The sequence below is a fragment of the Dermacentor silvarum genome, chromosome 1 (genome assembly GCF_013339745.2).
Source record: "Dermacentor silvarum isolate Dsil-2018 chromosome 1, BIME_Dsil_1.4, whole genome shotgun sequence".
Classification (NCBI taxonomy): Eukaryota; Metazoa; Arthropoda; class Arachnida; order Ixodida; family Ixodidae; genus Dermacentor; species Dermacentor silvarum.
This window is the reverse complement of record NC_051154.1, coordinates 360,832,020-360,904,108: the sequence shown is the minus strand read 5'-3', so window position 1 is coordinate 360,904,108 and position 72,089 is coordinate 360,832,020. Positions and strand designations below refer to the sequence as shown.

The 72,089-nt window shown below is 47.2% G+C and overlaps 2 pseudogenes; both read right to left on the bottom strand.

Moving 5' to 3' along the window:
• Positions 1-15,313: 15,313 nt before the first annotated feature.
• Positions 15,314-20,077, bottom strand: LOC125939729 (uncharacterized oxidoreductase ZK1290.5-like; annotated as a pseudogene).
• Positions 20,078-29,573: 9,496 nt separating this feature from the next.
• LOC119445077 (uncharacterized oxidoreductase ZK1290.5-like) lies at positions 29,574-64,236 on the bottom strand (annotated as a pseudogene).
• Between the last annotated feature and the right edge of the window lie 7,853 nt (positions 64,237-72,089).

Here is a 72,089-nt window from a genome sequence, read left to right as displayed (position 1 = left end):
GACGTGGACGACGGTGAGCCTCTCGCCACATCTACCACATGTCGGAGGATCATTACCATTCAATAGAAAATTCTGAGTACCATATGTCTGTTCTATTCTGAGACGACAGAACAGGACATCAGTTGGTCGTGTTTTAGTTGTACAGGGCCAAAATCCTAACTGTGGCTTCATCATGTGAAGCTTAGTATTTGCTTCGGCGTCCCACAAGCGTTGCCAGTGGCTTCGCAGTTTGTTTCGTAGGAAAGGCTTCAGATCTGTAGCAGGGGCGGCGGCGGGAAAACCAATACCTTGCGATGCCATTGATTTGGCGATTTCGTCGGCAAGCACATTACCCTCGATTCCTGTATGGCCGGGAACCCAGCATATTAATTACTTGTTTATGAGATAGGTAAATGTTACACAAGAGTGAGTAAAGCTGAATAAAAACAGAATTCTTATGCTTTTGTAAAGATGTTAGCGCTTTTACAAGACTCAACGAGTCTGAATATTATTGCCTTTTGTAGTTTCAATTTGTCTATATGTTTCACCGCAGACAGTATTGCGTAGGCTTCTGCTGTGAAGATACTTGTTAGGGGGTTCAATACGTCAGGTTTAGAAAAAGAGGGGCCAACAGCCGCGTAAGATACGCCAGCATGGAACTTGGATGCGTCGGTGTAGAATTCCGAACACGAGTACTTCGATTGAAGTTCGCAGAAATGCATTGCGATTTCGAGCTCGGGAGCGTGCTTTGTGACCTCTAGAAAGGATAGATCACATTCTATCACCTGGCACCCCGAGGGCGGTGACAGCTTAGCTGAAGGCATTAGGCGATGTTCTAGAAGTGGGACATTTATCTCTTCGCTAAGTTCTTTTACACGCAGTGAGAAAGGCCGCCTCATAGAGGGTCGATTATGCAAAAGCGTTGCAAACTTCAAATCCTTAACGGTTGTACAGCACGGATGTTCATGATTAGTGTGGACTTTGAGAAAATATGTGAAGCTCATGTATGTTCTCTAGAGATGCAGCGACCACTCATTTGATTCTACGTATAAACTTTCGACGGGGCTTGTTGTGAATGCGCCAGTGGCCAGGCGGATACCTAGATGGTGGACAGGATCTAGCATTTTAGCGCGCTCGGGGCGGCAGAGTGATATACTACGGCACCATAGTCCAATCGTGACCGAATGAGGCTCTTGTGAAGATTCATTAAACACTTCCTGTCACTGCCCCAGGATGTGTGAGATAAAAGTTTCAGTAAGTTCTTTGTTTTTAGGCATTTCGCCTTGAGATGTTTTATGTGGTTAATGAAAGTAAGCTTAGAGTCAAGTATGATGCCTAAAAACTTGTGTTCTTTGTTCATAGGTATTTGTTGTCCATACATTTCGATAGTGGGATCTGCAACGAGACCTTTCTTCCTGGCGAAAAGAACACAAGAACTTTTGTGGGGGTTTACTTTGAACCCGTTTTCGTCTGCACACTTAGACACTTTGTTCAACCCCTGGTGTACCTGTATCTCGCACACTGCGAGGTTGCAGGACTTGAAGCCTATTTGTATATCGTCCACGTAGATGCGATAAAAAATAGCTGGTGGTAACGAAGAACGAAGCGTGTTCATTTTAACGATAGTGTTCAACTGTGCACGCCTCCCTGGGGTTAACCAGTTTCCTGCACGAAAGGTCGTGATAAAACATTGCCAACTCGCACGTGGAATGTGCGATTCAGCAGATACCTTTCAATCACATTTAACATATTACCACGTATACCAAAGTTGGAGAGGTCTCTCGGTATTCCAAACCGCCATGTGGTGTCATAGGCCTTTTCCATGTCTAAGAATACAGACAGAAAAAACTGTTTGTTAACAAAAGCTTCGCGTATTTGCGCCTCAATATGTATCAAATGGTCAGTGGTGGATCGACCCTTGCGAAAACCGCACTCGTATGGGTCAAGCAGTTAGTTTGATTCTAAGAAATGCAGTAGGCGACGCTTTATTATTTTTCGAAGACTTTGCAGAGAGAGCTTGTTAGTGCTACGGGCCGATAACTCGATACAGACGATGGATCCCTGCCCTGCTTCAGGATAGGGATCACTATGACCTCTTTCCAGGCAGAGGGGATCTCGCCGGAGCTTCATATAGAGTTATAAAGACAGACAAGGGTTTTCTTCGTTTCAGAGGGCAGGTTCTTCAGCGTTTAATATATTATGCGGTCAGAGCCTGGGCCAGATTAGTTGCAACAGGTGAGTGATGCATGCAGCTCTGCTAGAGAGAAAGGTAAGTTATATGGCTAATTCCCTGTGATTTTTCGGTCTAGTTTTTGTTTTTCTATTACTGCTTTGTATTTTGTAAATGCTGCAGAATAGTGCGATGAACTGGACACATGTTCAAAATGTGCACCCAGGTAGTTCGCTTGGTCTTCCAAGCTGTCGCCCTGTGTGTTTATCAAAGGAAGTGAATATGTTTGTCGTCCTCTTACGTTATTAACCCTGTTCCAGACTTTGGCCTCATCTGCATACGAGTGGATACCTGATAAAAACTTCTGCCAACTCTCTCGTCTGGCCTGTCAGTGCGTTCTCCTGCCTTGGGACTTTATCTTCTTAAAATTGATAAGATTCTCTGCAGTAGGAAAATCGCGTAGCAACCCCCGTTCTTTATTCTGTTTCCTACGAGCGTTCCTACATTCGTCGTTCCACCATGGGACACTGCGTTTGCATGCCACGCCACTTATTTCGGATATGCATCTAGAAGCGGCATCAATAATGAAGGAAGTAAAATATTCCACAGCAGCATCAATTCCTAACGAAGACATGTTGGCCCAGGAGATACAACTAACTAGTAAGAGTTCGAAATTTCTCCCAATCGGCTGTATCAATCTTCCATCAAGGGGCTTGGGGTGAAGACTCATTTTCTTTGGTGGTTCTCAGTAGTATTGGGAAGTTATCGCTCCCGTAAGGATTTTTGGTAACTTCCCATTTAAGTTCAGATAATAGAGACGGGGAAGCTATGCAAAGATCAATCGAAGAAAAGGTTCTGTTTCCGAGGCAGTAAAATGTAGGTACTTTCTTATTCAGGAGACACGCACTAGAGGAGAAAAGAAATCGTTCAACAATAAGACGACCTCGCGCATCGATACGAGAGTCGCCCCACAGACGGCTGTGAGCATTGAAATCGCCAAGAACAAGATAAGGTTCTGGCAATTCGTCTATAAAGGACTGAAATTCATGTTTATGTAAGTGGTAATGTGGGGGTATGTAAAGTGAGCAAATGGTGATGACTTTGTTTAGAAGAACAAGTCGAACTGCCACTGCATTAAGGGGCGTTTTAGCTGCAAACATTGACATGCAATGTTTTTGTGGATTACAATGGCAACACTGCCTGATGATGCGAAAGCATCATCGCGATCTTTACGAAACGTAACATACTGTCGGAGAAAGTTTGTATGTTTCGATTTTAAGTGCGTTTCCTGACACACAGCACTTTTGGATTGTGTTGGTAAAGAAGTTCTTGGACATCGTCGAGGTTCCTAAGAAGGCCTCTGAAGTTCTATTGTATGATTTGTGTATCCATAATGAAAGTGAATTGGTGCAGTGTGTACTAAAGAAGGAAGTATTGCTTTAGATCACAGAGCCCTTTCCAGGCCCCGTAACTGGGGTTTGTCCTTTCTGAAGCGGTCGAGGGAGCCTCGCCGCTCCTTAGGCGCTTTGTGCGCCGTCGGGATGGGTGTTGTGTTCATTGCCTCTTGTGAGGCGCCGGACACGCGCTCTTGCGAGCGAGAAGTTTCGCGAGACAGTCTCGCCGCGAAGGACGAGACATTTGCGCCCACCAGCCCGGAGGTCGATGGGGCTGCCTTTCGGCCTGAGCTGCGCCGGCTGTTGCCAGCGCTAGCAGGGGCAGTGAGGGTGAGGCAGCCTTGACTGCACCCACCGTGGGAGCTGCTGGCGGGCCTGCGGGTTCGCTACGCGTAGCGCAGGCTGCCACCGAAGACTGTTGTGGTGCTGGCAACTCTAGGGTAACCGGGCCTGTTTGCTGGTTGGGTGGAGTAGACTTAGCTCCTTCCACCCTGGGGGCAGGAACCACAAGCGACAGCTCGTTGCGCGCGGGCTGGGCAGTTGGCAGTAGCCGCTGCGACGCTGCCCCTTGACGCGCCGCACCAGCATAAGTGGTTGTGTGGAATGGTGAGCACCTTTTGCGTGCTTCCCTGAACGATATGTTTTCACGGACTTTCATTGTTAGAATTTCTTTTTCTTTTTCCCAGCTTGGACAGGACCGGGAATATGCTGGATGGTCACCATCGTAATTAACACAGTGAGGTGTGGCCTCACAATTGTCTGAGGCTTGACTTTGTATTCCACACTTAGCACAGGTGAGTCGACCACGGCAGCTCTGCGAGCCATGGCCGAATCTTTGGCATTGGTAGCATCGCCTGGGATTTGGGATCTACAGTCTTATGGCTATCTTTGTGTAGCCTCTTTCAATGCTTTGTGGCAAAACGCTCAGTTCAAAGGTAAGTATCAGTTGTTTCGTAGGAATTTCTTTGTTGTCCCGTCTCATAACAATGCGCTGCACATTCGTGACGTTTTCCTCCTTCCATCCTTCCAACTGTTCTGTTTCAGATAGATCTATGAGGTGTGCTTCAGATACTAACCCCCGTACTGTGTTCACGGACCGATCCGGTGAAACGGTAATTGGGACATCACCAAAAGTAACAAGTTTGCCGAGTCAATTGTATTGCTCTTTATCACGTTGCTCAAGGAGAAGGTCCCTGCTTGGCATTTTGGTGACCTTGTAGCCAAGGCCTAGCGTGTTGGTCAATGTTTTTGCAACTACAAATGGGGATATGGTTCTTGCTAGTTTTTCGGGCTACTTGAAAACGTGGGAAAATGTCTTTGGGTCGGGTGAACAAGTTCAAAGTCTCGTCGGTGCGTCCCCTTTTCTAAGGGAGACGATCAAGAGGCCGGGGAAAAGCGGGTGTTCCCATAGCAGTTTGGTGTACTTCGGCAGCAATGGCAGCCACCCCCCACGGAGTCCAACAAGGGGACCCTGCAGCACTTAACGTGTAAGGCTGCAGGCTCCAGCCGTTCATTGCTGCTATAACCTTATATATAAACCCAAGAGAGGGCACCTACACAAGGTTAACCCAAGCCGCCTATGAAAAGTGAGGAAGTAACAGAAGAGAAGAGATGACAGGACAGTGCAGACAGAAAAATAGAGCAGAGAAAGATCGAGGAGGAGGACAGGAAAAGGTGACCACCGATTTCCCCCGGGTGGGTCAGTCCGGGGGTGCCATCTATGTGAAGCAGAGACGAAAGAGGTGTGTTGCCTCCGCCGGGGGGCCTTTAAGGTACAAACACCCGGCATTAGCTCAACCTCCAGGATCCCCCTTTCCCCAGACACGGCTAAGCCACGCAAGATCACGCGTGGGAGGGTCCAACCCCCGTGTGCTTGGGTCCGTGGTGTCGCAACGCACTAAACGCCTGCTGACGGAGACGCCCCTGCGGGGATTGGCGAAAAGTGCGAGTGCAGGTTTTTTGTTATCGTGCAAGTTCCCGGCTTCGGCATCCGACGCGCTGTCTCTCGTGACGATAAATGCGGATCGCTCCGCGAAGAAACGTCGCGTAATGTTCTTTCACTCTCCGTAACACAGGCTCTGAGTGTCCGACGCGAGGAAAATTAGTGAGTCTAAGTTTTCTAAATCATAATGAGGGGGGCAACGTTGTTTTGTCTCATAACTGTTGGATATGAATGTATGGTGTGGCACGGAATTGCGGATGATTCTGTGAAAAGGTTTCGCATATTTTGCTATGCATTACGACTGTGTGCTGCCCATAGTACTTTTCATCCATTGAAACATGTTTTGTTTGGTCAACTATATTGGTTGCATTATTCTAGACGAATAAAAGCGTAGTTACTTTTGAAACCTCTGTGGCAATGTCATTTATTTCCATCCTATTCGCTGACCATTTCTAAGGAACCTACTGGAGCAATTGCCGTCGAGAACAGCCTAATTATATTGACATTAAGACATACGTCACTCCTATAGTTGAATGACACGATGGCGCTTCAGCTGAGGCGATTCGCAAGCTCGTCTCAGCCTCAAAAAATTTCTTTCGTTTCAACCTCTCGGCCAGACACGTTTGGTGGCTTTGCTGCTGCGAATTCTCGTGGCGAGCACTAAAAAAAGGAAATAAAAAAAGGAAAAGTCCATGTTGCGATTTCCATGGGTGTGCACGCTCTACAAAACGCGCAAATGCAAATGAGGCACTGATCTGTCGTTTCAGTGCAGAGAAGGCTAAAGCTGTGGTGTCGTTGGTTCGGTGTCCGGGACGCTCTTGGTACCACTCGCAAGCGACGCAGAAAGACGAGAAGTACCGACAGGTGCGTGTATGTGGCCCAACTACCAGTTAAATAGGCGGAGAAGGAATCTCTTTACGGTTGCGGATGGAGCTGGCGCATTCGTATTTCGCTTCTATTATATCTGCGGGAAGCTCTCGAAAAAGATATTGCTGTCGCTGTATCAGCCGAACTTTCACTGTAAAGCTAGCAATGTTGCTGGGTTACCACTCCGGAATTGGAATGACTCCGGAATAATTCCACATTTTCGCGAATCCGCAATAGTATGGGAATGAAATGGTGACAATGCTTGAATGAATCGAATGGGAATTGTAATTGTTGTAAAAGTGTGAACGATCTGCCAATTTGTAAAATACAAACCGAGACTCAAGTTAATGTACAAACAAATGCAATATCCCAGCAGATACTGAAGGGAGACACAAATTATTCCTGCGCATTGGTTGCCATTGAGAAGTTACCCACACGAAAGTCGCAAATACTCTATGCACAGCCTGAACTTTATCTCGCGCGTAGTTTAGTGCCTGATGCACGTAAATAAGTTTTGCGATGAGGAAGACATTGCATACCTGCACACAGGCGAACACCAGAAAGTTATCCTCACCCCATCCATGCTTGCAAGGCGCGCTTGACATGCGTGAGTGCTGAAGAACAGTGCAACCCATAGTTCCCTATATGATGCAAAGGGCATGACTAGGTGCTGGAGCAGTGCACTGTTGCAACTAATACCAGCATATCTTCAGGGTTCTGTTCCCCATTAAGCAAATCTTAGTTTCCTTCATCCCCGCAGGGGCGCCTGCATCAGCCGGCGTTTGGTGGTTTGCGACACCACGGACCTCCCCCCCCCCCCCGCGTGTAGGCGTGCGCGGCTTAGCCGTGTCTGGGGAAAGGGGGATCCTGGGGGTTGAGCCGATGCCGGGTGTTCGGACCTTTAAGGACCTGGGTGGAGGCAACACAGCTCTTCGGCCTCTGCTTCACATAGACGGTACCTCCAGACTGACCAACATGGACGAAATTGGCAGTCGCCTTTTCCTGTCCCCCTCTTCAATCTTCTGCCTTTTTCTTTCACTTTTCGATGTTTCCTGTCTTCTATTCACTTTTAACTTCCGATTTTCCACGCGGCAAGGGTTAACCTTGTGTGGCTAACCTGTCTTGATTATGTCTTATTTGGTTATAGCAACGCTGTACCGCTGGAGTTCGTTGGACTTCTCTTGCAGGGACTCCTGTAACGTCCCCTTGTTGGGCTCTGTGGTGGGCGGCTGGCATCGCTGCCAAAATTATTTAGATCTTACGGCATCATCTTCTTACCCCAAGCTACCTGATCGTCCTCTACACAGAAGAGGACACACCGAAGAAAGTTTCAATTACTTTCTCCAACACAAAGAAAACTTCCCGCGGTACCATGTTATACATACTGAGAACCCTGGAAAGACTGTCAGAACCATCTCACCATTCATTGTTGCCAAATGCCTCACAGAGGCACTGGGTAGTGGCTACAAAGTGACAAAAATGCCTAGCGGCGACCTCCTGCTTGAGGTATGTGATAAGCTGCAAGCATGGAAAGATTTCAAATCTGGTTGCATTTGGTGATGCTCAAATCACGGTGACACTACATCGATCACTGAATACATGCAAGAGCGTGATATCAGACGATGACCTCATGAACTTGAGTAAAGAACTTCTAGAGGGCTTGAAAGACCACAACGTCATCCAAGTACATAGAATAAAGATTAAATGGGAGAACAAAGAAATTCCAACCAAACATCTGATACTCTTGGTACAACTGAACTGCCCGAGATAATCGAGGCTGGTTATGTAAAGATACGAGCAAGGGCGTACATCCGTAATCCACGCAGATGCTTCAAATGTCAAAGGTATCGTCACGGTTTGTAAAGCTGCCGAGGCCGACAAACCTGTGCCAAGTGTGGTGAACACGATCATCCCTCAGATAACTGTAACCTTGCACTCCATTGCGTGAACTGCGACGGCGAACATGCCGCATATTCCCGCTCTTGTCCGACATGGAAAAACAGAAAAAGAGATCGTGATTATCAAAGTAAAGGAGAACATTTCCTTCCGATAAGCGCGCAAGCGCGTTTCCTTTCTTCATATTGCAGGGTATGCTGATGCGGCGCGTAAGGGGCAACGCCGCAGCAGACTCTGGTATCGGCTCGACCCACAAAGAGTGTGGTCGCAGCTGTGCCATGAGCTCCCTTTGCGACAGCAGCGCGCTGCTTCGCCGTCTCGAAAGGAGGACCCATCGACCTCTGGGTTGGTGGCCTTTCAAGTTGAAGTGAGCGGAAGTCCAGCGGCTCCCAGGAGTCAATGGACACAATTCCGATCCAGATGGCGCAGCCAGCGCCTCAGATGCGCCGCGATTCTCGTGACCACTTCAAAAGCAAAACGTGATCACGGCGCCCGGAAAAAGTCCTTTGAGCTAATATTTCCTTTCCAGAACACAGAGTACCCAACTCTGTCAAAATGGATACACAAATTATACAGTGGAATGTGAGAGGTTTTCTCCACAATCTTGATGACATAACAGAACTCTTACAAAAACTTAACCCAAAGGTACTGTGTGCACAGGAAACGCATTTAAAAGCTACACAGAGAAATTTTATCCGGTCATATGCTATTTTCCCCAAAAACCATGACGAGGCTAACACCTCATCCGGCGGTGTAGCTATAGTTTTCGACAAGACTGTTGCTTGCCAACACTAGCTTCTTTGGACGTCCCTCGAGGCAGCTGCAGGGCTAGCAATTCTTTTTAACAAATTGGTTGCCGTCTGCTCCATCTACATACCTCCGAATTATCACCTGAGCAAAACAGAACTCTATGTATGGCCTTATTAAACAACTTCCTGAACCCTTTCTTTTCGTTGGAGACTTTAATGCTCATAACAGTCTTTGGGGAGACTCCCGAACTTATTTTAGGGGTCGATTTATCGAAAGCTTTCTTGTGACTTCTGGTGCATGCCTTCTTAATAAGTAAGCACCTACTTACTATAATATTGCGCATAATTTATATTCATCGATGGATTTAGCGCTTGGATCTTCCACTCTTCTTGCTTACTTAGAATGGAATGTAATACAAAATTCGTTTGGGAGTGACCACTTCCCGGATACTCTAAACCTACTAACACAACACGAAATTCCAGCACATGCCCCTCGCTGGAAACAACTCGGCTGATTGGAAGCATTTTAAAGAATCTACTTACTTATCACAAGATTTTATACGCAATTTTAGCAGAGATGATGTTGTAGCATATTTTACTGCTTTTATTATTGGTGCAGCGGAAAAGTTTATTCCACAAACAAACGGCCATTCATGTAAGAGACGTGTTCCTTGGTGGAATGAAGACTGTGCAGATGCACGAAAGAGACAAAACAGGCATGGGGCAGAGCGCGCCGATATCCAACGGCGGAAAATCTCATTGCATATAAACATATAAAGTCACAAGGAAGGCGCACGAGATGGCAGGCTAGGAGAGCAAACTGGGAGAGGTTTCTCCCAGGCATCAATTCCTACACCCAGGAGGCTGAAGTATGGAATGGGCTGAGAAGGCTAAAAAGGCAGCAGATCAACCAATCACCTTTGGTCGATGACCAAAGGCATACCTTGCAAAACCAGGCCGATGCACTTGGCATACACTTCGAGCGCGTATCAAGCTCCGTAAACTACTCACAATCATTCCTTAAATACAAGAAAGTAGCAGAACGTAAGCCAATAGACCGTAAATGCAGACGAAATCTTCCGTACAACTGTGCGTTTGGTATTGCCGAGCTTAGAGTTGCCTTGAGCACATGTATGAGCTCCGCACCGGGATTTACAGAATCATGTATGACATGATTAAAAACCTGCACACCGATACACAGATGACACTTCTGGCACTTTTCAACTCTATTTGGGCTGCCGCATATCTCCCATCCTCATGGAAAGAATCCATCGTAGTCCCGGTCTTGAAACAGGGTAAAGACCCATCCGACGTTTCAAGTTACCGTCCAATAGCCCTCACAAGTTGCTTATGTAAATTCTTCGAGAAAATGATAAACCATCGTATTTTACATTTCCTTGAATCGAAGAAAATTCTAGACCCTTATCAATGTGACTTCAGAGAGCGTCGGTCGACTGCTAAAAATCTCGTGCGCATTGAGGCAAACATTCGAGACGCCTTTGTCCATAAGCAGTTCTTTCTTTCTCTTTTCCTAGACATGGAAAAGGCATATGACACAACTTGTTGATATGGGATTTTGCGAGACCTATCGGAAATGGGTGTTCGCGGCAATATGCTTTATGTAATTGAAAGTTACTTATCACATCGTACTTTTTGTGTTAGGGTTGGCAATGCTCTATCCAGGCCATTTACAGAAGAAACTGGGGTGCCGCAAGGTGCGGTACTAAGCTGCACCCTTTCTATCGTCAAAATGAATTCCTTGCGCTTATCTATACCGCAGGGTATGTTTTATTCGGTATACGTAGATGACGTGCAGTTAGGTTTCAAGTCATGTAACCTTGCAATTTGTGTGCGGCATGTCCAGCTTGGCTTGAACAAAGTGTGTAAATGGGCAGAAGAAAATGGCTTTAAACTCAATCCTCTTAAAAGCTCCTCTGTCCTTTTCAGACAAAAAGAGGCCTATTTAAAGAGCCCAATGTTGAAGTACACAGACAACACATACCAGTTTGCACACAACATAAATTTTTAGGCTTCATATTAGACTCGAAACTAACCTTCATTCCACACATAAAGTGCCTCAAAGAGAAATGCCTAAAAACAATAAACCTGCTTAAAATTTTGTCTTATACAACGTGGGGCAGTGACAGGAAATGCCTGATGAATGTGTACAAAAGTCTTATACGTACACGCTTAGACTGTGGGGCCATAGCGTATCAATCTGCCAGTCCAGGCGCCTTGAAGATGATTGACCCTGTTCATCATCTAGGTATCCGCTTGGCGACCGGTGCCTTCAGGACAAGTCCTGTAGAGAGCCTCTACGTAGTGTCTAATGAATGGTCACTGCATCTTCAAAGGTCGTACACTAGTTTCATATATTTTCTCAAAACACATGCGAACAATGAACATCCAACTTATTTAACAGTAAACGATATGACCAGTGCCCCCCTGTTCCACAACGGACCTGCAGTGAAACGGCCTTTTTCTCTGCGCGTGAGGAACCTCAGTGATGAAATGAGGGTTCCACTCCTTGAACCTAACTTAATGGCTCCAACAAAGCTATTACCGCCGTGGCAGTGGCAGAAGGTAGATTGTGACTTGTCTTTTGTAGAAGTCACACAACATGCCCCCGAGGCACACATCCGAATGCACTTCTTAGAAATTCAAACAAAATAATCTTGCCCAGAATTCTACACGGACGCCTCAAAGTCGCATGTCGGTGTCTGTTGTGCAGCGGTGCGCCCATCGTTCGCGGAATCCGTCGCTATACACCCAGAAACAAGTACTTTTACAGCTGAGGCTTATGCGCTACTCTTGGCTGTAAAGTACATCGCTAATACACAGATTCGCAACGCAGTTATTTATACTGACTCTTTAGGCGTAGTTAAAGCCCTATCGTCGTCACAGAAACATAAAAATCCTGTAATTGCACAACTTTACTCGGCTCTATGCAAAGCTTACTCTTCTCAACATATCACAATATGCTGGGTTCCTGGACATAGAGGCATTGAAGGCAACATACTTGCCGACAAAATGGCCCCATCGACCGAAGCAAGTGCTAATAACACTTCCATCGCTATCCCTGCCATAGATTTGAAACCATTTGCTATTGGCAACGTTTGTAGGACACAAAACGGTCAAACAATCTTAATCTAATAAAACCTTATTTAGGAAGTTGGCCACCTACAACAAAAACACGACGAACAGAGGTCACTCTCTGTCGACTTCGAATAGGCCACACGTGTGGCACACATTCTTATCTTTTAACAAACAGTGATCCCCCTGCCTGTGGCAAATGTGGCGAGACGTTGACTGTGCTCCACGTCTTGCTTGAATGCTGGGAGGTAGAAGAGCAAAGAAAAAGTTCTTTCCTTTAGCATACAGACAACATATTTCATTACACCCGGCATTGTTCCTTGGCAAAGACCCGCTCTTCGACACAAAATCATTGCTAAGCTTTTTAAATAATATTCGTATACTAAATGCTATACACCCATGCGATTCGTAGCACGGCCTCGCAATAGAGGCCTATGCTGCGCATTAGTATGTATAGCCCACGCCTCCAGGCCCTTGCGCACAAGGGTCCTGGTGAGGCAGTAGTGCTGCTTGTAAATTGTCAATTACTGAGTGTTTTATATTTATGTAATTTACAATAGTCATTACAATAGTCATTGTCATAGTTTTGTCCCAAGTACATGTTTTACGCCTCTTTTGTCAGCATAGAAATACGCTATGTCATCATTTTGACATTACCACATTTAAGCCTAAACAATATTAAAACATTACAAGCCGTTAAAACACGCTGACCATGCAAATACTATAGGTAGCGGAAGAACTGCCATAACGGAAATGAGTAGGGTGGTTATACTGCGTGAGATATGTCACCAAGCTATTATCCGTCGACCTTCGTAACATGTTTTGCGCATTTCTGCAGTTCTTAACGCGTCAGATGTCATCAGCTTTATCGTGCGTTCATGGGTAACTCGATAAAACAATCAAGATGGCTTCCTACGTTGACCAATTACAGGAATGGAATTGAACTGCCCGGCCATTTCTGGAGTGGGAATGAGTGGGAAGTTTTTTCATTCCGAGGAATTGAAAGTAATGGAATTGCGGCAAGGTTCTCAGTCCCCGGAATGGAATTGGAATGGAATGGGGCGCTCATTACGCAACTCTGACAGCTAGAGTGTACTAGAATGGGGGAGTGGGAACAGCGGACGCCTTGACAAGCGCCGAGGATGAAGCAAAAAGCGGTGAAATTGTGGCGGCGCTGCCTTTGCTCTATTCTGAATCTCCGGCCAATAAACGTTGGCTCAGGCTGTTTCGGCAGCGCTCATTGGCTGAGGCGAGCTCACGGGCTGAGTAGCTGTCGTCTGCTCGACACACCGTTGTTGCTGCGTCGTTTGCATTCTTTCCACCGCTCTTTTTCCATTTCATTTACAATAGATCGGTGGGGAATAATATCATTGTTGCCGCTACCGAGTATCCGCCTGTCAGAGCTCTATGCAGCTGCGGTAGGGTCTCTGACGCGACAAGCGTCCGGCCGGCGCACGAGCCGCCATTCGGGAGAAAGCGACGGCGGCGCCACCAACTTTTCAATAAAAAAAGCCGCAGTGGGGAGCCTGCGTTGGACCCACTCCCCCAATCTAGTACACTCTACTATAGCAGACGAAAAACAAGAACCCTTTTTTTCCGAGCAACGACATCGGTTAAGCAGACGAGAATGGTTCTGCTAGCAGACGACGCAGTCCGCGTGCATATATAACGGACCTTGTATCTAAACCACCGGTGCATCATTATCGCGTCGATTTCCGCTAGAATAAACGCGGCCGGAAGCGCAGTAACCCCGAATTATATCTTTGTTACGAACCAGACTAGATATAGGTGGAGGCTGCGATGGCAAGGTGAAGAGGGTCCGGTTCTTGAGCCAGCGTCGGCAGACGTAGCATATATAACGGAGATAGCACCGACGTGCTCTCCCATCAAGCAAGCCATTTCCGGAATTGCTATTTCGGTTTAGCGCTGCGAGACGGCAGACTGGTATCACCCGACTGCCTCCTTAATGCCGGTAGCATAAGCCTACGCCCAAATGAGGTTGGGGCGTAGGCTTGTACTAGCTTCATTCTATACCTCCTATTCAGCTTTATTATAACGACCACTACTCCCTCATTAATGCTACAGAATTCATAAATGTTGCCCGCTATGTCTTTGTAGATTATACATCCTACCCCGAATTCTCCTTTCTCTGGAAGACCTCCGTAACAGAGGACGCGGCGTTAGTCAGCACTGAATAAGCCTCACCAGTTCTTCTAACCTCACTAAGGCCAATAATATCCCAGGCAATTCCTGACAATTCTTCAAAAAGCCCTGCTAAGCTAGGCTAACTCGAAAGGGTACACGTGTAGAACGTTACCAGGCTCAGTTTCCAATGGTGGCCTGTCCGGACCCAGAGATTCTTAGCACCCTCTGTCGCGTCGCAGGACTGACCGCCCCCTTGATCAGCTGCTCCGCAGCTGCTGGGACTGAGGGTCATGGGTTAAATATAGGAGTCATGAGGGAGGTAGTGGCCGAATACCCCACCAGGGAGGCCAATATCCTGTACTGGCGAGGGAGTGACATTGTTGAAGCTTAGTGGGCCTTCCTAATTTGGTTGCACGTGAAATAGTATAGCCCCACTAGCTATCGGCGATTGTTTGCCGGTGTCAGGCGCCACTCCATGCGTGAAAATGTCTTGGATTGGAGGAGGATTCGAGCTTACGACCTTCAGATTAGAAGCCGGGTGTTCTACCTGTCCTCCACGCCACCACCTCTTCTAATACGCTTCTAATAACGCTTCTAATAACAAACTGCGAATCGCGTATTCAAATTGTGAGACTTTTATGTAGTTGGGCGGGCAATACCTTTTTCTTTTGTTTAGTGACACGCTGAATGAAGAGTTGCGAACATGCATCTCAACGTCTCTGTAGTAGCCAATTTGCAATAGTGCTACCTACTTTTCACGGCTTAGCGAGTCTCTTATCTCAATCATAACATTGGTGCTTAGCTTGCTTATATAACATGGCTTTTATAACCTAAATGCACATCTTCATAAAGTGAATCATAGAACAAGCAATTTCTTGGGCGTAGATAACACCACCTTGCAGTGGTGTGTGCAAATAAGTGGGAGTGTGCAAATAAAAAAATCAAATAAAAATGTTTAGCGAAGAGGTCTCAGAACATTGAAAATCCTCACAAAGTTCCCACTTGCCTGCCCTCATCAACACTAGCGCTTAGCTACCAGCCCAGAACACTAACTTTCGCAGTCAGTCGAGGAAAGTGCTCATGCCTGTTGCACAGTGCACCACACGAGCCACAGATGACCACACGAGCCACTAATGAGGGTTGTGCCAGTGTTTAAACCCGGAGATGCCAGTTCCCCACTTGGCCGATATTCTTGACTAGTACACCATGGAAAACGCTCAAGCATATTTATTCTCGTGAACTTTCTAGAAAAAATCATTATTTACTCCTTTTCTTCACGGATTTCACAAGGGTTTTCTTGTGACACAACTTATGCGCTTTACAAATAATAATTCTGCTCCTTTTGATAGACGGCTCGCCAGTGACTGCGTCTTTCTGGATTTCCACGAAACATTCCAATTAGTTTTCCATTACCTACTCTGTTTCAAGCATCCCAAACTTATCCTGGATACACACAATGGTGCTTTCACCGAAAATTTTCTTACCAACCGATTACAGTTTGTCGAGGTAAATGATTCCGATTGTCCATTAAGTACCATTATTTCTGGACTTCCAAAGGGCTCTCTTTTCTGTCCCTTGTTCATCATTCACATCAATGAAATGGAAGTCGCAACTTATAGAGAAGGAGCTTGCATTACCACAAAGAATGATGCAATTTACCATTAGCACACGAAAGTTGACCTTTTAGTAACCTAGTGTATTATTGACTGGGAAAAGCACGGTGGTTAGACCAAAGCGTACCTGAGCTTTTTGGCGAACCCGGTCCGGCTGTGTCGTCTTGGGGAGGGCCCCGACGCCTTTCTGCAGGGAACATCGCTTCAGAACCTGGGCAGATAAGCGTTCCTGGCGCAGCGCTACCCGGCACACTACACGATCGAGCGGCAGGCGGCCCTTGGCCAGCGGTGAGTAACCCTGCAGTAGCCAGTAGCACCTCAGCGTAAACCGCTCACGCCCGAACGCCCGCTGCCTGCCTGGAAGAGAATTCCCTGGCTCGCGCAGAAGCGCATTAGCTCGTAAGGTGAATGGTGTGGATGGAGCTCGAGCTGGTTCACCTGCGACACCAGGCTGCACACGTCTACAAGATGCTAGATGGCGTCTAGCTCGTAGTTGCTGACGCCCACGGCGCCACAGAGACCCTCATCCCTAAAGCAGCTCTAACTGGCGCCACGTCTCGTCTAGCGTGCGTTGCCAGTCCACGCAAGCAGTTGGGCACTCAGGCCAATGCATCAGGTACAGGTCCAGGTAGTCGACCGTGAGCCGCTGCAACGATCCCCGGAAGGCATTCAATGGCCCGTCACCCCTAGTACCCTGGTAGTGACGTGGCCACAGTTTCGTGGCGAGAAAAATCTCCTCGCATGGCAAGCCGATTTCCGCAATGGCCTCACCCAGATACTCTTGGTAGCCGTAGCGCTTGGGCGCGTCCACATGCCGGTATCCACAGTCGCGGAAAGCATATACCACCGTTGAGTGGCGGTTCCCGCCACTGTGCGAGATACCCAAGCCAAGGATGAAATAGCCCTCATCAAAAGAACCATCGCATAATCAGTCAATTAACCGACGTGAGAGAGAATCATCCGGACGTGTGCTACTGCAACTGCACAGAACGCAATAGGCCTCACAAAAACAACCGTCATCTAACTAGTCAAAGTGAACACACGTGTAAGAGAAGCGCCCGGACGGCTGCAACTGCCACTGCAAAGAATGTAATAGCCCTCATCAAAAGAACCATCGTATAACCAGCTAAAGAACCGACATGTGAGAGAAGCGTCCGGACAAGGGCCACTGCAATTGCACAGAACGTAATAGACCTCAATAAAACAACTATCATCTAACCAGTCAAAGTGCACACACGTGTAAGGGAAGCGCCCGCACGGGTGCCACTGCCACTGCACAGGATGTAACAATCCTCCTCAAAACAACGATCGCATAACGAGTCAGAGAACCGACGTGAGGGAGAAGCGTCCGGACGAGTGTCACTGCAACTGCACAGAACGTAATAGGCCTCATTAAAACAATCCTCATCTAACCAGTCAAAGTGAACAGACGTTAAGAGAAGCACCCGGACGGGAGCCACTCCCAGTGCACAGAATTTATAAGCCCTCATCAAAACAACTATCGCATAACCAGTCAAAAAACCGACGTCACAGAGAAGCGTCCGGACGAGTGCCACTGCAACTGCACAGAACGCAAGAGGCCTCATTAAAACAACCCTCATCTAATCAGTCAAATGAAGAGACGTGTAAGAGAAGCGCCTGGAGGGGTGCCACTACCACTGCACAGAATTTAATCATCACCTGCTATATTTATGTCCACGAAGGCCGCTCCCTGTGATCAGTAATTACTTCTGTCTTGCACCAGCTGATTCCAACTTGCGCCTGCAAATTTCCTAATTCATCACCCCACCTAGTGTTCTGCCGTCCCCGACTACGTTTTTCTTCACTTGTAGTCTTTTTGTAACTAATTGTCCAGCGGTTATACATCCTACACATTACATGGCCTGCCCAGTGCATTTCTCTCGCCTAATGTCAAATGAATATCGGCTATCCCCGTTTGCTCTCTCATCCACACTACACTTTTCCTGTCTCTTAAATTTAGGAATAACATTTTTCGTTCCATCGCTCGTTGTGCGGTCCTTAACTTGTTCTCGAGCTTCTTTGTTAACCTGCAAGTTTCTGCTCCATATTTTAGCCCCGGCAGAATCAATGATTGTAGACTTTTCTTTTCTATGACAGTGGTAAGCCGCCAGTCAGGATTTGGCAGTGCTTGCCGTATGCACTCCAACACAAGTTTATTCTCCTGTAAATTTCATTCTCCTCATCAGAGTCACCTGTGAGTAATTGACCTAGATAAACGTACTACTTTACAGACTGTAGAGGCTGACTCACGATCCTGAATTCTTGTTTCCGTCCAGGTGACTGACCATTATGTTCCCCACTTTCACAATTTTTTTTGTTAAGGTCCTCAATTATTTGCTGTAATTCGTCCCCATTGTTGCTGAATTGGACAATGTCATCTGCAAACCGAAGCTTGGTGAGATATTCGCCGTTCATCTTCACTCCTAAGCCTTCCCACTTCAAGAGCTTGAATACTTCTTCTAAGCATGCAATGAATAGCATTCGAAAGATTGTGTCTCCTTGCCTGACCCCTTTCTTATAAATATCATTTTACTTTTCTTGTGGAGAACCAAGGTTGCTGTGCAATCCTTGCCAATATTTGCCAAGGTATTCACGTATGCCTCCTGTCACGTATGGTATTACCCTGCTTATCTTTCAGTACACACATTTTGCCTTGTCCTATGCCAAGTTTTATTCTCACTGATTTCATGCTGTGTCCATATTTTACTGCTTCCTCAATCTTTTCCACGTTATAATTTCGATATCCCTTACTTTCTTATTGTTGATCAGTTTTGACAGTTCAGCGAATAGAATCTGTTCTCTTGAGTTTGAGACTTTCAGGTTTTTCCATTTCTTTATTAGGTCCTTTGTTACTTAGGAGAGCTTACCTACTGGTTGCCTTGGAGCTTTACCTCCAACTTCAATTGCTGCTTCTGAGATCAGCCTAGTTACGGTTTCATTTATTACCTCTATGTTGCCTTCATCGTCCTGTTCTAAAGCTTCGTATTTGTTTGCGAGCACCAGCCTGAATTGGTCTGCTTTTACCCTTACTGCGTCTAGGTTGGCCTGTTTCTTCTTGACTAATTTTATTCTTTCTCTCTTCAAATTGAGAGAAATCCTAGACCTCACTTACTTATGGTGACTGCACCTTACCCTACCTAACACTTCTAAATCCTGCTCTATGCTGAGATCGGCAGAGAGTATGAAATCTATTTCATTCCTTGATTCACCATTAGGGCTTTTCCAGGTCAACTGCCTGTTGCTGCGCTTCCTGAAGAAAGTATTCATTCTTAACATCCTATTCCTTTCCGCGAATTCTGCCAACGTCTGTCCCCTAGTTTTCCTTGAAACGATGCCGTAGTTGCCAATTGCTTGCTCACCAACCTGCTTTTTCCCCACTTTTGCATTGAAGTCGCCCATGACTACAGTATAACGAGTTTGCACTTTGCTCATTGCTAATTCACCATCTTCATAAAACTGTTCTATTTCTTTATCATCTTCACTGGAGGTTGGGGCTTAGGCTCGTACTATATTGGATCTAAACCTCCTATTCAGCTTTATTACGACGACTACTACCATCTCTATAATGCTGTAGAATTCATCAATGTCGCCCGCTATGCCCTAATGGAGAAGAAATCCTACGCCGAATTCTCTCTTATCTGGAAGACTTATTTAGCAGTGTACGTGGCAGTTAATTAGCACTAGATAAGCCTCGCCAGTTCTTCTAACCTTACTAAGGCCAATAATATCCCAGGCAATACCTGGTAATTGTTCAAATAGCCCTGCTAAGCTAGCCTCACCCGACAGGGTGCGCGTGTTGAACGTTGCCAGGTTCTGTTTTTAGTTGCGGCCCGTCCGGACCCAGAAATTCTTGGCACTCTCAGCCGCGTGGCAGGTCAGACCGCCGCCTAGGTCAGGTTCTCCGCAGCCGCTGCGGCTTTGGTGCGGCCAGTCAGAGGGGTCATATTCTTCACAGAGCTCCGCCTCTAATGTTGAACCCTCGCATGCATGGACGAGACAATCTGAAACAGGTGGTTCACACTCCCTCCACGAAAGTCGGCGACTTGGTGACGGTCATATTGACAGGGTCGGGAGATCGACCTTCGCGCTGGTCCCCCTTTCACGAATGGTGGCGGTTGTGGTCGCTTCGTGAGCTTCTTTGTCATTGCGTCCCAGCCAGTGTCGCACCGCGTCGCCAGGTAGGCGACCGCTGATGAAGGGGGTGGCATCGTGGGAAACACCCAAACGATGCGCACTGCCTATTTCGGATGCAACACGGGGCGGAAGCGGTGGAGCGATAGCGCGTTGGCTGTGTCTATCGTGGCCGCCAGAATGGTGCCTATCGTGTATATTGATTTGCCTGTTTTTTATTCGGTGGGCATGATTTGAATGCTTTAAGCAGTTTTTTTTCGCTCGCGGGGGGAGGAAGGTAGCAACGAGGTTGCGCGCAACCCGGCCACTTCGATAGCTGCAGCGAAATACTCGAACTTATCCGACCTCTATTGTAAAGAGGTGTCCCGCAGCCAACCCCGTATACGAGAATCTCGCTGTGAACTGACGATTAGAGATGGCCAGCGGCCCGCAGGGGCGTCTGCGCAAGCAGGCGTTTGGTGTGTTGCGACACCACGGACCCGAGCACACGAGGTTTGGACCCTCCCGCGTGTAGCCGTGCGCGGCTTAGCCGTGTCTGGGGAAAGGGGGATCCTGGGGGTTGAGCCGATGCCGGGTGTTCGGACCTTTACGGCCCCTCGGCGGAGGCAACACACCTCTTTGGCCTCTGCTTCACATAGACGGCGCCTCCAGACTGACCCACCTGGAGGAAATCGGCAGTCGCCTTTTGCTGTCCTTCTCTCCAATCTTCGTCTTTATCTCTCACCTTTTCAGCTTTCCTGTCCTCTTTTCACTTCTTCTTACTTCCGAATTTCCAGGAGGCAAGGGTTAACCGTGTGTAACATATCCACTCTTGGGTATATACATTAGGTTATAGTGGCTGTGTACTGCTGGCGCTGGCAGGCCATGTATATGCAGAATCTTGCCGCGTCCCCTTGTTGGGCTCCGTGGTGGGCGGCTGGCACAGCTGCCGAAATTTATATAATTTTATGGCTTTAAGCTCCTTCCCAAAACTCCCTGATCGCTCTCTTTTGAAGAGAGGGCGCACCGATGAATCTTTCACCTTTTTTGCCAAGAGCAAGGAAATCTTTCCACGGTTCCATGTGATCCATACTGAAATTCCCCAAAAGACTGTAAGAACGCTATCACCCTTTATTGTCGCAAAGTGCCTCACCGACACTCTGGGCCCCGGATACAAAATCAGAAAAATGGCCAATGGCGACCTTCTCCTTTAAATTCGTGACAAAGTACAATATGAGAAGCTGACAAATCTCGTTTCATTTAGTGACATCCAAATTTCGGTAACTCCACATCGTTCCCTCAACAGCACACGATGTGTAGTTTCGGAACAAGACCTCTTAGAATTGACTGAGACAGAGCTCCTAGAGGGCTGGAAGGAACAACATGTCACGAATGTGCAGCGAATTAAGATCCGACGCGACGACAAAGAAATTCCTACGAAACACCTCATTCTCACTTTCTGCACCAGCACACTCCCCGAACAGATCGAAACAGGCTACATGAAAATCAATGTCAGACCATACATACCAAACCCACGACGCTGTTTTAAGTGCCAAAGATTCGGTCACGGCTCTCAGAGCTGTCGAGGCCGTACTACCTGTGCAAAGTGCGCGTCGCATGGCCACCCCGCGGACAACTGCAACGACCCACTCCACTGTGCAAACTGCGACGGTGAGCACCCTGCTTATTCTCGCTCCTGTCCTTCATGGAAGAAGGAAAAAGAAATAATCACTCTAAAAGTAAAAGAAAACATTTCGTTCAAAGAAGCGCGCAAACGCCTCTCTATTGTACAGGGACCGACATTCTCCGAAGTGGCACGGCAGGGGGCACAACCACAACGGTTCTCGGCGACCGTCAGGGCCACGCAGAGTGGACCGGCGGTAGTGCCACCCGCCCCCACAGGGGGATCAGCTAGTGCTGTTCCACCACCCAGCAAGAACAGCCAGCAGCCCTCCGGGCCTGCGGAATCTAGGACTTCTAGGGCCTCTGCTCGTGCAGAGAAGCCCGAATCCCCCGCGAGCGTACGCCGCGAGCAGGCATCCAGCGCCTCGGCGGAGGCAATGGATACATCACCAAGTGTATCGGCGTCTCAGACGCCGAAGGACCGGCGCAGCTCTCAGGAGCACGCCAAGAAAGACAAACCCCGCATCACGGGGCCCGGAAAGGGCCCTGTGGGCTAACATAACTTTCCTCTCTTAAACACACAGCACAAAATCATTATGGATACACAAATACTACAATGGAATGTGAGAGGACTTCTTCATAACCTCCACGATATTAGAGAACTCCTACATAAACATAATCCAAAGTTGCTGTGTGTTCAAGAGACACATCTGAAACCCACAAATACAAACTTTCTTCGTCACTACACCATCTACCATAAAGACCGTGATGTGGCGAACGCCTCGTCTGGCGGTGTAGCAATAGTTGCCAACAAGTCTGTAGCTTGTCAATATGTCGCCCTTCAGACGCCCCTTGAGGCAGTGTCAGTTCGGGCACTTCTTTTCAGTAAGTTGGTAACCGTATGCTCCATTTATATACCACCGAATCATCATCTCGATAAAAAAGACTTCCATAACCTCATTGATCAGCTTCCCGAACCCTACATACTCGTGGGAGATTTTAACGCTCATAACACGATGTGGGGAGACTCACGATGCGATGCGAGAGGTAGATTCATAGAAAACTTCCTTGTGAACTCCGCTGCATGCCTCTTCAATAAAAAGGAGCCAACCTATTATAACCTTCATCACAATTCATACTCATCAATAGACTTGGCGATTGGTTCTGCTTCCCTTTTTTCCCACTTAGAATGGAGTGTAATTAAAAACCCATTCGGAAGTCATCACTTTCCAGTCACACTAAACTCAGTTACCCAACATAACTCCCCTCCGCATGTCCCTAGGTGGAGACTAGCGTCCGCCGATTGGAAACTTTTTAAAGAATCGACATTTATATCACGCGATTTTATCAATGAATTTAGCATAGACGACGCAGTAGCGTATTTTACCGCTTTTATTATTGACGCAGCAGAGAAATGCATTCCACAAACAAGTGGCAGCTCGTTCAAAAGACGAGTGCCTTGGTGGAATGAAGACTGCAAGCAGGCACGCAAAAAACAAAATAAAGCATGGGGCATGGCTCCGTCGATCGCCAACAGCTGAAAACCTCATAGAGTTTAAACACATTAAATCACAGGGAAGACGAACGCGACGGCAAGCCAAGAGGGTAAGCTGGGAAAGGTTCCTTTCAGGCATTAATTCCTATACCCAAGAGGCAAAAGTATGGAAAGGGATACGAAGTCTTAAGGGGCAACAAAGCCATTCATTACCCCTGGTAAATGACGAAGGGAACAGCCTAGAAGACCAAGCTGATGCGCTTGGGGAATACTTCGAACGGGTGTCTAGCTCTGTGCATTATTCCCAATCATTCATCAGTTACAAAGAAATAGAAGAACATAAGGCACTTGACCGCAGATGCAAACATAACGAACCATACAACAGTCCCTTCGACATCGCAGAACTGAAAGCTGCTTTGAACGCATGCAAAAGCTCCGCGCCGGGAGCTGACAGGATCATGTACGACATGCTCAAGTACTTACACACTGAAACACAAAAATACGCTCCTCGCACTTTTCAACACAATTTGGGCCGCCGGATACCTTCCAGCTAGGTGGAAGGAAGCCATCGTTGTCCCAGTTTTGAAGCAGAAGAAAGACCCATCCTTGGTATCAAGTTACCGCCCAATAGCACTGACCAGCTGCCTATGTAAGCTGTTCGAAAAGATGATCAATCGCCGTCTGTTGCACTTTCTTGAATCCAAAAAGTTGCTCGACCCACATCAGTGTGGTTTCAGGGAAGGGCGGTCGACAACAGACCACCTCGTACGCGTCGAGGCTAACATTCGTGACGCATTTGCGCACCAACAGTACTTTTTCTCGGTGTTCCTCGACATGGAAAAAGCATACGACAGCACTTGGCGCTACGGAATTCTGCGGGATCTGTCAGGAATGGGTATCCGTGGGAACATGTTAAATGTCATTGAAAGTTACCTTAACAAATCGGACATTCCGTGTTCGAATTGGTAATGCTTTGTCCAAGTCATTTATCCAGGAAACCGGGGTACCGCAGGGTGGTGTAATCAGTTGTACCCTTTTTATTATAAAAATGAACGCCTTGCGATCATCTATTCCGCAAATTATTTTTTATTCTGCATATGTCGATGACGTGCAAATCGGATTTAAATCGTGTAACCTCGCCGTCTGCGAACGACGTGTTCAGCTTTGCCTAAACAAAGTGTCCAAATGGGCTAACGAAAATGGATTTAAGTTAAATCCCCAGAAAAGCTCCTGTGTGCTCTTTACAAGAAAGAGGAGCGTCGTGCCTGAGCCCACTATCGAACTCCTTGGCCAACGCCTACCTCTAAACGCAGAGCACAAGTTTTTAGGTGCGATACTGGACACTAAACTATCCTTCCTTTCCCACATTAGGTACCTCAAAGTTAAATGCCTAAACACAATGAACATTCTCAAAATACTGTCACACACAACATGGGGCAGCGACAGAAAGTGCTTGTTGAACCTGTACAAGAGCCTAGTACGTTCACGCTTAGATTATGGTGCCGTGGTGTATCACTCTGCTGCGCCAACCGCATTAAGAATGCTGGATCCGATTCATCATTTAGGCATCCGATTGGCCACGGGCGCCTTCAGGACAAGTCCCGTACAAAGTCTCTACGTGGAATCGAACGAATGGTCTCTTAATTTACAGAGGTCATACTCTAGTTTCACTTATTTTCTGAAAGTGCATTCGAACCCTGAACACCTATGTTACACGACCATAAACAATACCACATCTGCCACACTGTTTCGCAATCGACTTACAGCAAGAGAGCCCTTTTCGCTGCGTGTCAGAAAGCTAAGTAGTGAAATGGGCGTCCCATTGCTTTAACATCGCCTAATGCCACCAGCAAAGCTGCTACCTCCGTGGCGGTGGCGGGTGGTAGAATGTGACACATCTTTTATCGAGGTTACAAAACATGCTCCGCAGACACACATTCACATGCACTTTTTAGAACTTCAGTCAAAGTACTGTTGCCCTGAATTTTACACGGATGCGGCAAAGTCACATGCCGGCGTATCTTACGCAGCTTTGGGTCCTTCCTTCTCTGAGTCCGGCATTCTGCACCCTCAGACAAGTATTTTTACAGCAGAAACCTATGCAGTACTGACTGCAGTAAAACACATCAAGGAATCCGAACTACAAAAGACAATAATATTCACAGACTCCTTAAGTGTTGTAAAAGCTTTACTGTCTTTAAAAAAGCACAAGAATCCTGTTTTTATTGAGCTTTACTCACTACTGTGCACTATTTATTCATCTAATAAACATGTAATAGTATGCTGGGTTCCTGGGCATAGGGAAATAGAAGGTAATATGCTTGCCGACAAAATGACTACATCAGTTGCATCGGATGCTGTTAATTCTACCATGACTGTCTCAGCTGGAGATCTTAAACCTTTTGTACGCAAGAAGCTAAAATACCATTGGCAACGTTTGTGGGAAGCTGAAACTAATAATAAGCTCTTCGTAATAAAACCACAGTTAGGCATGTGTACATCCACAACGAAAACGCGGCACATCGATGTCCTGTTCTGTCGACTCAGAATAGGGCACACGTATGGTACCCACAATTATCTGCTGACTGGTGATGAGCCTCCAACCTGTGGCAAATGTGGCGAGAGGCTCACCGTCGTTCATGTTTTGCTTGAATGCCAGGAAGCAGAACTTCTACGTAGAAAGTATTTTTCTTCAGCTTACAGAGAGCATATTCCTCGCCATCCGGCAATGTTCCTTGGACCAGAGCCGTTTTTCGATAGCAAATCGGTTTTAAACTTTTTAAATGATTTTGCTCTATTGAAAGTGATAGGCACGAGACATTCGTAGCGCATCCTTTTTCAAGAGGCTGCTGCTGCGATAGGACCGCTTTGTAACGCCCATGCTTCCATGCCCTTGCGTTTCAAGGGCCTTGGAAATGCAGTAGTGCTACAAACGACATATTGTAGTTCATTTTATCCCCCCTTGTCAATGTATTTCTTGTTTTAAAGTACATTCATTGGTCATTTCCATAATTTTATTACATGTGTTTACGGACTTTACTGCCACTGTATTTAGGCCCCTCTACAGCCATGTCACAACCAAATACATAATTAATTACTTCATTGTTAACTCATTAACTGTGGCCTGGCGCTCTTTGGCCATACTTGGCCCTTGCGCCACAAAACACCAAATTCATCAGCATCATCAGAGATGGCCAGCGTAAGCTGCTACATGAAGTACCTCGCCCGTGAGAGGCTGAAACGCGCAACGCCTATAGGCATGTCTTTAAGGACCTGAATCTGAGTAGATGCCAGGAAATCTTTATCAATGTGGCTTATTGGCCAACACGGCCACTAGTCAAGCATCGTTCATAAATGGCAGACCCTTGTATGCATACCAAAAAAAGGGGGGGGGGGGATATGTCATTGTCCCACGTAACTTGTGCAAAAAATTTAACATATGCAACAAGTGCCGCTTAGTTGGACTGAACCATGGTCTTGGAGCAAGTCAGACATTTTTTGTATGTCGCCTATGTGCTCAATTAATTATTATTAAATAATCAGCTTCAATAAATATTACGCTCAGAGCGAAAGTGTCAGCGAGAAAATCTTAGACCATTCTAAAACAAAAAATTCCCGATCAACCTTTCCGTTGCTCCTTACGTGATACATAAAAGTTTTTTACAAGTCTATAAAAGAAAGCCCGCGAAACACGAAAAAGTACCGCGCGACTAGTTGCGACTAGTTGGCTCAAAGTGCCGCGGGACTGGTTCTCGCCTTAGTGGCTGAGTGACGTCATACCAGTGACACACAGGCGTTGAAATTTTGTCGCGAAATTTAGTACGCGGAAGTTTTTCTCTATTGCGCTTTTGGTTTATCCTTCTCCCAGTATTAATCATCGTTTTCTCGTCAAGTGAATAAACATACGGTTTTCCAGTACAATTTCTCTCCGTTTCAAAAGAGCGCTACGGAGAGGAGACAAGCAATAGAAACAAGTGGAACAAGAGCGCCCTGTTTGTTGTAGTTTTTACTTCGCTTAAGCCCAGTCCGCAGCACACCTTTGCAAATTTGGCCCTGCAAAACTCAACGTATCATTTTTGATACGCGGAGTTCTATAACTGAAAATTCGGATTTAAGCCCTCTATAAATAAGTCCGTAGTAGCGTTTTTTTTTTCACATGAGCGAGCGAGGTTTTTATTTGTGGGCCGCTGAGCAAACCAATTGATAATGAAATAATTACGACGTTATCCAAATTGCCTTACTCAAATTACATTCGTATCTTTTTTGTTGTACTGTTGTACTCATTCTGGGCAATACAGACGAACGAGTTCTTCTTTTTCTTTTTTTATGTGGAATGGTGTTCGGGCTTTGTGCGTTTCGGATGAATTACCAACTCTTCTGAGTTAACAATCTGACCGCCGCAATGGCTTGGTTGATATGGCCTTGCGCTGTAAAGCACGACGTCGCGGGATCGAATCCCGACCATGGCGGCCGCATCTCGATGATGAAAGAAGTAGAAAAAAACGCCACCCGTACTGTGCATTGACTGCAGGTGGTCAAAATTCATCCCCAGCAGCTCAAGCACTACAGCCCGCTTCATAACCAAACCGTGTTCTTTTGCGCCCGTAAAACCCCGAGAATTCAATACAGTTCAATTTATTCCGACCTACGGACGTGGCCAAAGGCACTTTCAGTTTCCACTATAGCCTCGAGAGGCCTGTTTGTGCTTTCGGCTGCATTTCTCGCCTCACCGCAACACGCAAATGCCGCGCTGCGAAGTCATCGGTACCCTGCTGCAGCGTGTGACGAAATTCGCGATCAAAGGCAACGCGTTCTGAGGGTTCAGGCATTCGCTTCCTGCGGACCAGAAACTTGCCGCTCTAATGGCCTTGCACTTTGCGCCGTGTAAGAAGAAAAAAGAGTAGTGCTGTTTTTGTTTTTTCTTCTTCTTCCCTACATGGCATCGAACAAGACGCAACGTTCTATTTCGTTCTTCGTAGAAACAGGGCAGGCAGCTACACAATGGCCCGCTCCACTTAGTACGTTTTCCAATCCGCCGTCCCCCATTTTCGTGTGCACTGATGATACATCGCTGCTAGGTGTTCAAACTTGCGCCCGATGAAGAAGTGTTACTCAATCGTCCCTTGTTTTCTTTGCAATTTTTTTATCCGTGCCTGCATCAAAATATTCATGACAATGCCACAGAAGACAAAAGAGAAGAATGTGCAACGGAGCTGTCAGGCACTATCAACAGGAAATGGGCTGCCAAATTCACTAAGGGTTTTCGTTCGTGAAGTGATGTTTGCCATTGGCAGGGTGCCGCGCAAAGCCGCTTGCGTTTTACTTCTTTTGCGTCCTTTTGTAGTCCCGGTGGTTTGGGTGCCCTGTATTCGGATGGACAAAGCCTTAAACTCCATGATGTGGTCCAGAGACTCCGCAGCACGGCACGTATCCAAAAAAGTTTGTAGATGTGAGCCTGCATGGCTGTGTCAGGTTTTAACGTTTAAGTGCGTTGGTGATGAGCAATAGGCGGAAAGTTCCTACTGTACCGAGTTTCCTGTCAGTCACCTGATGCAGGAAGAGTTTCTTCAACCTATACGATATTCATACCGACGAAACACTTGTTCAAGTGCATGTAGTGAGGTCAGGTTGGGAATGGGGCGAAGCAATGGTTGCACTGACTGCAAAACTATAGCTAGGAAGTCGGCGGCTTCGATAGACCAATGTCAAGGATGGCCGAGAACACCAAATACTGGCACGAATATTTAGAGCCTCTTTTACGTGAAGACTAATCAAGAACCACAGCCTAAAAGAGAATTCCCTTTGCATTGTCCGTCGGTAAAAACAGTACGGAGAGGGCAGTCGATCACTTACCAGGTTGAACGCAGTGTTTGTCCTCCGGCTCCTCTTCGTCTTTCATTCTATTCCGCCGCCTGTCTTCCTCAGCTTCGGCCGCCTTCGTAGCTTTCGTTGTAGCGTTCCTGCTGGGGCTTGCCTCTTCTCTCGGAGTTTTCGATTCCTTTCCTTCGGCGACGCCTTCCCCGCGTTTCTCGCTTCCCTGGATCGGCTTGTCTTTCTCCTTCAGTTCTCCTTTGGACTTTGAATCCGTGCTTCTTCTCCCGACATGGACTTGTCGCTCGTCTTTGGCACCGGCTTCGCACCGTCCGTTTCGTTCCCCGCCTTCGGATTCGACTCCTGGCCCGGCTTTTTGTCCGATCCATCTGGTAGTTTTTCGTCTGCTCTCGGCTCGTCTTGGCCCGCCTCCTCGCTTGGCTCGCCTTTCGACGTTTTGTTGTCTCTTCCTTCGCCACGGGGCTGCGACTTCGTCTGTTGTCCTTTGCCATTGCCTGTGCCTTCAGCTTCGTTTTTGTCCCTCGGCTTTCTTTTGCCGTCTTTGCCTCCGGCCGAAGGCTTGGTCTTCGGTTCGTCACCTTCTCTCGTTGGTGTTTTATCTCCGGCAAAGTTTTCGGCGTGCGAGGCTAGTTTAGAAACCGGGCTTACGTGTCTCCTGGGCGCGGGCTCGACTTCCGGTTCCTGAGAACGTGGGCCCGGTATGTCGTCTGCTTCCGCCGCTGCGCCGGTTCAGAGCCCACGATGGGCGGTCCCGTAGCCATTGGTCTCAGGCGTGACTGCATTGGAAAGAAAAAAGGTGTACAAAAGAAGCGAACATAAGAACGAGGTCCATGCGATGAAATAAATACGATATTTATCAGTGATAAGATCTATTCTATACACGAGGCTATACAATGCGTGCATGCTATACGACGCGTAAATTCCTCCCTCTCCCCGCCCCTTCTGCTCCTCCATTTATCGTGTACAATGAATTATGGTGAAACGGGTTACTGGTGTTAAGCTACACGACCGAAACCCCGTTTATTATCAATTTCTGCATTTCTTGCTCTCTTTCTCTCTCCTTTCACTTGACTCATTGATCGCCGCGTATTTATTGCTCCCCCATTCGTTTCGTCACCTCTCGAGGTCTAACTCAAACTTTTCAGGCAACCTTTTCGCATTGTGGTTTTCAGCTCAACCATGAATTTTACCACTACGATAAGAGATAAGGGGAAAAAGGACGATGATCACGCAGAAGAAACTGTCGTATCCTACAAGACCGTGCTCGTGGGCTGACCGACCCCGTGTCTTCTGGATGCGAGTCGAGATATGCAGACGAAAAACGGACAGCGACAAACGATAATGAGTTATAAGAGAGGGTCTCTCCTGCTTTCTGAAAGAGAGCCAGACGTCTGCCGTCTGCTGCTACATCGATCGTCGTCTGGCCAGCAGCAGCCTGCTTAAGAAAAGGCGTATGTATATAAAGGAATATACCCACGCTATAGCACAGAAGGCGGTCTTGCGACGGGGTACAGAGAGGATGGGGGGAGCAAACCACTCTTGTTATATTTTATATTGTCGTGTTTCTTTTACCCGCACGTGTGCACACAAGATGCCTTTCCTTGAGAAAGCGAAATGGACCCTCGTCTGGCCGGAATAGAGAGTGGAGATGGCATCACCTCGACGGAGGCCACCTATGCCCTCGGTGATTGACGAAGAGCAGGGCGTTGCCCCCGCAGGGGCGTCTGCGTCAGCAGGCGTTTGGTGAGTTGCGCCACCACGTACCCGAGCACATGAGGGTCGGACCCTCCCACGCTTAACCTTGCGTGGCTTAGCCGTGTCCGGGGAAAAGGGGATCCTGGGGGTTGAGCCGATGCCGGGAGTTGGACCGTTATGACCCCCCGGCGGAGGCAACACACTTCTTTGGCCTCCGCTTCACGTAGACGGCACCCCCGGACTGACCCACCAGGGGGAAATCGGTAGTTGCCTTTTCCTGGCTCTCTCTCCAATCTTCGTCTTTCCCTATCACTTTTAAACTTTCCTGTCTTCTCATCTTTTCCATTCACTTCGACTTTTCCTGGCGGCAAGGGTTAACCCGGTGTGGCTGTCCTACCTTGGGTATACCATATTGGGTTATAGTAACGGCATACTGCTGGCGCTGTGCAGGCTTGTTTACATGTTCTGCCACGTCCCCTTGTTGGGCTCCGTGGTGGGTGGCAGACGCCGTTGCAGAATAAACCACTTGTTTCCATGGGATCCTCAAACCCTTTTCCAACCGATCGTGCCTCGAAAAGGGTACGCACCGACGCAACCTCGCTATTCTGGCCCAAAAACAAAGAAACTTTCCCGAAATTTCACGTCCTTCACTGTGAGCAACCATCTACGAAAGCTAGAGCAATTTCCCCATTTCTTGTGGCCAAGTGCCTAAAAGAGACCATTGGAGCTGGGTATAAGGCAACAAAGATGGCAACCGGAGATTTGCTCCTCGAACTAAAAGACAAGGAACCTCGTAGCTTTTGGTAACACACCTCGTAGCTTTTGGTAACATCCCTGTTTCTGTAAGCGCACATCGAACAATGAACACAGTAAAAGGTGTAGTATCAGACGAAGACCTAATGACATTGAATGAAGAAGAACTCCTGGATGGATGGAAGGACCAAGGGGTAATCCATGTGCAGCGTATCAAAATGAGACGGAATGACAACGAAATCCCAACAAAGCATTTAATACTGACTTTCAGTTCAACTACTTTACCCGAGACTCTTGAAACCGGCTACGTAAAACTTCATGTTCGACCATACATTCCGAACCCGCGACGTTGCTTCAAATGTCAAAGATTTGGTCACGCATCCCAGAGCTGCCGAGGGCAGGTTATGTGCGTAAAGTGCGGCACGACCGGTCACTCTTCTGACGATTGCAATAATGACGAGGTATATTGTGCTAACTGCGATGGCAGTCACCCTGCATACTCCAGAGCTTGTCCAGCCTGGAAGAAAGAAAAGGAAATAATTACAGTAAAAGTTAAGGAGAATATAACATTCCGTGAAGCTCGACAACGGATCTCATAATTATTCTCACTGAAAACATCCTTCGCCGAAGTGGTGCAATGGGGGACGGCACCACAAGGGCTTCTGGCGGCAGCGCGGACCACGCCTAGCGTGCCGAGGTCAACGCCATCTGCCCCTACGGTGGGAGCAGCCAACGCTGCCCTGCCATCTCTCAAAGTCTCCACACCAGTGGAATCTACAAGCTGCGGCAGCAGCCAGGGCACCGCAGAGGCCACAGGGGTCCTTTCGACCTCTGGCCCGGTGGGGACAAAGACTTCGTCGCTCGAGATGAAGTCTACGCGACACACACATCGCTCTCTGGAGTGGGTGTCCAGTGCCTCGCAAGAGGCTATGGACACCAGTCCAAGCCAAACGGCGCAGGTAGCGTCGAAGGAGCGGCGAGGTTCTCTCGACTGCTCCAAAAAAGACAAAACACCAATTACAGGGCCTAACAAAGGCCCTGTAAAGTAAAGTCACTCTCCTCCCTTTTGATACACACAGCGCCTTTTATTTTCCTCCAACATGAACACAATAATGCAGTGGCATGTTAGATGACTAATCCACAACCTAGACGACATTCAAGAACTTATCAATAAATTTAATCCAAAGGTGCTGTGTGTTCAAGAAACGCACCTAAACTCCAGAAACACCAACTTCCTACGTCAGAATATTTTTTCCGAAGAGATCGCAAGGATTCTGCCGAATCATCTGGTGGTGTGGCCATCCTACTCGACAGAAGTGTAGCCTGTCAGCCACTTCCACTCAATACGGCATTTGGGGCGGTAGCCGTTCGTGCTGTACTTCTGGGTAAGCTCATAACCATTTGCTCACTCTACATACCCCCACACCATTCTTTACACAAGCATGAATTTCAGTCGTTTATAGATGAATTACCAGAACCCTACCTCGTTCTTGGCGATTTCAATGCACACAGCAGCTTGTGGGGTGACACACGTATCGATGCGCGAGGACGCCTAATCGAACAATTTCTTTTCTCCTCTGGTGCGTGTCTCCTGAATAAGAAGGAACCCACCTACTACAATCTCGCAAACAAAACTTTTGCTTCCATTGATCTCAGTGTAGTTTCCCCGTCTATATTTGCTGAACTTAAATGGGAAGTTATAAAAAGTCCTTACGGGAGTGACCACTTCCCGATACTGCTGAGATCACCACTACAAAACGACCCTCTACCACAGGCACTCCGCTGGACGTTGGATATGGCAGATTGGGGAGAAATTCAAAAGTCTTACAAGTGGTATCTCGTGGCCTGACATATCTTTGCAGGGAATTGATGCTGCGGTTGAGTATCTTGCATGTTTCATAATCAATGCCGCTACCGAATGTATACCAGAAATGAATGGTGCGACCTGCAAACGCCGTGTCCCGTGGTGGAACGAGGAATGTCGGAACGCTCGTAGGAAACAGAACAAAGCGTGGGGGTTGCTACGCGACTCCCCAACTGCGGAAAATCTTGTTAATTTTAAGAAAATTAAATCGGACGGCAGAAGAACGCGCCGACACGCCAGGAGAGAAAGTTGGAAAAAGTTTTTATCAGGCATAAACTCATATACAGCCGAAGGCAGAGTCTGGAAGAAAGTTAATAAGATAAAAGGGCTACAAACCTATTCACTCCCGTTGGTAAACACACAAGGCCACAGTCTGGAAGACCAAGCTAACTGCCTGGGAGCACATTTTGAACATGTGGCCAGCTCATCTCATTATTCCCAAATATTTAAAAGGCACAAGGCTACAATAGAAAAACAGAAACTAGAAAGAAAAGGTACGGGAAACGACGCATACAACGAGCCATTCTGCATTGCTGAGCTGTATGCATCACTTAGTTGTTGCAATAAGTCTGCGCCAGGCTCTGACCGTATAGCTTATCAAATGCTGAAACACCTTCCTCATGAAACAAAGAAAACTCTCCTCTCCCAATACAATGCTATATGGACCTCCGGCAAGATCCCCTCTGCCTGGAAAGAGGCCATTGTCGTTCCTATACTGAAGCAGGGCAAGGACCCATCGTCTGCTTCGAGTTACCACCCTATAGCACTAACAAGCTGCCTCTGCAAACTGTTCGAAAAAATGATTAACCGCCGACTAATACATTTTCTCGAATCAAACAAATTGCTTGACCCGTACCAATGCGGGTTTCGAGAAGGTCGATCCATTGCCGACCATTTGATACGTATTGAGACGCAAATTCGTGAAGCTTTAGTCCATAAACAGTTTTTTCTCTCTGTATTCCTTGATATAGAAGAAGCCTACGATACCACGTGGTGGTTTGGAATACTTAGAGACCTGTCGCACGTTTGTATACGTGGTAACATGTTTAATGTCATAGAAAGTTATTTATCTAATCGCAGTTTCCGTGTTCGTGTGGGAAATGCTGTATCAAGACCTTTTGTGCAGGAAACTGGAGTGCCACAGGGTGGGGTGCTCAGTTGCACTCTCTTTATCGTAAAAATGAGTTCTTTGCGTCTGTATATCCCAAGAAACATGCTTTATTCTGCGTACGTCGATGATGTACAGATAGGTTTCGCCTCGTGCAATCTCGCAGTCTGTGAGCGGCAGATTCAGCTTGCTCTGAACAAGGTGTCTAAGTGGGCAGACGAGACTGGATTTAGCCTTAACCCACAAAAGACCACCTGCGTCCTGTTCTCCAGAAAAAGGGGTCTGCACCCCGATCCTGACATTGAGTTGCAGGGACAACGCGTGCACGTAAAAACCGAACATAAATTTTTAGGTGTGATTCTAGATACGAAGCTTACGTTTGTGGCACACATACGGTATCTAAGAAACAAGTGTATGAAAACAATGAATATTCTAAAAGTGTTCTCACGCACCGCTTGGGGTAGTGACACACAGTGTCTTTTAAATTTGTACGAGAGCCTCATACTCACAAGATTAGATTACGCTGCCATAGTGTACCATTCCGCTACGCCAAGCGCCCTAAGGATGCTGTATTCTGTACACCATCTAGGCATCCGCCTAGCCACTGGTGCCTTCAGGACAAGTCCTGTGGCAAGCCTGTATGTAGAGGCGGACATGTGGTCGCTTGATATGCAACGTTCATCCTTAAGCCTCACCTATTTCCTGAAAGTAAATTCAAACCCGGAACACCCGTCCTTCTCAACCGTAAATGATATGACCAGTTCCACACTCTTTAATAACCGGCCGACAGCAAGAGAACCCTTTTCACTACGTGTAAGAAAAATTAGTGAAGAAATGGACATCCCACTACTTGAAAATACTCTGATGGCCCCAGCAAAGCCAGTGCCACCGTTGCATTGGCAACTCATAAAGTGCGATGCTTCGTTTGTAGAGGTCACAAAAGATGCTCCAGAGGCACATATCCGGATGCATTTTCTAGAAATCCAGTTCAAGTACTCGTCCTGCACTCAGTTTTACACCGACGCTTCCAAGTCATATGCAGGGGTATCTTATGCACTAGTCGGCCCATCGTTCTCCGAGTCCGATGTACTGCACCCGGAAACAATCATTTTTACGGCTGAGGCCTACGCACTTTTATCGGCTGTGAAGAGTATAGGCAAATCAAAACTCAAAAGATCATTAATATTTGCAGACTCCCTAAGCGTCGTAAAAGCCGTCATGACTCTAGATAGACACAAAAACCCTGTACTTTTTGAACTGTATTCTGCTCTGTGCAAGGCATACTTGTCTAACCAGCATATTATTATATGCTGGGTGCCTGGTCATAGAGGCATCGAGGGCAATGTTCTAGCTGATGAAATGGCCACATCAACACAATCGCGAGCGCTTAACCCTACCGCTTCACTCCCTGCCAGAGATCTCAAGCCCTACTTGTGAAAGAAACTTCGAAGCCACTGGCAGCGCTTGTGGGATACCGAAACGAACAATAAGCTACACTTAGTTAAGCCACAGCCCGCAGGGGCGTCTGCGTAAGCAGGCGTTTGGTGCGTTGCGACACCACGTACCCGAGCACATGAGGGTTGGACCCTCCCGCGTGTAGCCGTGCGCGGCTTAGCCGTGTCCGGGGAAAAGGGGATCCTGGGGGTTGAGCCGATGCCGGGTGTTTGGACCTCTACGGCCCCTCGGCGGAGGCAACACACCTCTTTGGCCTCTGCTTCACGTAGACGGCACCCCCGGACTGACCCACCCGGGGGAAACCGGTGGTCTCCTTTTCCTGTCCCCCTCTGCAACCTTTTGCTTTCCTATCTCCTTTCTTTTACTCTCCTATCATCTCTTCTTTTCCGTCACTTCCTAATTTTCACAGGCGGCTTGGGTTAACCTTGTGTATGTGCCCTCCCTTGGGTATAATATATTAGGTTATAGTGGCAATGTACGGTTGGCGCCTGCAGCCTTACGCGTTAAGTGCTGCAGCGTCCCCTAGTTGGGCTCCGTGGTGGGTGGCCGCCATTGCTGCCGAAATAAACCAAACCAGTATGGGAACGCCTGCATTTCCCCGTTTACTTGATCGTCACCCTCACAAGAGGGGACGCACCGAAGAACTATTAAGCTTATTCAGACCAAGAGAAATTTTCCCCCGTTACCAAGTAGTTCACAGTGAGAAGACCGAAAAACCAGCAAGAACCGTATCCCCTTTTCTAGTCGCAAAAGGCTTGACTGACGCCCTTGGCCCAGGTTACAAAGTCACCAAAATGGCGAGCGGGACCTCCTGCTTGAGATCCGTGATAAAGAGCAGCACAATAAACTCAACAAGCTTGTGGCATTTGGAGACATTCCTGTTACCGTTTCACCTCACCGTTCTATGAATACAGCACGCGGAGTAGTTTCTGATGCAGATCTCATTGACTTGTCTGAAACCGAACTATTGGAGGGCTGGAAAGAGCAAAATGTAACCAATGTACAGCGTACCATTATCCGACGAGACAATAAAGAAATTCCTACAAAACACCTGATCCTGACCTTTGCCACTTGCGATCTGCCACAAACAATAGAAACCGGATACACTAAGATAGCTGTCAGACCATACATACCTAATCCAAGACGATGTTTCCAATGTCAAAGATTTGGCCACGGCTCGCAGAGCTGTCGTGGTAGACTTACATGCGCGAAATGTGGAGTCCAAGGTCACGCCTCAGATAACTGCGAAGCGACACCACACTGTGTAAACTGTGATGGTGAACATCCAGCTTACTCCAGATCCTGTCCTAACTGGAAAAAAGAAAAAGAAATTATCACTCTCAAAGTGCGCGAGAACTTATCGTTCAGGGAAGCACGTAAAAGGTGCTCACCATTCCACACTACCACATATGCTGATGCGGCGCGTCAAGGGGCAGCGTCGCAGCGGCTACTGCCTACTGCCCAGCTCGCGCTCAGCGAGCTGTCGCTTGTGGCTCCTGCCCCCAGGGTGGAAGGAGCTAAGTCTACTCCACCCAACCAGCGAACAGGCCCGGTTACCCTAGGGTTGCCGGCACCACAACAGTCCTCGGTGGCAGCCTGGGCTTCGCGTAGCGAACCCGCAGGCCCGCCAGCAGCTCCCACGGTGGGTGCAGTCAAGGCTGCCTCACCCTCACCGGCCCCTGCTGGTGCTGGCAACAGCCGGCGCAGCTCAGGCCCAAAGGCAGCCCCATCGACATCCGGGCTGGTGGGCGCAAATGTCTCGTCCTTCGCGGCGAGACTTTCTCGTGAAACTTCTCGCTCGCAAGAGCGCGTGTCCGGCGCCTCACAAGAGGCAATGGACACCACACCCACCCCGACGGCGCACCAAGCGCCTAAGGAGCGGCGAGGTTCCCTCGACCGCTTCAGAAAAGACAAATCCCGCGTTACAGGGCCTGGAAAGGGCTCTGTAATCTAATGCAACACTTCCTTTTTGTTTTTAGTACACACAGCACCCATTTACTTTCAGTATGGCCACACAAATTATACAATGGAACATCAGAGGCCTTCTTAGGAACCTCGATGATGTGCAAGAACTTCTCCACAAACACAATCCAAAAGTGCTGTGTGTACAGGAAACTCATTTAAAATCGACACATACAAACTTTCTTCGACAGTATGTTACGTTCCGTAAAGATCGCGATGATGGTCTCGCATCATCAGGCGGTGTTGCCATTATGACTCACAAAAGCATAGCATGTCAACGTTTGCAGCTGCAAACACCCCTTGAAGCAGTGGCAGTTCGACTGGTTCTCCTTAACAAACTCATCACCATTTGCTCGCTATACATACCCCCACATTACCGCTTACACAAACACGAATTTCAGTCCTTGATAGACGAATTGCCCGAGCCCTATCTTGTTCTTGGCGATCTCAATGCACACAACAGTCTGTGGGGCGACGCTCGCATCGATGCGCGAGGCCGTCTAATTCAAGATTTTCTTTTCTCATCCGGTGCTTGTCTGCTTAACAAAAAAGAACCGACATATTATTGTCTTGCAAACAAAACCTTTTCCTCTATAGACCTCAGCATAGCTTCTCCATCCATATTACCTGAACTTGAATGGGAAGTTATAAAAAACCCTTACGGGAGCGACCATTTCCCAATACTGCTGAGAGGGCCAAGACAATACGAATCTCCACCACATGCTCCCCGGTGGAAGGTCAATGCAGCGGACTGGGAAAAATTCCAAACACTTACCAGTAAGCTCTCGTGGGCTGACATTTCATCGCTCGGAATTGACGGTGCCATCGAGTATTTTACAAATTTCATAATAGATGCAGCTTCTAAGTGTATTCCCCAAACAAGTGGTCTTTCTAGCAAACGCCGTGTTCCGTGGTGGAATGAACAATGCCGGAACGCACGTAGGCAGCAGAACAGAGCATGGAGGCAGCTTCGCAATTATCCTACTGCTGAAAACCTTGTCAGTTTCAAGAAAATCAAGTCCCAAGGTAGGAGAACACGCAGACAAGCCAGGAGAGACAGCTGGCAAACATTTTTATCAAGTATCAACTCGTACACGGATGAGGCCAAGGTTTGGAACAGGGTGAATAGAGTAAGAGGACGACAAACACATCCGCCTCCCCTGGTAGACAGACAGGGAGACAGCCTGGAGGACCAAGCGAACCATCTGGGTGCACATTTTGAACATGTTTCCAGTTCATCACACTACTCTCCAGCGTTTAAAAGATACAAATCAGCAATAGAAAAACAAAAACTGGACCGAAAGAGCACCGGAAACGAACCATATAACCTACCTTTCTCCCTAGCAGAGCTGCATGCATCACTCACCTGTTGCAACCAATCTGCCCCAGGCCCTGACCGTATACTATATGACATGTTGAAAAACCTACCCTCTGAAACGAAGGAAACCCTTCTCTGTCTCTATAACTCTATATGGACCTCCGGCGAGATCCCCTCTGCCTGGAAAGAGGCCATAGTGATCCCTATCCTGAAGCAGGGCAAGGATCCATCGTCCGTATCGAGTTACCGGCCCATAGCTCTAACAAGCTGCCTCTGCAAAGCTTTTGAGAAAATGATAAACCGTCGTCTGATACATTTCCTAGAATCAAACAAGCTGCTTGACCCATACCAGTGCGGTTTTCGCGAGGGTCGATCCACCATTGACCATTTGATACGTATTGAGGCACAGATACGTGAAGCTTTTGTTCACAAACAATTCTTCCTTTCTGTTTTCCTCGATATGGAAAAAGCATACGACACCACATGGCGGTTCGGAATACTGAGAGACCTCTCCCACTTTGGTATACGTGGTAATATGCTAAATGTGATTGAAAGTTATCTGCTGAATCGCACATTCCGTGTTCGAGTTGGCAATGCTTTATCACGACCTTTTGTGCAGGAAACCGGAGTGCCGCAGGGTGGGGTGCTCAGTTGCACTCTCTTTATTATAAAAATGAATTCCTTGCGTCTATGCATCCCACGCAACATGTTCTATTCAACGTACGTCGATGATGTACAGATTGGATTTAAATCGTGCAACCTTGCCATCTGTGAGCGGCAGGTTCAGCTTGGTCTGAACAAGGTGGCTAAATGGGCAGACGAGAATGGGTTCTGCCTAAATCCACAAAAGAGCACCTGCGTCCTTTTTTCTCGAAAGAGAGGACTGTACCCCGACCCCGACATTCACCTGCAAGGACAGAGTCTCCCTGTAAAAACGGAAAATAAATTCTTAGGCATAATTCTTGACACAAAGCTGACATTCATACCACACCTAAAATATCTAAAAAACAAGTGCATGAAAACAATGAATATTTTAAAAGTGTTGTCACACACTACATGGGGTAGCGATAACAAATGTCTCTTAAACGTGTATAAAAGCCTCATACGAACACGCCTAGACTACGGGGCCATAATTTATCAGTCAGCCACCCCAACCGCGTTGAAGATGCTGGACCCCATCCACCATCTAGGTATTCGCTTGTCTACAGGTGCCTTTAGGACAAGCCCTGTAGAAAGCCTTTACGTGGAATCCAATGAGTGGTCCCTCCACTTGCAGAGGACCTACACAGCTTTCATATATTTCCTTAGAGTGAACGCAAACAGTGAACATCCTTCATATTCCACCGTAAATGATTTGTCCAGCTCCCACCTCTTTCATAACCGCCCTGCAGTAAGAGAGCCCTTCTCGTTGCGTGTGAGAAGTCTGGCTGAGGAAATGGATGTCCCACTTTTTGAACATCGTCTAATGACACCCACTATACAGGTCGCACCGTGGCAGTGGCAGATTGTAGAGTGTGATTTGTCCTTTTTACATGTTACGAAGCACGCCCCCGTTGCACACATTCGAATGCACTTCCTTGAACTGCAGCATAAATACTCCTGTCCGGAATTTTACACCGATGCATCAAAGTCTCATGCTGGCGTCTCTTATGCAGCGGTTGGCCCATCATTTTCAGATGCCGACGCCCTGCACCCACAAACGAGCATTTTTACAGCAGAGGCTTATGCAATACTGTCGGCTCTTAAACATATCAAGGACTCGAAAATACCCAAAGCAATCATCTACACAGACTCGCTGAGCGTAGTAAAAGCTTTAAAATCTCTTAAAAGGCACAAAAATCCCATAATAGTATCGCTTTATTCATTCATATGTAGTATTTATGCATCTGGGCAGCATGTTGTGGTGTGCTGGGTGCCAGGACACCGAGACATCGAGGGAAATGTACTGGCAGACCAGCTTGCCACATCCGTCGAGGCAAAAGCTGGCAACACATCTATGCCCGTCCCTGTTCATGATATGAAGCCATATCTACGCAAGAGACTTCGAGTCCATTGGCAGCGTTTGTGGGACGGCCAGACTCATAACAAGCTCCATTTAATTAAGCCCCATTTAGGAAACTGGCCATCGACCACGAAATCTAGAAGAAATGATGTCCTATTCTGTAGGCTCAGAATAGGACACACTTACAGCACGCATAATTACCTGCTGTCTGGAGGCGAACCCCCAACCTGTACTAGATGCGGGGAAGCACTTACTGTACTTCACATCCTAGTACAGTGTCCATTAATAGAACCTGAAAGAAAGAAACACTTTGTTCAAGCCTATAGAGAGAACATACCCCTTCACCCAGCGATGTTTTTAGCTAATGACCCGGTATTTCAGCACGACTCAGTTTTAGCCTTTTTAAACGACATCGACATTTTGCAAGTTCTTCGCCCGAGAGATTCGTAGCAGGGTCCTCTTTCAGAGGACGCTGCTGCGACAGCATTTTGAAATGCACTCTCCTCCAGGCTCTTGCTTCTAAGGGTCTCTGTGAGGCAGTAGTGCCTTGTATCGCTCACAGATTTTTTTATACCATATTCATTGCGCCCTATCACATCATTGTCATGATCTTATTAATTTTGTATTTTACGCACCTTTAGTGCGCAGAATTTTAGGCCCCTTTACAGCCACCCTACACCTACCCACTGTCATTGATCATACCATTGCTCACTCGGTACACCACGTCTTGGCGCTCTTTGGCCATAGCTGGCCCTTGCGCCAGAAAACAACATATATCATCATCATTAGTTAAGCCACAGATAGGTCCCTGGCATCCCGTTACGAAAGTACGAAGAACTAATGTCCTATTCTCTCGTCTGAGAATAGGACATACATACGGCACCCACAATTTTCTCTTAACGGGAAATGACCCGCCAACCTGTGGTAGATGTGGAGAGAGGCTTACCGTGCTCCACGTCCTTGTGGAGTGCAGGGAAGCCGAAAGAGAGAGAAAAAGGCACTTTCCTCTAGCGTACCGGTACCGTCTCCCTCTCCATCCCGCTATGTTTCTTGGCGACAAACCTCTCTTTGACAATAAGGCTGTCCTGGATTTTCTGAGCGATGTAGTATTGCATGTTATTTGCTCAAAAGTTTCGTAGCGCATCCTCTCTCCAGAGGATGTCGCCGCGATAGTAGTTTTGCATAGCACGCGCCTCCAGGCCCTTGCGTTTCAAAGGGTCTGTCAAGGCAGTAGTGCTTTTTCAAAGTTTCATCTGTGATATATTTTCGTTTATCTTAATTATCTAAATAATTTGTTCTTTCGTGTTCATAGTGCACCTCATTAGCCATAGCCATAATTTTACTACATATATATTTTACGCATTTTACAGCGATTGTTTTTAGGCCCTTTTACAGCCACGATACGTCTACCTTTCGCAATTCATTGCTCCATTGTCAACTCATGAACACTGGCCTTGCGCTCTTTGGCCATACCTGGCCCTTGCGCCATTAAACACCATACATCATCAGCAGGGCGTTGCTCCTGTTGTGTTTACATCTTGGAGGTGGGGTGGAGTTTCGACGACGAGAGGGGACGGACCGTGTGCGTGGTGGTGTGCGAGAGAGATAAGAGACGCTCTTGAGAGACCAGACAAAGTGGACTTTGCGTCCTATACGCTGCGATGTTTTCCTTTGTTCTACTGTACTGCCTAATCAGAATATAAATTTTCATGACTTTTCCCTTTAAAGCGAGTTCTGTGTAATCAATATTTCACATGGTGCCGAAATCCGGGAAACGAGCATCACATCCGACAGCGCACTTCAATCTTTCCACCCCTTAGACTCTACAAACTTCGAAATCTGCCAGTCCTTTCGTGGATAAGCGCATGGATAAGCGCATGATAAGCTGCAGGCCAAAAGGCGCGTTCGTCGCAGGCCACAACTCTCGCATCATTAACGAGGCCGAGCCTGTCCTGCCAGAGGGAAAATCAAGCCAAGTTACGACCCTTATACACCTGACGGGAAACAAGTAACGAGGAGCTGCGTAAGATCAACTAGAAGCTGGAACCACTTATGCCTGAAGCGGAATTTGAGGCACAGTACGGCGAGGCAGTGAGACACGACGAACGATGAGGAGACAACCATGATTGGTCGTCTACAAGCAAGCCTGACCTCCCTGCAAGTTGACAACAGACCGGCAGGAACTGTGCCCCAATCAAGTTACCGTCAAAGGGAAGACACAGTTCTCCGAGGTGACAGCATGAAGTCGCCCAAGCTTCGCTTGAAGACCTTCGGCGGTGTGTTGGCCAACTGGATGCCCTTTTGGGACCAATTCCAAAAGGCCATCCGCAAGAACTCATTGCTCATTGCTCATAGCTCATGCTGCATGGACCAGCCCTAGTAGCGATAAAAGGCCTGCATGCTACTGAGACTTGCTATAAAGGCGCACTAGAAATACTGCACAGATACTTCGGCAACAGATCGCAAGTCGAACAAGATAATCTCGCCAAGCTCCGAGCATTATCAGCCGTTACTTCAGCGAGTGACCTGCGTGGACTTCGAAAACTGTATGACCGCATTCAGGGACATATACCCGGGCTGCGCAGTTTGGGTGTCAACGCTGCTACTTACTCGACTATGATGTGCGACATCATATTAGCGGCGCTGCCACACGACGTCGTAGTCGACTATAACAGACAAGTTTGCCGTTCCAAAGGAACTGCACCTCGAGGGAACTACGAAGGCGACGGTGAAATAGAGACGACTGAACAGGCAGACACCACAGGAGTGGATGACAAGTTGACGAATGTTCTGTAGTTCCGCCTAACCGAGGTAGAACGCCGAGAAAGAAGTGCTACTTCCGATCGTGTGCCGAAAAAGGCTCCGCCAGTTCAAGACAAGCAAGAGAGACGCCCAAGGATGCCGACCGCCGCGGTTCTCCACCTAAAACGGCGACAAAGGCGACGACCAAGTGTTGTTTCTGTAGATCCTTAGAGCACAGTCCTGCTCTTCTTTGCCCTGCTCTTCTCGACATTCAAGAAAAAAGGAGGAGGTTAATGGCTGACATGCGATGTTTACGCTGCACTGTACGGGGTCACCGCGTACAAGACTGCCACAAAAGTGTGAGCTACACCACTTGTGTGCAACGGGAGACTTGCAGGAGCTGCGAAACAACAACCTTCATCCGTTGCTACAACCAACGTTTATGCCTCTACCATATATTCCGATAATTCAGATGTTCTATTGCAGACCTTTCGAGCATGTGTAATTGGTGAAAACATAGGGGGTTATGTAAGGGGAGTCGTACATGGAGGCAGTCAAAGAATGTACCTCAGAGGAGATGTCTCAAAGAGGCTCCAACTACGTGAGTCTGGATTCACCAACTTCGATCTGAGTACATTTGGCCAACATCAAAGCCACGAACAAAGATGTCGCATTGTGGAAGTTTGACTGAAGGCACAATACAATGGCCAAGAATTCATTATTCAGGCAGTTGGGGTGCCATTCATTCGCAAGGATATTCTGCATACACCGGTGGATCATCATTTTATTCATACAATAGCAGCTGTGAATGGACCCATAGCTGACAAGCCGCTGCTTCCTAGCAGGCCGACAATTCCAGGTGCGAGCCTTTTAATTGGATCACATGCCGTGGAAATTTCTTAAGCATGAGGTTGAGCATTGCAGGGATTCTACGAGTTTGATGGCTATCAACACTGCATTTGGGTGGAACTTCCAAGGCCCGGTAAGCGCGACGAGTTCAATCTTTGTTGCAGTTAACACTTGCGTTTTAAGGATAGAGGCATGCATGCCAGACCTCTTGACTTCCTTCTGAAAAACTTTTGGGAACTGGACGATCTAGGCATAAAAGAAGAAGAAGCTCGAAGGTGCATGACCAAACAGTGCAGGTTCAAGTTGAGCGTACTATTATTGCCTTCTCTAAAGGCCGAAATCAAGTAGCTCTGCATCTGAAAGGCTCTGTTGGTTAACTTCACAACAAGAGAGATTTAGCAGAGAGACGGCTTCAGAGCTTGACTGGACGCCTTAGACGCGGCGGAAAATCGCTTAGGAAATATGACTCCGTTATGCGAGAGTACCTGCAGAAAGGTCACGCTGAGCGTGTATCTCTTCAGAAGTCAGATGAGGCTGTTCATGTTTACCACATGCCTCATCAAAGAGTAATACACGAACAATTCATGACCCTAAATCAGCGAGTTGTTTTTACTGCTCAGCGCACATGCCAGGAAAGCTTTCATTTAACGACCAGCTGGAAAAAGGGCCCCAACTTATAGCAGATTTAGCTCGAATATTTATTTGCTATCGACTGCACGTTGTGACGCTCACCGCTGACATAGAGAAGACATTTTTGCAAATTTCTGTACAACCAAAAGACAGAAACGCACTCAGGTTCCTATGGTATGAAAAAACACCGACAGACCCTCCGCCCTTCCGAAGGTGGAAGAATGGCGAATGACAAGAGTACCCTTTGGTACATCTGCCAGCCCATATCTACTGAATGCAACAATACTTCACCACCTGAAGAAGCAAGAACATGACCGCAAAGGTGTTGCTGACATCTTGAAAGAATCTAAGTTGACGATATAATTACCGGAGTGGGCTCAGTGAGCCAGGCTGCAGAAATATATAGAGTTGCAAAGGCAATCATGGCATATGCAGGCATGAATTTGCATAAATGGGCCACAAATTCTGCAAAACTACAAGGTTTATTTGAGGACGATAACATTTTAGAATGTCCCGACACCATACATAAGGTTCCGGGCCTGCGCTGGAGACCAGAAAATGATCTCCTTTACATTCCCACAGGAAGCGTTTTGAGCGCGGTCAGATGCAATATAAGCACCAAGCGGACGGTACTGCAAGCATCTGCCAGGATTTTTGACCCTCTAAGAATCGTCAGTCCGTTCATCATCCGAGTAAAAATATTGTTTCGGCGTTTGTGGGAAACAGCCGTTGACTGGGATTCAGCATTGCCGGATCACTTGGAGAAAACGTGGTGCGATAAACTGCTTGACCCTCAGCGACTTACTTTCAAGCAATGCGTCACAACACGGGGTGAGATTGGTCGATTTGAAATGCACGTGTTTTGTGACGCAAGTCCAGAAGAGCATGGAGCATGCGCCTACCTGCGAATGGAGGACTGGAATTACAGCTTTAATGCCGAGCTAATTTGTGCCAAATCAAGAGTAGCGCCGTTAAAGCGTCTTTAGTTGACTAGGCTAGAGCTGAGGGCCGCTCTCATAGGAGTACGTCTGCCAAGCCACGTTTGTCAGCAAGTGGGCTTGTCCGCAACAGTGCTTTTTAGGACCGACTCCACTATTGCACTGGACTGGATTCAGAGCTACGCTACCAAATGGAAGGCATTCGTGCAAAATAGAGTTAGCGAAATTCACAGCTTGAGTGCCCCTCAACAGTGCATTGCATTGCCCTGGAGAGAGAGAGAGAAAAAAAACAATTTAATGACAGGCAGGGAGGTTAACCAGGACTGAGCCCGGTTGGCTACCCTACACTGGGGGAAGAGAAAAGGGGACAGAGAGATTAAGAGAATTACCCTGGGTTATTGCTCTGGAAATGCAAATCCTGAAGATTACCTCACGCGAGGCATGCCAGTTCAGAAACTGTCAGCAAGCACACTATGGTGGCGTGGTCCTCCTTGGCCGTTCAAAGACCGCAAACAATGGCCATTTGCGATACTGCGCCAACAACTCAAGTTGAACAGGAGAAAAGGAAAGAGCAAATGGTGCTGCAAGTGTCTTCGGTTTCTAAGACATAGACATAATCAGAGACATAATGAAGTATAGCCGGTTGTTGAGGCTTCTTCGAGTCACTGCTTGGGTTTTCGATTCATTAGAAAGATGAAAGGTGAATTTTTGATGGTGGTCTTAGCGCCGAAGAGCTCAATCAAGCAAAGATTTATTGGACTAAGACTGTCCAAGAGGACGCTTACGGATCTGAAAGGCTAATTCTTATTGAAAACAGAGCCTTATGTCAACAGTCAGACATCTACACTTTGAGTACCTTCATTGACAATGATGGACTTCTACGTGTAGGTGAACGATTACAGCAAACAAGAGAGGAAGAAAGAGTGAAGCATCCCATGCTATTACCTCCAGCGCACGCATTCACTGAACTCGTTGTGAGAGAATGTCACCTGAATGTAATGCAATGAGGTGCTCAGGACATTATGACAGAAATAGGAGAGAAGTCGTGAAAGAAGTCATTCGAACATTTAATGGTTGTATACGAGAGAGAATACGAGCAGCTAATGCACTGACAGCACCGCTTCCCACAGACAGAACCTCGCCAGGTTGAAGTTGCTGGGATTGACTTTTCAGGTCCACTTTTCACCAAGGGAAAACGCAATGGAGAAAAAGCATACATAATGTTATTCACCTTCGCCGCCACTGGTGCTATTCATTTGGAGCTCGTATCGGACCTCTCCGCAGAAAAATTCCAATTGGCCTTAAGACGTTTCATAGCGCGTCGTGGATTACTATGAATTATCTACACGGACAACGCTTTAACATTTAAGAAAACTTCAAAAGACCTTTTGCAGTTATTCAACTCAATAAAGAAAGGACAATTTACAAGTTACTGCGCGGAGCATCAGATACATTGGAAGTACATTGTTGAGAAAGCAGCGTGGTGGGGGAGGCTTTTGGGAGCGTTTGGTGAAAAGCGTAAAAGTATGTCTTAGGCGTGTACTAGGAAACGCACATCTGAGCTTTGAGGAACTGATGACAACGCTCAGCGAAGTTGAGGCCGTTATTAATTCACGTCCCCTGACCTTCCTGCATTTGTCACCAGATGAAGGGACTGCCTTGACACCGTCGACTTTCTCACCGGCAAACAATTGCTAGAGCTTCCTCACGGTCATCCGACCGTTCCAACTACAACTTCGGCCAAGGAAATGGTGCGAAGGTTGAAACATTGTACAAGAATATTAGACCATTTCTGGCGTCGGTGGAGAAACGAATATTTATTGCAGCTACGATCGGCGCACAACTCCGCCAGCAAAGAGAACAACTTGCTCAAGAAAGGCGACCTTGTCTTAATTCATGACGAAAGACTACCTCGGCTCCTCTGGAAAAGAGCTGTTATTTACGAGGTACTCCGCAGTCGAGATAGTGAAGTCCGAGCATGCACAGTGCGGCTGCTAAGCGGTAAACTGCTTCGCCGGCCCTTGCAACTGTTATATCCAGTTGAACTCGGCAACTGAGGGGAAAAATGAGCTCGTTCTTTTTTGGGGGGCAGTGTGTTCTATTTTGTATTGTATTTGTTTTAACCGCACGTGCGCACTCCAGACGCCTTTCCTAGAGAAAGCGAAATGGACCCCTCGTCTGGCCGGAATAGAGAGTGGAGACGGCACCACCTCGACGCAGGCAACCTATGACTTCTGTGAGTGACGAAGAGCAGGGCGTCGCTCCTGTTGTGTTTACATCTTGGAGGCGGGTAGGAGTTTCGACAACGAGAGGGGACGGTCCGTGTGCGGGTGTGTGTGCTTGTGTGTGTTAGAGAGAGAGAAAAGAGACGCTCTTGAGAGACCGGACAGAGCGGAAGTTGCGTCCTGCGCTGCGATGTTTCCCTTTCTTCTACGTTACTACATAACCAGAATATAAGTTTTCTTTAATTTTTCCTTTAAACCGAGTTCTGTGTTATCCATCTTTCACAACTCATTTCTGACTTTCGGTTCGCCAGTGCCTTCATTGCGAAAGTCGCGAGCGCTCAAGGGGGAAGAAAAAAAACGAAAAAAAGTATAGAGCAGAAAATTGCAAGCGTTATCGTCCGCCTGCGTCGCGTATTTATGTAGACGTTAAAAACGCAGACGTCGAGTTTGAATCTATCCGGCCGGGGGTCCTTAATCCGGCGACTTATATGTACGCAGTACGAAAAGGCTTATATAGAAACGAGGTGAAGCGCTAACCGCGCGTGGTCCGAGTATATATGAAGAAAAATACAAGCACCGCAAATCCGGTAGGCCGAAAGTTTCCGGGGAAGCGCTGTTTATTCATGGCTTGTGCAGTATACGCGACAACAAGAATTCCGAGTCGCGCACCTGCATGCTTCCTGAGTTCTGAAGACGCTAGGCAGGGGGCCGCTAAGCTAAGCAAGCAAAATGTGGTTCAGGTACGCGATGCGAGGATCAATATTTAATTGGATTCATTTGCGGGATACGCGCCGAAATTGGAGAATAGTTTGCGCATGCGCGTACAGCCGGGTTTGAAGATTTATGGGCAAAAGAGACTGCGCGTATATCTGGAAGGTCGTCTTCTGGTATGTCTTGTGCTACGTTTTGCTGATGCCGTTCGTTAAGCGTACGCCACGAACGACACCGAGGAAAAGTTTTTGTTGCACTTTTTTGTGTTTGTGTCATGATTGTGCGTATATACTTATTACATAAACGCATGGAACATCGTGATATTTGGCATTGCACGTGAGGCACCTGCTTAGCAGACGATAAAATTGCTATACTGTATAGTGCGCTCAGCTATTGTCTGCTCAACTATTGTCTGCCTTGTACGAATAGCAGACGACAGTTGTTCAAAGGCCGCCGTCAAGGCAATCTCTTATACTCGGTGTAAGTTTGCATGTTGATCGAGCTTATAGGATAGCTTGGAGAAGGTGCAGTTGGTGTCGGATCACACTGGTGTGGTGTGTGTCACGTCTGTAGAAAGCGTGGTGCAGTCTGGCGAAAACGTGTTCACTGCACCGCGGCATGACAATGAGGTGAATTTCCTCGATCCTGAATAAATGGTCATCTGCATCGCTATATACAGGGGCAAAAAATTGTGTTTGTTTGCAGCGTCTCGAGCCATATTCCTCCGCACCCCGCTATATCTATCATAGAAAATACAAGACAGCGATTTCGCCTTGCGCTTGACGTGGTGCGTTTGTGTGTTTTTACGTCGAAACCTTGACCACACACCTTAGGGGCTGCATTTGTAGGGCAACAATGACTGCTGCTTCCTTGAGCCTGTGTGCTAGATGTGTCGCATTCGGAGATACCTTGACCGTGCGCTCAAATCGCGATGGCGCCGAAAGTAATCTGTATCGAATATGCAGCCTCTCTGCTCCTGTTAGTCGATTGCCTCGCTCGGTTTTTCCATGTCCGTTTGCGTAAACATATTTGCGTGAATATTATGACGCCTGCCTTGCTTCGCTCTCTGGCGGTGGCTGTATTTTTTTCCGCCGCGGATCGTCGCTGTTGTCGATTTCTCGAGTGGCGCGAGACGCGGCCTGCTGTATTCGGAAACGCGTGAATGTTGTCACGGATTCCGTATAAATAGCGTAAATAGTCTCATCTAATCAGAGTGCGCGCGCGCGACGCGAACGCTATCGCACATTCGCGATGGTAAGCGAGCGATTACCCAACATGTGATACGCGGCGTACAGACCTTGTGTCTCCGCTATCGTAAAGCGCTTTGAGTGTTGTTTTTCTTAGTACATGTTTTTATCCTATTCGTGACTCACTTCTGAAAGCACTCTCGGATTCTTCACCGTCGCTGCAACGAGATGTGTTACCCCCGCCTACAGTATTCTTTAGTGTTGTACCAAGGGCCGCTATTTTGTAGCGATGCCTTTAAAGTAATAATGCCTTTTCGCGCTTATCGCGCTTTGTCAGTGGTCAGAGTGACGGTCCGCTCACGATATCAACGTTGATAACGTGAGCCGACCGTCGCTCCGACCACTGACAAAACGCGATAAGCGCGAAAAGGCATTATGACATTTAAGGCATCGCTACAAAATACCGGCCAAGGTCCATCTAAACAGGTCTCGAAGCTTGGAACGAAAAGCGTGCCAAAACCTATCGCCAAAAATATCAGTGAGTGGTGCACAAATGAAGCGCGACTAGGTGCGGGGGCTGACAAACAATGAAACTAGGAAACCTACATGAAAACAAAATGTTCGAAAATTTTAATCCGAACGCTGTCATACGAGTAAACTTTCCGTGTCATATATTTTTGCTGTACTAAAGGAACAATAGGTAATTTTGTTTCTATTTCACAATTTATGAGTTCGTTCATGGTGACCGCTACCAACCAGGGATTCAGGTGCAAGACTGCCCAAGACTGTGCAATTGCAAACCTCGTCCGTGCCGATTCGCGTTGCTCACCAGAACGCGGCGGTTTCATCCGAGTTTTTTTTTATCCACGTTGCGATTTCCATGGTAGTGCACGCTCTACAAAACGCCAAATGCAAATGAGGCACGGATCTCTCGTTTCAGTGCAGAGCCGGCTAAAGCTGTTGTGTCGTTGGTCAGGTGTCCGGGACGTTCATCGTTGCCACTCGCAAGCGACGCAGAAAGACAACTGGTGCGACAGGTGCGTATATGTGGCGCAACTGCCAGTTAAATAAACGGAGAAGGAATCTTGTATATGGTTGTGGCCGGAGCTGGCGTATTCGTATTTCGCCTCTATTATATATGCGGGAAGCTCTCGAAAAAGAGGTTGCTTTCGGTGTCACAGACGAACTTTCAGTGTATAGCTAGCAGTCTTGCGGAGCTACCACTCCGGAATTGGAATGACTCCGGAATCATTCCACATTTTCGCGACCCCGGAATGAAATGGGAATGGAATTTATTTATTTATTTAGCAATACTGTAAGCCTTTACAGGCTCATACTGGAGCGGGTCACAAGCAGAACAGAACAAAACCTTGTGGGCCAAAACAGGAGAAAGCAACTAAATGCGGTAATTTTTGCAGTGCAAATAAATAAGATACAAACAGAACGAACAGATTAAAGAAAACAGTGCAAGGCAGATAATGCAGGCAAGGGGTGAGAGCTGCGAAAAGTGCAAACGTGGTGATCAAACAATCAGGACATAGTTGCGCAGCAGAATGTTGTAGCAGAGCACTAAACAATCGCAAGCAGACCTACTCATAGAAAAGTGCACGTATTTTGGTTTCAAATTGTTCGATAGAGTCAACATGCGCAATTTCTTCTGGCAAATGGTTCCAGGCTTCAATTGCAGAGGGAAAAATCAATATTTAAATGTGTTGCAGCGCGCTGAAAAATGTCTCATGCACTTATGATTTGTTCTTTCCGAATGTTGGAACTGAGACCTGATGTACTTCGTTTTGTCTATGTTTATGCGCCCATGATAAAGAAGGAAAAGAAACTTCATGGCAGCGATGCGCCATCCTGATATTAGAGTCGGGATGTTTGCTTGTTCACGTAAAGCAGGGACGCTGTCATACGGTCAGTATCTGCAATAAATAAAACGGAGTGTTATGCACTGTATTCTATCTAGTTTATAAATGAGACGAGACTGGTGCGGGGACCATACAATACTGGCATACTCACGCATCGGCTGAACCAGGGTTTTATACGCAGGTGATTTAACATTACATGGTGCTGTAGCAAATTTCCGATGCAAGAAATTGAGTTGCCTGAATGCCTTTACAAAAATGTTATCAATGTGAGTATCCCATTTGAGCGAGCTCCAGAATGTCACACCCAAATATTTTACAATATCTGATCTTATTATTGCTGTACGCTTTATATTGTCAGATAATATGTCAGGTACCTTTTTATGTGTAAAAGTGATGCAAGCTGTTTTACTGATGTTGAGCTTCATTCCCCATCTTTCGCACCAATTTGCAATGCTGTTTAGTGAGGTGTTTAGTTTAATTTGGTCGTCCAGGGACCGAACAGTTGTGTAGACAACACAATCATCTGCGAAAAGACGTACTGTTACGTTAGGCTCAACAGATGATGGGATGTCATTGATGTACACAAGAAAGAGCAATGGCCCTCGCACGGACCCCTGCGGCACACCAGAAAAAACCTCAAGGCTCTCAGACTCAGCATTGTTTTCGATACATATTTCACATATATCACAATATACATATACACGATACACAATATATACGATACGATACGATATATACGATATACACAATATATACGATACATATTTCACGATATCACAATATGTTTACCGATACATATTGTGATCTGAGTGAGAGATAGGACGCTATCCATGCAACAGTGCTAGGTTCAACGCCAATTAGTTTGAGTTTTTCAATCAGTTCACAGTGGGGTACGCGATCGAAGGCTTTGGAGAAATGTACGAATATGGCGTCTCCTTGAAGTCCGGAATTGATTAACTCTGCGAAGTCATGAGAAGTTTCCAACAGGTGCGTTATCGCAAAAAGGCACTTCCTGAAACCATGTTGTTTAGGGTATATCAAGTTATTGCTTTATAAGTAACTAATAATGGATTTGTTATTATTGTGCTCCATTAATTTGCAGCAGCAGCTTGTTAGAGAAATTGGTCGGTATGTGTCAATGTGCAACCTATTAACACCTTTGTGAATCGGGATTACTTTTGCAATGAGCCAGTCTGAAGGTAATACAGCTGCTTGAAGCGACACCGTAAAAATCCTTTGTAAGAACGGAGCTAGTTTGGCAGCATATCGTTTTAGAAACGCATTGGAAATGTTATCGGGACCGGGCGTTCTTTTTTTGTCTCAGTGTTCAAGAGCAGGTTCAATACACCTGGCGACAATGCTTGGAGGAATCGAATGGGAATGAAATTAAGCGCCTTTCGGCCGGAATGGAATAGGAATGAAATTACGTCTTTTTCCGAAAATAGAGCGCTTTTTCGTCTACGCGCCATTTTTTTGTCAGAATATGCCGAAGAACCGACCAGCCCACGTTCAAACATTAGTAAGTCAGAGCCTCGACTTTAACAATAAAACGGTATTTTTAAAATGGCTTTCCTGCTTACAAGCACGGTACATTTACACGCAACGCGCCTGCTACAAGTCTGTCCTTACACTATAAACACAAATTAGCCTGAATGGGGTTTTTTATGGTTGAATACTTTGAAAACTTCATCGCCCAATATATTTACTCCATCACCATGGTGTAAAAAAGCATAAAACCATGATTTTACCTCTTTCCTGAAATGATAGAATATAAAAACGGAATGACCTGATATCACTCCATTTACTAAATGGAGTTTATCAATGCGAAAACCTCGTGCCGTGAAATGGAGTGAAAATGTATTTCCTCCGTGCACTGTAAACACAAGTTGCAGGTGGCATAGGTAAGAGATACGACGCGCAACCTTCTTAAACTCCTCGGCGCCAAATCTTATTTCATCAGCGGGAACGTATTGAATATAAAAACGTGAATTCATTCCCAACACTCATAGATGTAGTAAAATCGGTCTTAAAATGGAGTTTTCTCCCTCATGAGAAATCTGATATGTAAATGGAGTAAAATCGAGGCTTGTGTGGCAGTCGCATACTAGGCACAGTCGGGTCCTTATGGCTCGGCAATCGTTTCTTCTTTCACGCACTCGAACTCATGGATACTACTTTGAATAATCAGCGGCCGTTTCTACAAGCCTTTGGCGTCGCCATGGCAGCAACGACATCTTGATGTCTTCCTCAGCACGCCGCACACGACGGAGATTCCGACCGCCTCGTCGACGACGACATGAAGACACAATTTTAGGCTTAACATCCATTGACATCTGCTCTAGGCCGGGCAGCCGCAATGTCATTATTTCACGCCCGACGAGCCTCGTACAGCGGAGGCAACCTCACATCAGTCACCTCAGATGAAACGTGGTGAACGTGGTGAAACGATTTTTCGTGCGCGATGTACATAGCTAGGGGTACTTGCATTCGCAGTTGGGGCGTTTACTTGTGCTCTAATGGACGCCTTGGGTCCAGCGTACAAGAAATATTGTTCCAAAAATGGCGGGCGATGCTGCATGAACCAGGTGAGCCTGAACGTTTCGGCCGTCGCTATACATGTTACACGTAGCGGAGGAGGTGCCTTTTACCGCTTTCTTTAGCAATTTGCTTCAAGCTGAGAATGCCATTAGAATACTACAAAGTGGGCCGATATTATGATGAAAAAATAGCGTGTCTGCGCTTGGGTGTGTGTGCGGAAGGAAAGGGCGTGTGCGCATTTGGATGAGTGTATGTGCGCGTGTGTGAGCGCGTGCGTTTTTACTATGCGTGTGTACGTCGCTGCTTTTTCGTGGAAGCTTACGCATGAAAGCTTTCATGTGTGTTCGTGTGCATATAGTTTTCTTGCATCAGCGCTTGCATACACTTGCTTGTGGGGTTTTGACATCCGTCCGCGCGCAGGTAGGCACAGACGCGCGATCCCCGCGAAGCACGGGGATTGCAAATAAGTTGGGAATGCGAGAATAATCGTCGCCTCTTCTAACTCCGACACGCGTTTGGCAGGTTTTTTGGGACACTCACCCCACCGGAATGCGGCGTGTCCATTGTCGCTAGCGTGCACGCGTGTTCTCCCTCTCCCGGCGAGGAGAATACTATTCAGGCACACTAAAAGTGGTATGGTCAATCGGCGCGATCGTTAACTTGCGCGTCGGTTAGGCAGTCAAATTTTCTGTACGTCGTTTGGGCGTGTTCACTTGCTGACTTCCGTCGTCAATGTTTTAGGAACACTCCAGCTCCATCCAATTTTGGAATACGTGATGATCTACGGACTTCTCACAATGCCACATTTTGAGTAAAAACCATTTGCAAAAGTCTGTAGGTCGGCTGCCATGTTAAGCTGTTTTTTTTGTAGGTGGATTACATTTTTTTTTACATATAGTTCCCCCCAAGTTAAGGAGAGTGATAGTTTATATGGTTCACTCGAGTAAGTAAATTGTTTCAGTTAGCTACGCTACGTTCTGTCATTCAATGTTGTCCTCGCTTCCTTTTATCGGTACATCTGCATTGTGTTGTGGTGTGCGTTTGTTTATTGAATGTGCGTTATGTTGGAGTTTTGGCCTTGCTGATGTAAGGTATATACTTTATATTATTGCTAATTGATCTGTATCATTTCAAGCAACATGTTCTTATTACGCGTAATTTTCCTCAAATGCTGTGTTTTCCTCGATGTTTTGTCTCCCGTGAGATGTTGCAATGCCTGCAGATTATAAAATATACTTTATACTACTATCCGGAAAACCGCATTTTATTTTATTTATTAAATCATAATGTGCGTTGAAATGCTAACAAGAAATACATAGGCGAGAATGTACTCCTGTCAAGTATTACATTCGCTAATGGTCTAATGGTGTCAAGAAAAATCGCCTCTTGTCGATGTTGCATACTCTCGCGTACATGAAAGCGCAAATGCGGGCGTTTTATTTGTGCTGAATTCGCGCTTCGATTCAAGTTACTGAACAGAGTTGACTAGCCGATAAAGGGCAGTTAACTAGATGGGTAGATAAATGCTCTTACTATAATTCAATTTTATACTAGTCTCCAGTGAAGTATTATAAATACATTCAAAATCTAACTAGGAAGGTGGAAAACAAAATAGGCTACGGTAAAGGTTGTTGTTACCGGCACAAAACATAGAACCTGCAATGATTCATCAGTCATTAATAAGCGTCGTAAAACCACAGCGCGAAAGCTGCTACTTCAATTCATTGCAGGAAAAAAAGTATAATTAATGTAGCAGGAACTCAAGAAACTCTCTTCAGAAATGGATTAGTATTTACTCCATTTGCAACACCTCAAGAACACTTTCCAGAAATGAAGTAATATTCACTCCAATTTAAACACTTGAAGACTCCCTCAAGAAATGAAGTAATATTCACTCCAATTTAAACACTTGAAGACTCCCTCAAGAAATGAAGTAATATTCACTTCAATTAGGATACCTAAAAACCCCTTCCGGAAATAAAGTAATATTCAGTCCAATTGGAACACCTAAAACCTCCCGAGAGAAATGAAGAAATATTTACTCTTATTTGAACACCATAAAAACTGTTATGACAGATGGAGTTAACTAAACCTCCATATGAATGGAGTATATTAAACTATCATTCGGGAATGCGCTAGGCGATGAGGCATTTACTCCCATCTGGGATTATTTGTGTTTAGTGTGTATTGACCCTTTTCGCGGAGCAGTTTGTTTTAGAGAAAGGAGATTGCGCTCACGGCGGCGCGCCCTACCTCTCCTCAGCGACCAACACGAATACGAAACCATCACCGCTTCTGCCTTACTTCGGTGCGATCAGCTGTCGGAAATGCAACTGAGTTTTCGCTAACACACTGTGCTCCAATCATGCTAGATTGAATCATGTAGATTGAAGACGTGTACAGTAGTTGGCTGCAAAAATAGTGACTGGCATGTTAAGGAATAGAATGAATCTGTGCGGACAAGTTCGCGGACCGCTGCTGCAAATGTCCGAACGTGTTACTGGCACTTCGTGATGCACGGCTTTCCTCCAGGATACAGAAATTTGCTCATCCGCCAGCCTTGTATCGCCAACCTTCAAAGAAAGGGCTTCATCCCCAGAACATCGGCAAGAGTGAGTACCACTCGTTAAACAATGACAAAGGGAGTAGCGCCGCTTCCTGTCATAGTAAGTTTCGCGCACGTTATCTGTACACTTCTGTCCCAAATGGCAGGAAAACTTACGCCCACTCTATCGCCGACGTATCAAGCATAAGTGAATGGGCGCACACTTGAATATGTGTGCACTGTATACGCACAATATATGACGGTACTAGTTCGATAGCGCCGGAATTATCGAAGATGAATGTTTGGTGACGGTCCACAAGAGTGAGCGAAATACTAGAAGTAATATATATTTGCTACAAGGTATTAAATGTACAAAACAGCTACGTTTCAAGCTTTGTGCGCAGCAAGAACAAATCTATCGGAACTGAGCACACTCGCGAGCGATTAGGCAGAAAATAATCAGATAGTGGCCGCGCCCATGAACTTCACTGAGTCAGAAACTGACAAGCCACTGCTTCAAAGTATTTGCCGAATAAAGAACAAAGAGCAAAACACAGTAATCCTGACTGAATTCACAATCGGAAAGCTTGGATTGCTTGGAATACATATTTAGCCCCGCTTTTAGAACAAGCACCATATACGCTGCTTGCGCCGTTTGCTGCTTACGCCGAAGCTTAATTAGCTTCGAAAGCGCTTTTGGATGTTCTCTGAAGCTGTGATCAAAGCTTCGCGTCGTCCACCTAGTCATCGTCTACGATATCTCCGAAGAGGTCTTCTAAGCCGCGCCGGTGTCATACACTTCCATTGTAAACAAGGAGGCAACGGAGGCAGTTGAGGCAAGCAATGGACGCGTCACCACGTGATCAAACATAGCAGCGCCCACGGGATCGCCGCGAAAAGGGTCAATAGACTTTGTTGTTGGGAAGCATGTCTCGATTGCGCGCGTAACCACGTCTCTATGCCGTTGGTATGGGTTTTGCGGAACTGCGTCGGCGGCAGACTGCCCCCCCCCCCCCCCCTTACGCCTTGTCATTTTTTTTTTTACCTCAGCGGCGCCTTCGTCTCGGCCACCTGCTCTCTCCCCACTCTTCACTACTTTGTTTTTGCTTCGGTCACCGTCGGCGACTCGGACGAATGTTCGAAAAAGCACTTCTCTCAGTTGTGACGCGTATTGACGCTGGCGCGATGATTGTGTTCAGTGCAAGCTTTCGCAGACCAGCTTGCGCGCCGTCTCACCTCGTACTTCCCCTCCCCCCCAAACCCTTTTGCAATACTGTCCCCCCTCTCCAGACACACGGACGCCTTTGCCCGAAACTGTGTCGACGAAAGTCTGCAGGTCTCCGCAGCACACAGTCGTACACGATGAACTGTGCGCTCTCTCCCTTCATACAGAGAGAGAGAGAGATAATAAAGTTTTGAAAGCATTGGCTCGGGAAGCCAAAATAAAGCTTCTTTTCAACCTTGCACTGCTTGCGACCTTTATTGCAGCATTTAAAAATCACGAGGACACCTAAGCACTTTTTATGACGTACTGATTGCCAAAGCACTAGTGGCCAATTGCCGGACGTGTTGTTGTTCTTCTAGAAACATTTATTTGAGCCGATCAAAGTAAAATAAAGGTGTGTGGGCTCTTCTTTGTTGAGAAAGCTGCGAGCGACCACTGCTGCTCTAGCCTGGGAGATCAGGCGTTCCTCAGTCTCGAGCTGAAAGCTGGTCAGCTCGCACTCCCACTGCTCCTGTTGGGGACATTTCATTATTATCGTCATCTTTTTTTCTTTGCGTCATTTCTTCGCTTCGTTGCTACGACTCGGCACATAACCCGTGTTTACACCGCCAAGCAAAGAGGGCATTTGGGGAGAACGTACTTTGCTACTCCCTTAATCGATACTTCTATAATATCATGCTCCAAGGAATTGAAAGGAATGGAATTGCGGCAAGTTCTAATTCCCCGGAATGGAATTGGAATGGAATGGGGGCGCTCATTACGCAAAACTGACAGCTAGAGTGTACTAGAATGGGGGAGTGGGTCCAGCGGACGCCTTGACAAGCGCAGAGGGTGAAGCAAAAAACGTTGAAATTGTGGTGGCGCTGCCATCGCCCTAGTCTGAATCTCCAGCAAATAAACGTTGGCTCCGTCTTTTTCGGCAGCGCTCATTGGCTGAGGCGAGCTCGCGGGCTGAGTAGCTGTCGTCTGCTTGACGCACCGTCGTTTCTGCATTGTTTCCATTCTTTCCGCTGCTCTTTTTACAGTTTATTTCCAATAGATCGGTGTGAAATAACATCAGTGTTGCCGCCAACGAGTATCCGCCTGTCAAAGCTCCATGCAGCTGCGGTAGGGTCGCCGACGCGACAAGCGTCCAGCCGCCACGCGGGGGCGCCATTCGGGAGAAAGCGACGGTAGGGCCAGCAACTTTTCAATAAAAAAAAGCCACAGTGGGGACCTTCCTGTGGACCCACTCCCCCAATCTAGTACACACTAGTATAGCAGACGAAAACAATTCTTTTTTTCTGAGCAGACGACATCGGTTAAGCAGACGAGAACGGTTCTGCTAGCAGACGACGCAATCCACGTGCATATATACGACGTAGTCAATACGTAACGGACTTTGTTTCTAAACGACTGGCGTATCATTACCACGAGGCTTTCCGCCAGATTAAAGGCAGCGGGAAGCGCAGTGACCCCGAATTATATCTTTGTTACGAACCAGACTAGATATAGGTGGAGGCTGCGATAGCAAGGTGAAGAGGGTCCGGTTCTTGAGCCAGCGTCGGCAGACGTAGCATATATAACGGAGATAGCAGCGACGTGCTCTCCCATCAAGCAAGCCATTTCCGGAATTGCTATTTCGGTTTAGCGCTGCGAGACGGCAGACTGGTATCACCCGACTGCCTCCTTAATGCCGGTAGCATAAGCCTACGCCCAAATGAGGTTGGGGCGTAGGCTTGTACTACCTTCATTCTATACCTCCTATTCAGCTTTATCATAAAGACCGCTACCATCAATAATGCTGCAGAATTCATCAATGTTGCCCGCTATGTCCTTATGGATTTTAAATGCTACCCTGAATTCTCTCTTATCTGGAAGACCTCTGTAGCAGAGGACGTGGCGTTAGTCAGCACTGAATAAGCCTCACCAGTTCTTCCAACCTCACTGGGGCCAATGATATCCCAGGCAATACCTGATAATTCTTCAAGAACGCCTGCTAAGCTATGCTAACCCGAAAGGGTGTGCGTGTGGAACGTTGCCAGTTTCAGTTTCCAGTGGTGGCCTGTCCGGACCCAGAGATTCTCAGCACCCTCTGTCGCGTCGCAGGACTCACCACCCCCTTGGTCAGGTGCTCCCCAGCTGCTCGGGACTGATGGTGAAGGGTTAATTGTAGGAGTCATGAGGGAGGTAGTGGCCGAATACTTCACCAGGGAGGCCAATATCCTGTACTGGGGGGGGAGTGGCTTGCTTGAAGCTTGGTGGGCCTTCTTAATTTGGTTGCACGTGGACTAGTATAGCCCCACTAGCTATCGGTGATTTTTTGCTGGTGTCAGGCACCACTCCATGCCTGAAAATGTAGTGGATTAGAGGAGGATTGGAAATTACGACCTAAAGATTAGAAGCCGGGTGTTCTAACTCTCCTCCACGCCACCACATCTTCTAACACGCTTCTAATGACGCTTCTAATAGCAAACTGCTCATCGCGTATTCAAATTGTGAGACTTTTATGTAGTTCGGTGGGCAATATCTTTTTCTTTTGTGTAGTGACACGCTGAACCAAGAGTTGCGGACATGCATCTCAACGTCTCTGTAGTAGCCGATTTGCAATAGCGCTACCTATTTTTTCAGGGCTTAGCGAGTCTCTTACCTCAATCATAACATTGGTTCTTAGCCTGCTTATCATGGCTTTTATAATCCATATGCAGATCTTCATAAACTGATTGATGGCACGAACAATTTCTTTGGCGTAGAAAACACCACCTTGCAATGGTGTGTGCAAGTAAGTGGGGGTGTGCAAATAAAAAAAATATAATAAAAATGTTTAGCTAAGAGGTCTCAGAACATTGAAAATCCTCATGAAGTTCCCACTTGCCTGCCCTCATCAACACTGGCACTCAGCTACCAGCCCAGAACACTAACTTTCGCAGTCAGTTGAGGAAAGTGCTCGTGCCTGTTGAACAGCACACCACACGAGCCACAGATGACCACACGAGCCACAGATGAGTGTTGTGCCAGTGTTTAAATCCGGTGATGCCACTTCCCCACTAGGCCGATATCCTTGACTAGTGAACCATGGAAAATGCTCAAGCATATATCTTGTCGTGAACTTTCTGGAAAACAATTCATTCTTTACCCCTTTTCTGCGCGGATTTTACACGAAATTTCATGTTACACAACCTATAGTCTTTACAAATAATCTTTGTGCTCCTTTTGATAGACGGCTCGCCAGTGACTGCATCTTTGTGGATTTACACGAAGCATTCCACTTAGTTCCCCATTACCTACTCTTTTTCAAGCTTCGCAATCTCAACCTGGACCGACACAATGGTGCTTTCATCGAAAATTTTCTTACTAAACGATTGCAGTTTGTCAATGTAAATGAGTCCGATTGTCCATTAGGTACCATTATTTCCTGAGTTCAACAGGATTCTGTTTTCTGTTCTTTGTTCCTTATTCACATCAATGAAATGGAATTGGCTACTTACACAGACGGAGCTTACATTACCACAAATAATGATGCAATGTACCATTAGCACACGAATGTTGACCTTTTAGTAACCTAGTGTGTTATTGACTGGGAAAAGCACAATGGTTAGACAAAAGCGTACCTGAACATTTTCGCGAAACCGGTCAGGCTGCGTAGACTTCGGGAGGGCCCCGACCCCTTTCCGCAGGGACCATCGCACCAGCACCTGGGCGGATGAGCTTTGCTGGCGCTGCGCTACACGGCACACTACAGGGTCGGCCTGCCGGCGGAACTTGACCAGCGGTGAGTAGCCCTGCAGTAGCCGTACCAACAAAATGTAAACGGTTGACGTCCGAAAGCCCGCTGCTGCCAGGAAGAGTTTGCCCTGGCTCGCGCAGAAGCGCAGCAGCTCCTCAGGCGCATGGTGTGTATGAAACTCGAGCTGGTTCACGTCCGGCACCAGGCTGCACACGTCTACAAAGCGCTCGAGGTCGTCTCGCTCGTAGTTGCTGACGCCCACGGCGCCGCAGAGACCCTCATCATAAAGCAGCTCTAGCTGGCGTCACGTCTCGTCTAGCGTGCGTTGCCAGTCCACGCACTCAGTTGTGCACTCGGGCCAATGCATCAGGTACAGGACCAGGTAGTCGACCGCGAGCCGCTCCAACGATACTCGGAAGCCATTCCGTCGCCCGTCGCCCCCAGCACCCGGGTATTGGCGTGACCACTGTTTCGTGGCGACAAAAGGTCCTCGCATGGCACGCCGGTTTCCGCAATGGCCTCACCCAGATACTCTTCGTAGCCGTAACGCTTGGCCGTGTCCACAAGCCTGTATCCACAGTCTCACAAAGCATATACTACCGTTGTGTGGCAGATCCCACCACTGTGCGAGGTACCCAAGATAAGGATGAAATAGCCCTCCTCAAAACAACTATCGCATACCCAGTCAAAGAACCGACGTGAGAGACAAGCGTCCGGACAAGTGCCACTGCAACTGCACAGAACGTAATAGGCCTAATTAAACAACCCACATCTAACCAGTCAAAGTGAACAGACGTGTAAGAAAAGCACCTGGACGGGCGCCACTGCCACTGCATAGAATGTAATAGCCCTCATTAAAACAACCCTCATCTAGCCAGTCAAAGTGAACAGGCGTGTAGGAGAGGCGCCTGGACGGGTTCCACTGCACATATTGTAATCATCATCAGCCTATATTTATGACCACGAAGGCCTCTCCCTGTGATCTTTAATTACCTCTGTCTTGAGCCAGCTGATTCCAACTTGCGCCTGCATATGTCCTAACTTCATCACCCCACCTAGTTTTCTGCCGTCCTCGACTGCGCTTCCCTGCTTTGGAGTCCATTCTGTAACTCTAATAGTCCCACGGTTACGCATCCTACGCATGACATGGCGTGCCCAACTGCATTTTTTTTCGCCTAATGTCAAATGAATATTGGGTATCCCCGTTTGCTCTCTCATTCACGCCACTCTCTTCCTGTCTCTTAACGTTAGGCCTAACATTTTTCGTTCCATCGCTCTTTGTGCGGTCCCTAACTTGTTCTCGAGCTTCTTAGCACCGGTAGAATCAATTATTATACACTTTTCTTTTCAACGACAGTTGTAAGCGGCCACTCAGGATTTGCCAATGCTTGCCGTATGCACTGCAACCAAATTTTATTCTCCTGTAAATTTATTTCTCCTGCTCAGAGTCACCTGTGAGTATTTGTCCTAGATAAACGTACTCCTTTACAGACTGTAGAGGCTGACTCACGATCCTTAATTCTTGTTTCCTTGCCAGGCGATTGAACATCATTTTTGCCTTCTGCATAATAATCTTCAACCCCGCTCTTACGCTTTCTCGTATAAGGACCTCAATCATTTGCTGTAATTTTTCCCCGTGTTTCGGAATCGGACAATGTCATCTGCAAACCGAAGGTTGCTGAAATATTCGCCGTTGATCCTCACTCTTAAGCCTTCCCAATCTAAGTGATTGAATACTTCTTCTAAGCATGCAGTGAATAGCATTGGAAAGATTGTGTTTTCTTGTCTGACCCCTTTCTTGATAGATATTCTACTTTTCTTGCGGAGAACAGAGGTTGCTGAGGAATCCTTGTCAATATTTGCCAAGATATTCACGTATGCCTCCTGTACTACTTGATTACGCAAAGCTGGTGTCTCTACTGCATCAAATGTGCTATCGTTATCTATGAAAACCATATAGAGAGGTTTACTGCAACCTTACTGCATCTAGGTTTGCTTGTTTCCTGACTGGTTTGCTTGTTTCGGCCAGGTCATCTACCGCTGCACGTTGCACAAGCGTCAAATCGACACCTGCCGCAACTGCGGCCAAGTGGGCCACCGACAGGACGTGTACCCCCCTCCTTCAATCAAGGTATGCGACCAAAGCGACACTTACCAACAGACAACCTTCACGTGTCAACCAACCAGTGTGTGCCTTATGCGGCGAAGCACACCACACGGGCGACCGCGAATGCCGACATCGCTACCAGCTGCCTTACCTGGTTCACCGCCGTCGTCAGCGCCGTCGCCGACGAAAGAATGACCAGCAGCAAACACCCACCCGAGGACCCAGCCCGGTTCCTGCCAAGACTACCGAACCCCAAGGACCTCTGCCAGACCCACGAACTCCTACCCCCACTGAGAAGACTACCTGGGCCGACAAGCTGGTCAGGGACACTTGCCACAGCAAGCTGACCCAGAACTAGCACAGCTAAAACGCATGTATGCGGAGCAGGCTAAAGAAATCCAAACGCTTAAAGAAGAGCGAGCAAAACAACAGGCCCCCTCATCGCGCGAGGGTAGCGTTAGCAGCTGCCCCGTCTCGATACGCGGCGCTAAGAAACGAGCAGGCCTGACGCCTCAGGCTGAAGAGCAATCCGAGCTTGAACGGTTTACAGCTAACATATACGCGATACTAGAAAAGTACCGCGCGGAGACCATGGCCGAGTATGGCGCTTTCAACGCTAAACTCGAAAGCATGCAGAAACAAATTAACGACCTGGCTACATGGCCAGCACAAATGGACGCGATGTGGACTAAGGTGTTGGAGGAGGACCTGGCACGAGGAAAGCGCCCTGGGCTGATACCTAGGCCTTAAAATGGCGTCGTCACAATCAATCACAATTTGGAAATGGAACACTAGTACCCTCCGTACGCGGAGAGAAACGTACAACAATTCATTGGCTCTGTAACCCAACGAAAGGCCGTCATTCTCCTGCAGGAAACGCGTATCGACCGATTCGCTCTTCGTGGATACAGAGTCGAGGCCGTCTGTGGGAACATTTATGTTAGTGATGTATTAACTCGTTCGTATGTTATTTTACAAGCAATTTGTGTTCTGCAGTGTGCTTGAAAGATTGTTTTGTTTGTTGTTATTAAATATCTGCTTTACAAACTGTTTTTGTAACTTGCAGATTCCGCTATCTCTGCTGCCCCAGCGAGATAAGGCCATGTTAGGAGGTTTAAGTCCTCCTTTTTTCTTACCTCACGGACAAACATCGTACCTGTTTCGCCCGAATAAAAAAATGTTCTTTCAAAAAAAAAAGCAAGAGGCATAGCCACCTGTGTGGCTAAGCCTTAAGCTTGCACGACGCTTGCAATACGCCCAGATCTCAAAATAGAGCATCAGATGATAGAAATCATCCCCAACGCTCCCATTAAGCAATCTATATTTAACCTTAACGTGTACAGTTCACCTTCACACAGTACAGAAATATTCACCACACTAATAACTAACGCGATGCAGATAGCAGGCAACCATCCCCTCATCATCGCGGGGGACTTCAACGCATCCCACGTAGACTGGGGATACAATCGCACAACACAGAAAGGATGCCACTTACAAACGCACATCACTCAACACAATCTAGTGTTACTTAACGGCATCTCTACCCCCACACACACATAGGTAACTCAGTGTCATGGGACTCATGCCCTGACCTGACCCTATTACGCAACGTATTGAATCCCACATGGGTTAACCTGCAAGCTAACCAAGGTAGCAATCACTTTATCTGTAACACTACATTCAGTATAAGCAGCCCCGATCCCAGACATCTTAAATAATAGACTGGGACTTCTTCTGGCAAAGACACCAACCATTACTCTTACCTCGCTGAACACTTTCCGAGACTACAGCGGGACGTAAAACAAGCTACCGATAACATCTATACAACACGCAACATCGCCCACATGGACAGCCACCTTGCACAACTCCTGGAGGCTCAAAAAGGTCTTCAAGAAAGATACAGAAGGCAAAATCACAATCGTATGCTACGAAAAAGAATTGCGTTGCTGAACCGACAAATCAAAGAGTATAGCCAGACACTAGCACGCCAACAGTGGCATGAGGTGTGCAATTCGCTCGACGCACGCATGAGAAAAGGTCTAAAGGGGGACCTTCTCAAGCACCTGCTCGGCGACAAGCCCACCAAGTCGGAGCAACGACTAACCCTAGACAGAATGTTACACAAAGCGCGAGGGCAGCAACTTACAGGCGCGCAGATTTTAGAAGCTACAGCAGCCCGGTATCTTTACACAGAACCTAGCTCGCATGAAGACTACCCACCTTACGCGGGGGCCACTCACGACCCATTTGAGGAGGCTATAACCAGCGCTGAAATACGAACGCTAATAGCAGAGCTGAACACTAAGTCAGCCCCGGGTCCTGATGGAGTCACCAACAAGCTACTCCGCAACCTGGCTGACAATGACATCGAATCACAAGCCACCCACATGAATGAGGTTTGGGAGCAAGGGAGCATCCCGCAAGAATGGAGAGCCGCGACCGTCATTCTCATTCCCAGACCGAACAAACCCCTGGAGCTTGACTCCCTACGACCCTTTTCCCTCACATCCTGTGTGGGTAAGGTCACGGAGCACGTCATTCTCCGCCGAGCCACAAAACATGCAGAGCAAAAGCACCTCTTCCCATTCAATCAAGTCGGGTTCCGGCCGACATCGAAGGTGTAGAGCACGCGTTCTACGCCGACGATATTACTATTTGGCGCAATGGAGGCAGCGACGGACAAATCGAAGCAAGCCTTGAGGAAGCAATCAATATAGTACCAAACTTTTTAAAGCACACGGGCCTCAAACTCTCGGCAGCTAAGTCCCAGTTGCTGCTTCTGCCACCGCAACACAGCCGCAACAACGGCGAACCAACTATACACCTCTCCACAAAGGACGGCTCGGATATCCTGATAGTGTCGTCGGTTTGAATTCTGGGTGTTAACGGGCAGGAGAATGGCAAAAACGACTTAACAATCACACATCTCACCAAAAAACCTGAGGCAGTCATTCACTTCGCCCGACGCGTCGCTAACAGAAACGCGGGACTTACAGAGGAGAGCTTACTACGCATGTTTCAAGCGATCTTAATGTGCAACGCTCACTACGTTGCCGGAGCTCACCTGTGGAGCAAAGGCGATGAAACTAAAGTCGACAACCTCATCCGAAAATGCAAGAAACAAATACTTCTTCTACCCATGACGGCAAGCACGCAGCGCCTGCTAGGCCTTGGGATACACAATACGTACAAAGAAATCACAGAAGTACAAAGAATGTCCCAACTCATACGCCTGTCCTCGACAGCTGCGGACCGGGAACTCCTCTCACACATAAGTTTTCCTGTTCCAACTCAAGTCAACGATCCAACACCATTACCGCAACACCTTCGGGCTAGAATCACAGTACTACCCTTCCCCAGGAATAAGCACCCGGTGCATAATCAGACTCGAAGAAGGGCACGCGCTCAAGCCTTACTAAAAGCGGCCACCCTACACGCGACAGACGTGGCTTTCGAAGATGCCGCTAAATACGTAGACGAGCCCTACTTTGCGGCTGCGGCGGTCGCCCCTGACGGGAAAGCCCTCAATGCTCTTACCATACAAGCAAATAAAGCAAGCCTGCGAGGCCGAAGAAGTGGCCATTGCCCTTGCTCTAGCCCTGCCTCTGCGCAACACAATACTCTTTACCGACTCAAAACCCGCTGCACAGGCATACCGCCGCGGTACACTATGCCAGGCGGCCTTAAGCATTCTAGCATCCGCTCAAACAAACGTAGAGAAGCACATCCACTGGTTCCCGGGGCATGAAGGCCCCAACTTTCAACCGCGGGTTCCTAACAGTAATGAGCTGGCCCATAACCTCGCACGAGATCTTACGCGCCGCGCGGGGACGCGGGCCGGCTCACCGGCCGGGTGCCCCAACACGCACCTGGAGCCACTCCTCTCCGATCACGAGATTTGCTCGGAGTATAAGTTATCTAGAAAGAAATTCCCCTCACCTCTACCAACACTAAATAAAGCACAATTAACGTTTAGACTGCTGCAAACACACAGTTACCCCAACCCCAGTATATGCAGCAAATACCTACCAAAAAAAAGGCCAGAATGCCCTTAATGCCAAAATCCAAAGTGTGACTTAAATCACATGCTGTGGCACTGTCCCGCGCTAAATGCTAGCTTTGGGTCTCCTGCCACCGTGGAGGACTGGATCAACCACCTTAGGAGCCCCGACAGGGCCCTTCAACACCAGGCCGTCCAAAAGTCCCAACAGGTGGCTGGCGAGCCCTGACTCCCAGTCCCCACATGGGCGGAGCTGCAGGGCCGGCCCCCGTAAGGGGTGCCCAGGCCCCTTTAGGACTTTTAATAAAATTAATTCTCTCTGTCTCTCTTCTCTGGCGTTCCCAGAATCGATGCCGTAGCTGCAAATTGCTTGCTCACCAGCCTGCATTTCCCCACTTTTGCATTGAAGTCGCCCAAAGATAGACAAAACTATCTTTGGATTAAAGTTTATCTGTCTATCTGCCCATGACTACAGTATACCGAGTTTGCACCTTGCTAATTCAGCATCTTAATAAAATTATTTTATTTCTTCAATATCGTGACTGGAGGTTGGGGCGTAAGCTTGTATTATCTTCATTCTATACCTCCTATTCAGCTTTATTATGACGACCGCTACTCCCTCCTTAACGCTGCAGAATTCATCAATGTAGCCCGCTATGTCCTTAAGGATTGTAAATCTTACCCCGAATTCTCTCTTATCTGGAAGACCTCTGTAGCAGAGGACGTGGCTGTTAGTCAGCACTCTATAAGCCTCACCAATTCTTCTAACCTGACTAAGGCCAATAATATCCCAGGCAATACCTGATAATTCTTCAAATACCCCTGCTAAGCTAGGCTCACTCGAAAGGGTGCGTGTGTTGAACGTTTCCAGGTTCAGTTTCCAGTGGCGGCCTGTCCGGACCCAACGATTTTTAGCACCCTCTGTCGCGTCGCAGGTCTGACCGCCGCCTAGGTCAGGTGCTCCGCAGCAGCTGGGGACTGAGGGCCATGGGTTAACTGTAGGAGTCATGAGGGAGCTAGTGGCCGAATACTGCACCAGGGAGGCCAATTCCTGTACTGGTGAGGGAGTGACTTTGTTGAAGCTTAGTGGGCCTTCGGTTGCACGTGGACTAGTATAGCCCCACTAGGTCTCGGCGATTGTTTTTTGCCGGTGTCAGGCGCCACTCCATGCCTGAAAATGTCGTGGATCGGAGGATGATTTGAAATCACAACCTTTACATTAGAAGCCGGGTGTTCTACCTCTGCTCCACGCCACCACCTCTTCTAATGCGCTTTTATAACGCTTCTAATAACAAACTGCTCATCGCGTATTCAAATTGTGAGACTTTTATGTAGTTGGGTAGGCAATAGCGTTTTCTTTTGTGTAGTGACATGCTGAATCAAGAGTGGCGCACATGCATCTCAATGTCTTTGTAGTAGCCAATTTGCAATAGCGCTACCTTATTTTTTTTCAGGGCTTAGCGAGTCTCTTACTTCAATCATAACATTGTTGATTGGCCTGCTTATCATGGTTTTTACAATCCAAACGCACATCTTCATAAAGTGATTGATGGCACAAGCAATTCCTTTGGCGTAGATAACAGCACCTTGCAGTGGTATGCAGGGGCGTAGCCAGAGGGGGGCAGATAGGGCTTCCCCCCCCCCCCCGTAATTTTTTCATGCTGTTATGCACCACCTACCAAAACAACCACCGGCGCCGGGAATAACTCTGGATTTTGTTTATAATGTCTTTTTCACGTTCGAAATGACATTTCAGCACGAACATTGCAAACTCGGGCTGGATTTCGTGGCAACGCCCTTGCACCTGGAGTCACATAACGCAAGGAGCCCCATCCGAGCTCAAAGTTTCAAGGGCTTTTCGATAGCGAGCGGGCACGTCGTGGCATCTCGCAGCGGTCGCGGAATCTAAGGAGAGCATGGATTTCAATTCCGAAACTGTATGGCTATAAAGTTCTGATAAACTTTTCACGCGATAGGTGCACTGACATTTCCAATGGCGTGCTCTAGATTTTCAATTGTGGAAATTTATCGGGTTAATGTTCTCATAAACTTGGGCCAACATGCGCGCACTGGAGCCCTCGTGTTCAAGCTATTCCAGAAATGGAAGCACGCGCTCGCAATCTTCCAGACACACAAAACATACTAAATATCACCGTGACTGTCAGATGGCAGCTGATAATTTTCTCCAACCATTTTCAGGAAGCGCGCCCAATGTGATCGATCAGCTGGACCAGGGCAGGCAAAGTAAAATAAGAGAAAACAGAAGATCGTTAATGATCTATTAAATTTGAGACAATTCTTTTTTGCGGGTCGCAAGGTCTGGCTCTCTGTGGTAATAGGGACAGTGGTCCTATGGATTTATGCAAAGCCCCCGCTTAAAATACTGGTATTCACAAGCGCTTCTTCGCATGCGTGCTGATTGTGGAGATAAATATCTGAAGAACCATTTGGAAAGTAGCCCTAGTAAAGCCTCGTATTTAAGCCCAGATGTACAACATCAATTTATAGAAATTTGTGGCGAAATTATCCAAGAAAGCCTAAATGCAAAAGTAAACGCTGCAGGCTGCTTCTCCGTAGTTGCTGACGAAACGATGATATTGCAAGAATCGAACGGATTACTGTTTGTGCAAGGTACCTAAACAAGGATGCCAACGACATCGAAGGAGTGTTTCTTATGTTTTAGCACCGGAATAGAGACCCTCTCTCATTGCGACTGCATGTTTCAGGTGAATGTGTACAAACTGCTGAAGATTCCAGTCGTCCTTCCAATGACCAGCGCAGAGAGAATATTTTCAAACATGAGATTACTAAAAAACTACTTGCGCTCTACAGTGTCTTAAGAACGCATGGTTAGGCTGGCGCTTCTATACGCCCACAAAGACGCGGCATCATTGTGTCCGAAGTCATTGACCGCTTCGCTAAACTTCCCCGCCGAGTGAAGTTTGTCCTTTAGATAGCGCAGCAGCAAAAATCAATGCAAGTAAAATGCTCTGTTGCTTCAGGTCCATAAACTTGTAATTATGAAAACGTATGGCTGTTCATTAGCTTTTAAAACCGTAGAAATTTTCGCCGTTTATTCTAACAGTTAGCATCATAATCAAAATTATGATGCGAATACGAAAATAAGGAGGACATCAATAATCAATTTTCACCAACCTTTCTCATTGAAAGCCTGGCCCACGCAGCGTTTCCCAACACACTCGGATACTGGGTAGTTCAGCTTGCCGCATCATCTGTGGCTTTTGTTTGGTCTTATCTTTCCTTTTTTAGATAGCTGCTTCTACTTCTTTTTTGAAACGAAGCAATGCCCTTCTTTAATTTTGGGTGCAGAATAATCTGTGCAGGCAGTTAAAAAGGTCATTTTCGTGCTGATTTCTGCATCTTCCTCTATTATTCTACCCATATAGAGCAGGATGGCTGAAATGCATATCACATTTTCTGTGGTCATAGTTTTGTTCTTGCCTGAATCGTCTGTCTTTCTATGCGTAAAGTTTACTATCTGTGACTGCGCAACAGGTTTATTTGTCTTGTTTGACGCATTATCTACATTTACGTTTGCTTAGATACGTAGTTTTATTGCATAATTTATGTATATTTAAATATCTTATTGCGAGATTTTGTGTATACAAGCAGTGAACTTCGTTTCCAGTGACACTTTTTTGGGCTTTATCAAGTTGTATCTTTGCATTTCTAACGTATATTTTGTAGAACTCCTGATTTTAATATGTACTC